Source organism: Cynocephalus volans, chromosome 3, assembly GCF_027409185.1.
Source record: "Cynocephalus volans isolate mCynVol1 chromosome 3, mCynVol1.pri, whole genome shotgun sequence".
Taxonomy (NCBI): domain Eukaryota; kingdom Metazoa; phylum Chordata; class Mammalia; order Dermoptera; family Cynocephalidae; genus Cynocephalus; species Cynocephalus volans.
In genome coordinates, this window is record NC_084462.1 from 107,453,601 (window position 1) to 107,525,689 (window position 72,089).

The following is a 72,089-nucleotide window of genomic DNA, read 5'->3' on the forward strand; positions in this document are numbered from 1 at the left end:
ATATGACACTCTTATCAGCTATTCTGATTAATTTGACTGACAGAGCTTGAGACTAAATTTATTCAGCTTATCTCAAACAGCATTTAGTTCAAGCTATTATTAGCAGAAGTCTAAGCAGTAGAATAAGACCAACCTATGGTTTAACCTCAATCATGGCTCCTGGGATTTCAGATTAAGCCAATTGTAAGTAAGTCCCGGGATATAGACAGCTAGGATGCAGTATATTATCCATTACGACCCAAACAAGGAAGTTTAGGGTAACATGCTGATCTTTGGCTTAATTGTCAAGAAGAGATCAAAAAGCAACTAACATTTCCAATGGAGAGATGTTATATAGCCCCTGTCCCCCCAGACATAAACATATATACAGATTATCCAGTTTGGGATTTATTGTTAGACTTGATTTGGATTGGCATTACATCACTTTAGTTAAGCTACATGAGCAGTGTCACTGTGTATTTGCAACCTCTGTAGCTATTCATGGCCTAACCCAAAACTTTTCAGACATCAGTAGAAGCATCTGTACCAGTCAGATTGAGATAAGGTTGTGCTGATTTCATGTGTTTGTACATGTATGAGGATGGGAAATCCATTCTGGGAAGCTGCCATTGATGGTAGCCTCAAACTTCAGGAGAGGTCATATTCACATTAGTTTTCTTGTTTTCATGGAATGTGGAAAGAGAAGACAAACCAACAGCAGGTCAAACTGCCAGCTGCAGCTGCTGCTCAGCTCCAGCAGATTATATTGTTGTTTTGCTAGGCTGTGGTGCTTAATCCAGCACACAAGTAGAGCATTAATCCTCCACCCGTCCCCACATCCCAGGGTCTAAGATTTTTCCTTTCCAGGTGCCAGGGTTGTTATTTTCACACACAATTACAAAATCGGTGTGTTCCCTTTGTGTTTTTTCTAGTTTTCTACTACTCACATTCAAACCTTTTGGCTATAAGGAGAAAAAGCAACAGGAACAAGGTCATTTTCATGACATTTACAGAAACCCATTATGCTCACCACCTTGACTCTCTGGGCCACTATACAGGAGCTCGAAAAGCAGTAAACTCAAATAAATGGTAGTATCTTCATGATCTAGGACCATATTTATCCAGCAAGAGAATCTAGATGGCTGAACTGGGATTAAATTTTAATGCCAGTCTGAACAGGTTGTAACCAGGAGGATTTACCAACCAGGCTTGCCTGAGGTTGCGACCAGGAGAAAGAAAGAATCATCATGCATTCCATGTCTAGAAAGTTGGAACACATATATTTTTTCACTTCCTCCTGTTAGGTACAGCTAAAAATCCTGGACTTTATGAAAAACAGAGCACAAGAAGATTCTAAAAGATAGAAAGAAGAAGCCAGACAGGCTAAGGAACTTGGGACCTGAGAAATGATAGAATAGTGAGCTCCCTGAGTATCTTTTGCTTCATGTAATCCAATCAGATCCCAAAGAAACCAGTGGCCTGGAAATGCCAGTGGCTGCAGACAAAAAAGCCCAAAGAAAAGTCTGCTCTCTCTAGCCAAAGGACCATGTAAAGGTGACAGCCTAGCAAAACAGAAAACTTTTAAGACAATAGCTAGTCTCCTCAAGCCAAACACCACCAGTAGGTTAACAGCAATCAAGGAGACTCTCAATCAAGATAAAGGTAACTGAAACCTGGTAGGAGAGCTTTGTGGTGCTTGAACTTACCTTTGCTCCTTCTCATCCCTTGCTCGAAGACAGTCTTTAAATGGCAACCGACATTCCCATTGTGGGTTACTGTGCTAGTGGGACCAGAGAGGACCTTGTTATTAAAGAATAGCACTTGATTGCTTTGTCCTGTCAGGTGGCTCCTTGAAGGACTAATGGAAAGGATTTGCCTGTATTTCACATAACTCATAACTCTCTCAGGACAGAGAAATGCCTACACAAAAGAAGTTTTCTGAAAACAAAGTTCACTGGAGAAATTCCACAGCAGAGTTGAGTAGACCAAAAAAAGAAACCACAAATTTGAAGTTAGATCAACTAAAATTATCCAGCTGTAGAAGGAGGAAGAAAAAAAAAAGAAATATGAGCAAAGTTTAGGGGACCTGTGGGACATTATCAAATGTACAGAGATAAATATAATATAAGTGCTAGGAGGGGAGTAGAAAGATGAAAGGAAAGAAAGAATATTTGAAGAAATACGTGACTAAAAACTTTCCAAATTTGACAGAAGATATGAATCCACACATCCAAGAAGCTGAGCAAGCACCAAGAAGGGTAAAGGGAAAAAACAAACAAACAAACAAAATCCACACTGAAACACATTATTATCAAACTTTTGAAAGAAAAGGACAAGATAAGAATCTTGAAAGCTTCAAGACAGAGTGACTTATCATATACAAGGAATCTTTAATAAGATTAACAGTCGATTTATCATCAGAAACCATGGAAGTTGAAGGAAATGAGATGACATATTTAAAGTGGTGAGGGAAATAAACTGTCAACCAATAATTATATATCTAGAAAAACTTTTTCAAAAAGTAAGGAAGAAATTAAGACATTTCAAAATAAACAAAACATGAGGGTGTTTATCATATCTGTAGAAGAAATCAGGCTGAAATTAAATGGCGCTAGACAGTAACTTGGAGCCACACAAAAATAATAAAGAACAGTAAAGGTAACTACAGAAATAAATATAAGGTCAATATTTTTATATTTTTAGTTTTAATCTCCTCTTTTCTCCCACATGATTTAAAAGAAAAGTGCATAAACAATAATTATACATGTATGTTAATGAGAACACAATGGGTAAAAATGTGTTTCCACATGTATAAAGAAAGATCTCTTCTATTGTTATTATTGTTTTTAATAGTACAACTTACATATTTCAAATGAACACAAAATTAATACCATTTACAGTAGCATTTATCTTAAGGAAAATTGCTTTTGAATGGGAACTTGCTTTCCAGTGCTTTGAGGGTTACAAGAGATATCCAGAAAATGTATTAGTGTTTAAAATGGAGACTGGTTAAAACAAATGGGCGAGAGACTGTAATTTTCCTCTTTGGTTGATTGCCTTGTTCTTCAGGCGTTTGTGGGGGTTGGGGGGGTAGGTTCATATATCCTTTAGACATTATTGGGCACAGAGTTTTTGCAGGATGACTTTGATGCTATAGGAATTCTGTCACTTTGCTAGCACTGATATGGCTCTGGGCTCCACCACCACATTAGATTTATTAACACATTTATACAATTTTTTGTTACAAATATGACAAACGGAAGTATGTCTTATAAAGATGGTGCTTCAGGCTCACGTTCTATTTTTAAGGCCTTATGTTTGGTTTTCATAAGTTTCCCAAGGCTGTGGTGGCTGTCAAATTTTGTTGCTGTCCCTCCTCCTTTGATTTTCACATTTACTGAGAAATGTCTGTTGTGATTTCTATCAAGTACAGTGTACTCTTGGACAAAAGATTTCAGTATTAGCATCTTCTCCCACATTCTATGTCCTAGGATGTTGTTGGTAGAAATGGGACGGGTTTGGCCAGGCCATCTTGGTGGATGCTGATTACCTGGCTCTTGAGTAGAAACTGTTTCATTGCTGGCCTCCTATCACCAGCACCTGCAGGACACGAAGCAGGCTGTGGGACAGAGGAGGAACAGTGGCTCGCTGTGCTTCTTTCTCCATAGACCCAATTAAGCTTCTTGCATAGATAGCCCTGTGATAGATCTGGTTTGCTGGTAAGGTTAGGATGGAAAGGCAGAGAGAGAGACCAAATCCATAGATATCAGGGTTTTATACTAGAGAAGGAAATAAGAGAATTAGACAAATAAACAGGTGCATTGGGTTTTATTTAGAGTCTAGGTGCTGGAGGCAGTTTCATCTCTATTGCACCAACCCAAGTAAGTACTCTTTTGACAGAGGTATTTTTTTTTCTTTTCTTTTTTTAATTGAAACATAATTGTACATATCTGTGCAGTACAGCATTGAATATCAATACCTGAGTGCAATATGTAATGTTCAAATCAGTATAATTACTATATTTATCATCACACTATGTAATCATTTTTTGTGACCCTTTTTCAATTTTTTACTAACCATGCCTCCTTCCCCCCTCCTCTAGTGGGCTCAGTTCTGTTCTCTACTTTTGAAAGTTCATAGAAACATTGTGATTGTTGTATCTTTCTTTTTTTAAAAATTTTTTAGCTCCCACTTATGAGTGAGGCCATGTGGCATTTCTCTTTCTGTGCCTGGCTTATTTCACTTAAAATAATTTTCTCTATGTTCATCAATGTTGCTGCGAATGGCAGAATTTCATTCCTTTTATGGCAGAGTAGTGTTCAATCATGTATATGTACCACATTTTCCTTATCCAGTTGTCCGCTGATGGACATTTAGGTTGGTTTACATAACATGAAGAAATTTTGAATATTTCTTCAATCACTATCATGAGTACACATGAAGGCAGTGTCTTCTCAGGGACCCTGAGGAAAGATCTCAAGGGTTCCTCTGTGTGTATGTGTGTGTGTGTGCGCTTTGCATGTGTATATGTGACAGAAAGAGAGACAGAGAGACAGAGAGAGATACAAGGAGGGGCTTGGCAGAGTAGCAGGGCTGGTGAAAAGAACCTTTTTTTCCAATTGTAGAACAGATTCTTTTTATGTTCCTTAATGCAGAAGAATTAAAAGCATCTGAACTAAACTCATTTTTTAAGATTGTAAAATCTGAATCCTCAGTGAACCAGAAGAGAAAAGAATGAAGAAATCCGTGAGAGTTTTGCTAGTGATCCTGTGGCTTCAATTAAGCTGTGAGTTTTGGGCAACTCTGTGGGAACTTAAAGTACAGTATTTGGAGTTATTGTCTATTCTAGGCCCTTGGGTAGAAACATGGATGTTTTTTTTCCCTATAAGTAAATGAGGGCGTGAGGCCTATGAAAAGACAATTAAATTCTGGAGAGTAAGCATCCTCTACCCATCTAATCTTCTTTGTCTGACTGTCATCTTTTTGCACAGGTGTGAGGAGCCAACAAAAGGAGGTGGAGCAGAATCCTGAATCCCTTGATGTTCCAGAGGGAGCCATTGCCCCTCTCAACTGCACTTACAGTGACCGTGCTTCTCAGTCCTTCCTGTGGTACAGGCTGTATTCTGGGAAAGGCCCCGAGGTGGTGATGTCCTCATACTCCAATGGTGACAAAGTAGAAGGAAGATTTACAGTGCAGCTCAATAAAGCCAGCCAATATGTTTCCCTGCTCATCAGAGACTCCCAGCCCAGTGACTTAGCCACCTACCTTTGTGCAGACACCTGCCATCTGTACCCAAACCTGCTGGGGCCCTAGGTATAGACCTTAGATTACAGGGCAGAGAAATTCTGTTTGATCTCTAGATGCAAATGGAAATTAATAGTAATAGTATGAGGGGTTTTATTGATTAGGGAGGAATTTTCATAATTCTGAAAAGAATTGACCCAGAAGAGAAATTATAAACACAATATTAGTGTGCTTGAAATATTTTCCAGTCTTCTTTTTCCACTCTAGTTTAAAAAAATTTTTATTGAGGTATGATTGACATACAAAAAGGTGCACTTATTTAATCTATACATCTTGATGAAATTGAAGATATCTATAAACGTGTGAAACCATCACCACCATCTATACATAAACATCCATCACCTATCCTCCCTCCCTTTTTTTCTATTGATGTATGATTGATATACAAAGAGGTGAACATAGTTTGTGTATACATCTTAATGCTCACTCTAATTCTTTGCCCAAACATCATTTAGTGGGATTGGTTTTATGAATCTTTTTATGTATGATAAGAAAATATATATATTTTTAGAACATATTTTAATGTGGCAATAGGTATTCCTTCACAGTTCCTAGCACACCTTGCTCTTTCGCCATTTAGTTACCAAGGTGTTTGGCAGCCATTGCTTTAGGAATGCAACGGCAAAATAGAAATGCAAAGGGAAGAAAGAAGTCATAAACAAATGACTGTGAAAAGTTGTAAGTCATAAATTATTTTATGTTTTCCCCCACCTCATCTCTACCTTCAGCTGCTACTCCACTCCTGGATTAGAGAAGGATACGATTGATGGGTAGATGGAAGAACTAGAGTCAGAAGGTGAGAACTACATAAAACAGAAAGCTCAGATAGTTGCAGAGATTAAAGATTATAGAGGGTCTATGTTGCCATTTTGGGGTAAAGACAGAAAAGAACTCAGAATTTCTGGCTTGGGCTCTGTGGGAGAGCATATTGATTCCTGTGCTCTTGAGGTGGCATGGAGATGGCAGGGAGCGTTACCCGTAGCCATAGAGTGTCCCAAATTCCCAGCAGAGCATGTGAGCACATAGACTTCAGATTTCTTGAGAAGGATCTCTGAGTAAGTAACTAGAAGAGTTCTAGACACCAGGGGGCTTTATTATGACGAGTAAAGACCTGCATGGATTGATTATTAGATACCATATAGTATTGAGAATGTTCTGGCAAATGTTGGTGAATAGAGTTGGAAACAATGAAAATCATATAAATATCTCCCTTCTGACTTTTTGGCTCTGTAAATTCGCCCTGCAACTTATGCCCCAGTCAAGGAAAAATGTTTCTGGCCTGATGGAAATAAGGCCTTGTAATAGACATTAAGTTGAATTATAGGAAAAAATTTTAAGTCGCATTTATTGTAAAACTAAACTTGTAATCTGTTTGTCATGACATTGTTTATGTAGTCCAGGAGGTGGAAATAACGTGGAAATGGAGAATTAAGATTTCTGCTTAGTTTTGTTCACATAGTTACTGAAGAAAAGGATGCTACCCTGTCAGGATTTGCTTCAGATTCTCCTTCTCTCTCTCTTTTTTAAGTTGAAACAAAATTTATTATACGTATTTGTGGACTACAGAGTTGAATGTTAATATCTGTGCACAATGTGTGATGATCAAGTCAGGATAATTAGCATATTCATCATTGTGAAACTTACTCATTTCTTTCTGTTGATGACATTCGATCTCCTCTCCTAGTCATTTGATGACATTCAGTAAATTATTGTTAATTACAGGTGCATAGCTTGACTGTACATCAATAGAGCTTATTTTCCCTAACCGACGATTTCCTGGTTTCTACCCTCACTCTTCTCCTCTCTCATTACTAGATACCACAGATTTCTTCTCTCCTTCTGAAAGTTCAACACATTATTATTATCTTTACTGAAGCATAATAGATTATGCATATTTTTAGAGTACAGCATTAACTACCATCACCTGTGTACAGCACATGTTGATCATATCAATATTATTAGCACATTCATCATTACAAATCATAATTATTCTTCATGCCCCTTACCCAGTCTCTCCCCACCCCCTTCTCCCTCCCCCGTCCCACCTCTAGTAACCACAGACTTGTTCTCTCCATCAGAAAGATCAACATATTATTGTGAGCTTTTCCTCCTTCCTTCCTTCTTTCCTCCCTTCCTCCTGCCCTCACCATTCCCTCCTGCCCCCTCCCTCTTTCTCAGCACCCACTTATGAGTGAGGACTTGCAGTATTTCTCTTTCTGTGTCTGGCTTATTTCACTTATAATTTTCTCCAAGCTCATCCACGTTGCAGCAAATGGTAGAATTTCTTTTTTTTAATGGCTGAGTAGTATTACATTGTGTATATATACCACATTTCCCTTATCCAGTTCTATTAATGACTGGCTTTTTTTCTTTCTTTTTTATTGAAAAAAAAACCACAATTGATTATACGTATTTGGGGGTACAGAGTTGACTATCAGTATGAGTTCAGCATGTGATGATGAGATCAGGATATTTGGCATATTCATCATTGTGAAATGTATTCATTCTTTGTGTCCGTTAACTAATTTTTCCCTAAACTCCTTTCCCCTCCCCTTTTCCCTCTAATAACCACAGTTCTGTCCTCTCCCTGTGAAAGTTCAATGTATTATTGTGTTTGTCCTTCCTTCCTTCCTTCTTTCCTTTCTTTCTTTTTTAGCTCCCACTTATGAGTGAGGACATGTGGTATTCCTCTTTCTGTGCCTGGCTTATTTCACTTCACATAATTTTTTCCAAGTTCATCCAAGCTGCTGCAAATGGCAACTTTTCATTCTTTTTTTTATGTCTGAGTAGTATTCCATTGTGTATATGTACCATATTTTCCTTTTCCAGTCATCCATTGATGGACATTTAAATTGTTTCCAACTCTTGGCTATTATAAACAGAGCTTCGATAAACATAGGAGTACGGGTATCCCCTCAACATGATTTCTATTCTGTTGGGTATATGCCCAGTAGTGGGGTTGCTGGATTTTATGATAGTTCTATCTGTAGTTGTCTGAGAAAATTTCATACTGTTTTCTGTAATGCCTGCACTAATTTACAGTCCCACCAATAGTGTTGGAGGGTGTTCCCCTTTCTCCATATCTTTGCCAGCATTTGTTACTCACTGTCTTTTTGATAATAACCAGTCTGACTGGGATGAGATGATATTTCAATATAGTTTTTAATCTACATTTTCCTGATAATTAGTGATGTTGAGAATTTTTTCATGTATCTGTTGGCCTTTTGTATGTCTTCTTTTGAGAAATACCTATTCAGCTCCTTTGCCCATTTTTAAAATCAGATTCTTATTCTAGTATCAAGTTGTTTTAGTTCCTTAATATATTCTGGATATTAATCACTTGTTGGATGCATAGGTTTTTAGTTTGATATAATCCCATTTATTTTTTCATTTGTTGCCGGTGTTTTTGAGTTCTTATTCATAAAGTCTTTGCCCAGTCTTACATCCTGAATTGTTTCCCTGTTTTTTCTTCTAGGAGTTTTCTAGTTTCAGGTCTTATATTTAAGTCTTTAATCCAATTTCAGTTGATGTTGGCAAAAGGCTAGAGATAAGGTTCTGTTTTCATTCTTCTCCACAAGGATATCTGCTTTGCCCAGCACCATTTATTGAAGAGGCTGTCCTTTCCCTGATGTATGTTTTTGGCACCTTTGTCAAAGATCATTTGGCTGTAAGTATGTGGGTTGCTTTCTGTTTTCTCTATTCTGTTCCATTGGTCTGTGTGTCTGTCTATATGCCATTACCATGCTGTTTTGATTAATATAGCTTTGTAGTATAATTTGAAGTCAAGTAGTGTAATGCCGCTGGCTTTATTTTCTTTTGCTCAGGATTGCTTTGGCTATTCGGGGTCTTTTGTTGTTCCATATAAATGTTAGGATTGTTTTTTTCTATTTCTGTGAAGAATGTCATTGGTATTTTGATGAAAATTGCATTGAATCTTTAGATTGCTTTGGGTAGTATGGAAATTTTGATGTTAATTCTTCCAATCCACGAGCATGGGATGTCTTTCCATCTTTTGGTGTCCTCTTTTATTTCTTTCATCAGTGTTTCGTAGCTGTCATTGCAGATATCATTCACTTCTTTGGTTAAAATAAATCCTAGGTATTTTACTGTTTTGGTAGCTATTAAAAATGAGCACATTTTCTTGATTGCTTTTTCTGCTAGATCATTGTTGGTGTATAAGAATGCTACTGAGTTTTGTATATTGATTTTGTATTCTGCAACTTTCTTGAATTTTGTTTTTTAGCTCCAGGAGTTTTTTGGTGGAGTCTTTAGATTTTTCTCTATATAGGATTATGTCATTTACAAACAGGGAAAATTTGACTTCATCTTTTCCAATTTGGATGCCCTTTCTTTCTTTCTTTTGCCTGATTGCTTTGGCTAGCACTTCCAATACTATGTTAAATTGGAGTGTTGAGAGTGAGCATCCTTGTCTTGTTCTTGTTCATTCAGGATAATGTTCCTGGTGGGTTTGTAATATATGGCTTTCATTGTGTCGAGATACTTTCCTTCTATACCTAATTTATTGAGAGGTTTTAATTATGAAGCAATGTTGAATTTTGACAAATGCTTTTCCTGCATATATTGAGATGATCATATAGTCTTTGTCCTTGATTTTGTTTAGGTGGTGTGTTACATTTATTGATTTGTGTATATTGAACCATCTTTGCATCCCTTGGATGAATCTCACTTGATCATGGTGTATAATCTTTTTGAAGTGCTGTTGAATTCTGATTGCTAACATTTTGTTGGGAATTTTTGCATCTATGTTCATCAAGGATGTTGGCCTATAGTTTTCTTTTACATTGTATCTTTGTCTGTTTGTGTATCAGAATGATGATGCTGGCCTCATACAATGAGCTTGGGAGAAAGACCTCTGTTTCATTTTTTTGGAATAGTTTGAAAAGCATTGGTATTAATCCTTCTTTAAAGGTTTGGTAGAATTTAGCAGTGAAGCCACCAGCAGTGGGCTTTTCTTTATTGGGAGACTGTTGATTAAAGCTTCAATCTTTGTTGCTCATTATTGGTCTGTTCAGATTTTCTATTTATTCTTGGTAGTTTGTATGTTTCCAGAAATTTATTCATTTCCTCCAGGTTTTCAAATTTGTTGGTTTTATAGTTGTTCATCATAGTCTGTAATGATTCTTTGTATTTCTGTGAAATCTGTTGTAATTGCTCCTTTCTCATTTCTGATATTTGTTACTTGGGTCTTCTTTCTTTAGTTAGTTTAGCTAATGATTTATCTATTTCTTTACCTTTTCAAAAAAAATAGCTATTTGTTTTGTTTATTTTTTGTATCCTTTTTGGTCTCTATTTAATTTATTTCTTCTCTAGTCATTATCATTTCCTTCCGTTTGCTAATTTTATGATTGGATTGTTCTTGTTTCTCTATTTTTTGAAGTCTTATGTTACGTTGTTTATTTGAAGTCTTTCTATTCTTTTAATGTAGGCATTTATTGCAATAAACTTCTTTTTTTGTACTGCTTTTGCAGGTTCCCACAGGTTTTGGTATGATGTGTTCGTGTTTTCATTTGTTTCAAGAAATTAATTGATTTACTGAATAATTTCTTCTTTGAGCCATAGATCATTCAAGAGCATTTGTTTAATTTCCATGTATTTGTATACTTTCCAAATTTTTGTTTATTATTGATTTCTAGTTTTGTTCTTCTGTGGTATAAAAAATTACTTGAAATAATTTTAATTTTAAAAAATTTGTTAAGACTTGATTTGTGAACTAACGTGTTCTGTCCTGGAGTATGTTCCATATGCTGATGAGAAGAATGTATATTCTGCAGTTGATGGATGAAATGTTCTGTACATGTCTGTCAAGTCCTATTTGTATAAAGTATAGTTTAAATCCTGGGTTTCTCTGATGATTTGTTGCCTACATGATCTGTCCAATATTGACAGATGATTGTTGAGGTCCCCAGCTATTACTGTATTGAGGTCTACCTCTCTCTTTAGGTATAATAATATTTACTTTGCATATCTGGGTGCTCTAATATTGGTCTTATCAATCTGGAAGAGCTCAATAATGTAGTTTATAGCACTTGTTAGCAGAAAAGTTATAAATAAATATGGAAATAAATATAAGGAAATATCAAAGCTAAGACTCAGTATTTTAAGAATAGTTAGTAGAGAACCAGTGTATTATCTTATTGTTTTTGGGAATGGTTACCTGACATTCTGTCCATCACTTAGTATCCAGATAGAAATCACTCTGATGATTTGCAGTTGATGACTCTTGATTCCATGTACAGAAGGACCAACAGAAAGAGATACCATCTGTAGTAGATTGAATTATGTTCCCCCAAACTCACTGAAGCTTGAATTTGTCCCCCAAGTTTTATGTATTAGAAACTTGGCCCCCACAATGACTGCTAAGAGGGTGGGAAATCCTATTATGATAATTCAAAGGTGGAGACTTGAAGAAGTAATTAGATTTTAGGACCATGCCATAGTGAACGGATTAAAAATGGTGGCCATGGTTATGGTTCTAAGGGCTTTAAATGGACAATGAATGAGGAACTGTCTCTGCTTTCTCTTTTTCCACTATCTTGTAATGTGAGATCCCTGGATCACTGTCACCACCACCAGATGTGTTCCTTGGACCTTGGACTTCTCAGCCTCAGAAACTGTAAGCAGTAAGTTTTGTTTTCTTTATAAAATGCCCATTTCTGTGTATTTTGTTATAAGCAACAGAAACAGACTAATACACCATCTGTATTTATAAATGACAAACGTTATTTTGTTCTTGGTTTATAATTAAGAATGAAGGACTGGGTACAGGATAGACTTCTTATGTCATTGTACCCACATTCTCTACAAGGTTTCTTCTTGAGTCGGGTGCTTTGCCCATTAGCATGGACATGTGGGCATATCATGTGAATTATCAGCCTTCTTATTAGGATAAAAGAGCATGCAACTGGTCAGTTCCTCCTCTCCTTTCCCTGCACCTAATGTCAGTTTGAAGATGGCTTAATTTTGTCAACTACTGACACTAAAAACTTCAGTGTTTCCAGGTGGTTCATTTCAACTTTAGCAAAGATTAAATGCTTGAGGTAAAAGCTAACCTACTATTCTTCTTGTACATAAGTACAGCAGCAGGATGGAGAGTTCAGAGGTTGGCTGATGTAGCTCTTCCACATATTGACTGTTAATTTATCCCTTTGTGTTCTGTCCCTCTCACCCTCCATCAGTCCTACTCTCCTACTCTTTCTCAACCTAGACCTTCTTCAGGGTCCCAGGAGTAGGTTTTCTTCATTTGTATTTCAACCATAAACTACTCAAAGTTCATTCTGGGCTGTGCTTTTCCCCTCTCTGTTTCATCTACTAATGTGATCACATCTACTTTCCATCTTAGGGGAATTGTTGATATCTTTTAATTTTTTACTGCTGTTACTGTTATGAATTCAGGGTTTCCTGTTCATGCTTATAAATTTTATTTCAGTGAGAATTTTGGAGAGATAGGAATATAGTACATGTACTTAAAAATTTAGAATCAGAAGCACATCCCAGTAACATTTAAAATTTAAAACTGGCTATACAATTTTGTCATACATATGAGATGAAATATGTAGGAGGGATCAAGACATAGATCAGAAGCCCAAGTGAGAACTGATTGTAGGCTGGCCCAAGACAATGGATTACATAGAAAGAGCAAGTTTGTTCTGACCTTGTAAAAAGGATCCATGTTGTCCAGACTCTCATTTCACCTAAGATTTCTCTCATTTAATATTTCGTTTTTAGAATCTAGCGATCTCTAAGTTGGGTGGGGGCATCTTCTCCCTCAAGAGTTTCACCTTATTATTAACCTGTAGAGCAGACTGGCCCTGTTAGATAGGCCCCATGTCCCACCCACACGGGCTGTTGTTTGCTTAGCTCTGTTGAGTGTCACTATCAGTGTCTCCCACATCTTCTATACCTTCCACAACTTCCTCTTGTTTCTAGTCTGTTGGTTGCATTCCTTCCAGCTTTATTGAGTTCATGTAGGTTCACTTTTCTTTTTCTCTCCTTAATTGTTTTCAGAGTCACTTATTTATATGTCATATTTTCCTTACCCTTATTCTGTTCTGGTTTCTCCACAGACAGGTGTCTGTCAATGTTCTTTATAGTGTGACATCCCCACAATTTGGCATAATATATCAGCTTATTCTGAGCATTGTCAATTGAAACAAGACTCTAACTTTCTTTTATGAAACATGAAAAAAGTTATTTTCTCCCAGCTGTACAAATATCAAGCTTGTTGAATTGAACCCAGGAAGTCTTCAACACTTTTTCTGCTTGACAAAGAAAATTATTCGTTTTATTAATTTGTATTAATGAATTAGTTGACAACATTTGGTCCAGGTTGATTTAAGTATCAGTCTCTTGTCTAATTTATTTCTTTCCTTTAGCACCAAATAAAGAAATAATCTCTTTCACATACTCTGATGAAGCTAAGGGACATAGGAAACTCAGATCGGCCTGCAGCAATTGATCTTCTCTGCCTAATGGAAGGCTTTAAAAAATAATATAGAGGGTCTCAATAGTATTACAAAGTCTAGAATATTGTTTTCTGTGACTCAATTCTCAGGGAAATAAATTACTCTTCTATTTTTACACAACTCACATTTCTCATGTATTTTTAGGATTAATACCATGTACTACAGAAGGTGACATTTTTGCAGATGTGGAAGGAAGAAACAGATTCTGTCAAAGTTTTGATATCACATCTGTGAAACCAGGAGGAAACAGCTCTGTTGGATCGTCGATCCCACCTCTGGCCTCCAGAGGGCGATGTTGCACACAGGAGACATCTGTTATTGTGGTGGATCATATTCACCCTCTGAGCCCCTCCTCCCTGCAGGTGGCTGATGCATCCTCACTGATGTCTGTGTAGATAGGGGCCTGTGATAAGCTAGAATGCACCCAGTCTCCTTAGGGGAGAGCCTCTTACTAACCACTTTTGACATTTGTCAAAGCGAGGGGCTTGTCCAGATCAGTCTCACTTCTCATCCTAGCTGTCCAGGCTCACTGATTTCAGCTAAGGTCCCACCTGCTCAAGGTCCTGCAGAGTTTCCACTGCTCCGCCATGCTCCTGCTGCTCATACCAGCGCTTGAGGTGATTTTTGCCCTGAGTGAGTAACATTCCACTCCCTTTCTTCCTCGCACAAAAAGTGACTGTGTTCTAATTGAATCTCAATAGAGACACCTTTCTTCATAGCCGTGTCGGTGTTGCTTTTACTTATACAGCATTGATGTTGCAGTTGAAACAGGAGCCCAATTAGTGACGCAGCCCGACCGCCACCTCACTGTCTCTGAAGAAGCCCCTCTGGAGCTGAGGTGCAACTACTCGTCTTCTGTTCCACCGTATCTTTTCTGGTACGTGCAACACCCCAACCAAGGACTCCAGCTTGTCCTGAAGTATGCATCAGGGAACACCCTGGTTAAAGGCATCAAAGGTTTCGAGGCTGAATATGTTAAGAGTGAAACCTCCTTCCACCTGAAGAAATCCTCAGCCCATTGGAGCGACGCAGCTGAGTACTACTGTGCTCTGAGTGACACAGTGCCTGGGACTGCAGGGGGAGCTCAACACAAACCTCCTGAGACACTGAGACTCTTTGTGACTCAAGAACTCCACCTGGGGAATTTTCAAGATCTATTTTTCCTGTGCCTCCTGCGAAGGCAATAGGGAGGGTAGGCTGAGCCCCGAGGAGTGCTTGTCTCCTGAATAGTTGCTTCATTGTCAATGCCGTGCCACATTCAGATACGCTTTGTCCCAGATGGAGGTCTTCTGATGAATATCCTCAGGAGGAACCCCTCCCCCAACTCTGAGTCCCACCTGCACACTCTGAAGAAAGTGCATCATTAAGTGTGAGAGCTCTGAAATAAAAAAGACAATAGCTTTTTGATAAAAACTCATTTCTAGCTTTCATTAGGACAATTATAAGTGTCTCATGTGTTGGATAACTGAAGCACTTGGGCATAATGTTAGCTGACAAGCTGTGCAGCATAGATTCTTAATTACTGTAGATTCTCACCTAGATGTGAGCTTAATTTCTAGTACATGAATTGTATCCCACTGTGTGATATTGACATATTTTAAAATAAATTAGACATTCTAATATCGAGATATTTTATCTTGTCAGCATTACACAAAAACAATGAACAAATGGAACATAATTCTTAACGCAATATTGAAAATCTAGAAGCCACCTAGTTGTAATCTTTTTTTGAAACAGGTATTCCAGTGATTTCCAAATTAAAAATTTGAGACAATTAACCCATAAAAGGATATCAAATACAATAAGATCAACTTCTAAAACTTCTAAGGGATTTTAGTTTGAGTTCACACAAATTTATGATATATAATTACGCACTTAACAAAAATTTCCAGTCTTTCTAAAAGCACACCAACAAAGTTCACAGGAAAATAGAATTGTACTACCAAAGTTCACAGTATCAGAGATTACATTAATTCTAATAGGGATATCTAAGACTAGGGAACTTTAAAAAAAATTTACTCTGCGGTAACTGTACCCAAACCCAACATGATTAAGATATTTTATATACATAATTATGACTCTGAATTTTTACTTGTGGCTTGATTCACATGGTACAATAAAAAAACAAAAAACTAGAAACAAAAACTGCCCCTAAAAATGTTATTAAATGTTTACATGTACAGAATTACAGGATTTAAGCCTTCCTTAATTCAACATTTCATAATTTATGGTGACAGAAATTATGAAGAAAATCATCTCACTTCTTAAAAATATTTGCAATTACCTACATCTACTTTTTAAAATGAGATAAGGTGAGATTCTTGTTTTATAAATGATCTCTAGAGCTATTAAAACATGCATTTTAAAATGGTTTTCAAAAACCTATCTATGAGTTGAACAAATGGTGGTAAAGGGTCTGTGTTCAAATATATTATTAAGACCTGGCTCCTTTCTCTTCTTTTGCATCAAAAACTCATGTTCTTATTTTTAGTTTCTTTGGCTGCTGACATTCTACAGTTTCTTTTTGGTATGTCACCTCTTCCAGTTTTAGTTTTGTCTCCCTTTTCATTTTTGTTTGTTGTTTTTCTGATAGAAGATTTTTCCCATCATTATGCTTTTTATGGCCCTTTCTTTCACTTAGATCCCCATTTTCCAGAGTAAGATCTATCTTAAATTTTTAAGTGTACAATTCAGTATTGTCAACTATAGGCACAATGTTATATCGCAGATCTCTGGAACTTATTATCTTGCATAACTGGAAGTTTGCACCCTTCATCATCTCCTCATTTCTTCCTCCACCAGACTGTGGCAACCACCATTCTATTCTCTGTTCCTATGAGTTTAACTATTTCTGATACTTCATGTAAGTGGAACCATGCAGTATTTGTCCTACTATGACTGTCTTATATTACTTAGCATAATGTCCCCAAGGTTCATCCACATTTTTGCACATGGCAGGATATCCATCTTGTTTAAGACTAAATATTCCATTGCAATTTTATACCATATTTTCTTTATTCATTCATTCATCAATGGATATTTAGGTTGTTTTCACATCTTAGCTAACGTGAATAATGCTACAACAAACACTGGAGGACAAATATCTCTTTGAAATCCTGAATTTGATGCTTTTTGATAAATATCCATTTTGGGATTGCTAGCTTTTATGGTAGTTTTATTGTTAATTTTTTAAGGACTCCCATACTTTTTTTTCTTTCATAATGGCCGTACCATTTTGCATTCCCACTATAAGTATACAAGAGTTCCAATTTCACGACATCCTCTCCAACACTTTTTGTTTTTGTTGTTGATAATAACCATCTTAACAGATATGAGGTGATATCTCATGATGATATTTCATTTTCCTGATGATGAGTGATTAGTGATGTTGAGCACCTGTTCATATACCTTTTTGCTATTTGTATGTCTTCTTTGGAGAAATGCCTAATCAAGTCTTTTGCCTGTTTTTTAATCATGTTCTTCTTATTATTTGCTATTGAATTGTGGAAATTCCCCTTATATTTTGGAGATTAAACCCTTATCAAACATCTGGTTTACAAATATTTTTATTCATTCCATAGGTTTCCTTTTTAGTCTGTAGGTTATTTCCTTCGCTGTGCAGAAACATCTTAGTCTGATGTAGTCCTGCTTGTCTACTTAAGATTTTGTTGCCTGTGCTCTTAGTGTTATGTTCAAGAAATGGTTATTGCCAAGACCAATGGCAAGAAGCTTTTCCCATATGTTTTCTTCTAGGAGTTTTATTATTTCAGGTCTATATTTAAGTCTTTAATTCATTTTGAGTTGATTTTTGTGTGTGTGGTGTTAGATAAAGGTTCAATTTCATTCTTGGCAAGTAGATATCCAATTTTCCCAGCACCATTTGTTGAAGAGACTATCCATTCCCCATTATGTATTCTTGATAACCTTTTCAATGATCAGCTGAATGTACATGTGTGGGTTTATTTTGGGGCTCTCTATTCTGTTCCAGGGGTTTAATATCTGTCTTTAGACAGTATCACACTGTTTAAATTACTGTAACTTTGTAATATATTTTAAAATCAGGCAGTGGGATATTTTCAGCTTTCATCTTTCTCAAGTTTGTTTTAGCAATTCCAGGCCCCTTGTGGTTCCATATACATTGTAGAATTTAAATTTTAAGGTTTTTTTTTTTTTTTTTTTTTTTCTGGAAATAACTCCATTGGGATTTTCATATGGATTGCTTCAGATCTATAGATTGATTTGGATAGTATGGAAATTTTAACAATATTAAATCTTCCAATTAATAAACATGGAATGTCTTTCCATTTATTCATGTCTTTAATTTCTTTCATCAATGTTTTGTAGTTATTGGTGTACATGTCTTTCACCTCATGAGCTAAATTTATTCCTAAATATTTTATTCTTTTTGTGGCTACTGTAAATGAGATTGTTTTCTTTATTTTTTGATAGTTTATTGTTAGTGTATAGAAGCACTACTAATTTTTGTATGTGGACTTTGCATTTTGCAATTTTACTGGATTCGTTTATTCATTCTAACTGTGTGTGTGTGTGTGTGTGTGTGTGTGTGTGTATGTTTGAAAAATAAGATCATGTCATCTACAAACAGAGATAATTTTACTTCTTTCTAATTTGGATGCCTTTTTTCTCTTCCTTACCTGTATGTTCCAGCCATGACTTCCAGTACAGTATATCTTGAATAGAAGTAGTGAGAGAAGATGCCCTTGTTTTGTTCTTGATCTTAGAGGAAAGCTTTCAGTTTTGGACCATTGAGTGTGATGTCAGTTGTGGACTTTTCATATATGGCCTTTATTATGTCGGGATAATTTCTTTCTATTCCGAACTTACTGAGACATTTTACCATGAAATGTGGAGTGGGTTCACTGTACAGTGTTTACCAACTTGTCTGAGTTTGGTGAGATAGCACACCCATACATACAACAAGTTACATGAAGAGGGTTTATTACTTTCAGATAAGCAGCAAGGAATAACAGAAGCCTCAGGTGAATGGAGTCTCATCTGCACATGATCCACTTGCACCACAGCTGAAGGACCCCTGAAAGCAGCATGCTCTGGATTTTATGCCCCAGGAGTGACATGCTGGGATAAATTGTCAAAGCACATCCTAGGGGGACCTGGAATAGAGCTAAGTTGTTCCAGCCAGTTCCTCCCTATCTTGGGATGTTAGATTTCCAGCACATTATACAGTTATTCTTAAGAACTGTAATCAAGAAAGGGGGTGAGGAACTGGTTTGTTGCAAGGCCACCCAGAGAACTGTCCCATGTAAACTGTTGTTAAATTTTGTCAGGTTTATTTTCTGCACATATTGAGATAACCAAGTGACTTTCATCCTTCATTTCACTATGTAGTGTGTAACATTAATTGATTTTCATATGTTGAACCATCCAGGCTTCTCAGGGATAATTCCCATGTGGTCATTGTGTATGATCCTGTTAATGAGCTATTGGATTTGGTTTGCTAGCATTTTGTTGAGGGTTTTTGTATCTATGTTTGTCAGGGATATTGGCCTGTAGTTTTCTCTTCTTGTAGCGTCTTTGTCTGGCTTTGCTATCAGGATATGTTGCCTTCATAAAATGAGTTTGGAAGTGTTCTCTCTTCAATATTTTGGAAGAATTTGAGAAGAATTAGTGTTAACTTTTTCTCAAATGTTTGGCAGAATTCACCAGTAAAGCCATTAGGTCTTGGGCTTTTCTTTTTGGGGAGGTTTGGGCTTACTTATTTAATTTCCTTACTAGTTATATCTCTGTTCAGACTTCCTATTTAGACTTCAGTCTTGATAGGATGCATGTCTCTATAAATTTATACCTTTTTTCTAGGTTATCCAATTTTTTTGTGTATAATTCTTCATAGTAGTCCCTTATGACTCTTTTTATTTCTGTGGTATCAGTTGTACTTTCTCCTCTTTTACTTCTCAGTTTGAGTCTTTTCTTTATTTCTTAGTTTAGCTAAAAGTTTGTCAGTTTAGCCTATGTTTTAAGAAAACCAACTCTGTTTATTTTTTCTATAGTTTTTATTCTTTATTTCATTTATTTTTGGTTTAATCTTTATTATTTCCTTCCTTCAGCTAAATTTGGGCTTTGTTTATTCTTATTTTTCTAGTTATTTGAGAAGTAAAGTTATGCTGTTTGAGATCTTCTTTTCTTATTGTGGGCATTTATTGCTATAAACTTTCCTCTTTGTACTGCTTTTACTGCATCCCATACGTTTTAATATGTTGTGCTTTGCTTCCATTTGTCTCAGGACATTTTCTAATTTCCTTTTGATATCAATTTGTTGTTCAAGAGTGTGCTGTTTAATTTTCATATATTTGTGAATTTTCCAGTTCTGTTTCTATTTATTTCTAGTTTTATTTCATTCTGGTTGGAAAAGATACTTGGCATGATTTCACTTTCTTAAATTTTTTAAGACCTGTTTTGTGACCTAAGATGTGATATACCCTGGAGACTGTTCTGTGTGTATTTAGAATGTGTATTCTGTATATACTGACCTCATATGGGAAGGAACCCTCACCATTCAATCTCTTCAGAGATTTTGGATCCTCTCAAACCTTTGTGTTAGTCCCAAAACACCATCTTCATTGTTAGTAGCCCCCAGGCACCTAGAGTATGCAGGTCCCATCATTTGATTTCCTGCTTGATTTCTTCTTGGACCCATATGTCATTAAGTAGAATGCTGTTTAATTTCCATGTGTTTGTATAGTTTCCAGAGTTTCGTTTGTTATTAATTTCTAGTTTTAATCCATTGTGGTCTGAGAAGATACATGGGATAATTCCAATTTTTTTGAATTTATTGAGACTTGATTTGTGACCTAATATGTGATCTATCCTGGAGAATGATCCATGTGCTGATGAGAAGAATGAATATTCTGAGGTTGTTGGGTGGAATGTTCTGTAGATATCTGCCAATTCCAATTGGTCTAGAGTCTTGTTTAGATCTTGTGTTTCTCTACTGATTCTTTGCCTAGATCTGTCTAATATTGACAGTGGGGTGTTCAGGTCCCCTGCTATTATGGTATTAGTGTCTATTTCCTTCTTTGGGTCTAATCGAGTTTGTTTTATAAATCTGGCTGCTCCAACATTGGGTGCGTACATATTTATGATTGTTATGTCTTCTTGATGGATCAGTCCTTTTATCATTAAGTAGTGTCCCTCATTGTCTCTTTTTATGGTTTTTAGTTTAAAGTCTATTTTGTCAGATATAAGAATAGCTACTCCAGCTCGTTTTTCTTTTCTGTTTGCATGGTAAATCTTTTTCCATCCTTTCACTCTTAGTCTGTGTGAATCTTTATGGGTGAGGTGGGTCTCTTGTAGGCAGCATATAGTTGGGTCCTCCTTTTTGATCCAGGCAGCCAGTCTGTGTCTTTTAATTGGGGAATTTAAGCCTTTTACATTAAGAGTTGTTATTGAAAGGTGTTATTTATCCCTAGCATTTTATTGGTTGTTTGGTTGTCTTAGGTGTCTTTTGTTCCTTGCTTTCTGATTTACTGTTTGGTTTCTGTGTTTGTTGGTTCCTTAGGTTGTAGATAGCGTTTTTGTTTGCTTGTTTTCTCTTCATGAATGCCATTTTTATTATACTAGTGGGTATTGATTTTTCTTGGGTTTTTATGGCAGTGGTAGTTATTTTTCAGGAACCAAACCCAGTACTCCCTTGAGGATTTCTTGTAAGGGTGGTCGTGTGGTAGTGAACTCCCGCAGTTTTTGTTTGTCTGAGAAATATACTATTTGCCCCTCATCTCGGAAGGATAGCCTTGCAGGGTAGAGTATTCTTGGCTGGCAATCTTTGTCTTTTAGTATTTTGAAAATATCATCCCATTCCTTTCTAGCTTTTAGGGTTTGTGATGAAAAGACTGATGTTAGCCTGATTGGGGCTCCCTTTTAGGTAATTTGACGCTTCTCTCTTGCAGCTTTTAAGATTCTCTCTTTGTCTCTGAGTTTTGCCAATTTGACTATGACATGTCTTGGAGAAGGCCTTTTTGGGTTGAATATGTTTGGAGATCGTTGAGCTTCCTGGATCTGAAGATCTGTGATTTTTCCTATACCTGGGAAGTTTTCTGCTACTATTTTGTTGAATATGTTTTCAATGGAATCTCCATTTTCCTCCCCTTCTGGAATACCCATGACTCGGATATTTGAGCGCTTAAGGTTGTCTGATATCTCTCTCAGATTTTCTTCAATGTCCTTGATTCTTTTTTCTTTCTTTTTGTCTGCTTGTGTTATTTCAAACAGCCCATCTTCAAGTTCAGAGGTTCTCTCTTCAACTTCGACAAGCCTGCTGGTTAAACTCTCCATTGTGTTTTTTATTTCAATGAATAACTTCTTCAGTTCAGCAAGTTCTGCTACATTTTTTTTCAGGACATTGATTTCCTTGTACATTTCTTCTTTCAGATCCTGTATACTTTTCCTCATTTCATCATGATGTCTAGCTGTGTTTTCTTGTATCTCATTCAGTTTCCTTAGAATTATCACTCAAAATTCCTTGTCAGTCATTTCAAGGGCTTCTTGTTCTATAGGATCTAGAGTTTGAGATTTATTAACTTTTGGTGGTGTACTTTCTTGATTTTTTGTATTTCTGGTATCTTTTTTTTGGTGTTTATTCATTGTGGCAGAGGGTTTCACAGTCCACTGATTTGAGACTAATGACTAACTAGGATGTTGCTGTGGTTGCCAATTTCGTATGGCTCCCTCCGTGACTGCTCAGTTGGCCTCTAGTGCCTTTTGTGTGTGGTTGCCTTGGGTCTTGGGCTTCTCCATGGAGCCACCTTTCTGGTCAGCTTGGACTCTGCTGGGCTGGTGGATCACGTACCACAGAGTGTGTGATCTCTGTTGAGCTTTCACTTCCTGTGCAGGACTTCTCCCTGTTCCGTGTGCTCTGGCCCAGGCTGTTGGATCGTGCAGTGGCGACCCCACCGGGTGTGTGGTTTCTGTCGAGTCTCCACCTCCCTGTCCGCAGGTCTCCCCACTCTGTGTGCACTGTGCTGGGCTGGGGCATGTCTTCTGCAACCCTCGTCTATCAGCTGGGCCTTCAAGACCCTGCTCGGCACCGCCTCGCCCAGGAAGTCTACCAGGTTTCTGGTAGGCACAGACGACCGGTCGCTCTGGGTGCCTTTGTAGCACTGTGTAGATCTTTATCGGGACTTGTTCACCTTTGTATCCCCCCGGCATAGACCAAATCTAGCGCCCACCTGCAGCCAGCTCTCCAGCAGGTTCCCGCGGACCTGGGAACTTTCCTACCACACTATTCCCAACCAGAAATTGGTTAGGCTTTTTTCCGAACTGGTGGCCGCAGAGATGGTATCTGCCTCCCAGTAACAGGAAGTTTACCCGGGGCCGGAGTCCAGGGTGTGGTGGAGTGACAGTCGGCCCACCCGTACTTCCTTGCCCTCCCGACACTGGCCAGGGACACCCCACGTCAGCAGCCCCGCCAGAGAACCGCGGAGGGAGTGGGAGGGGAGGCCCGCCCGCAGGCCCCGGAAAGCCCTGCTCCGGGGCAAGCAATTCAGAAGGCTCAGTGACGGCCGAGCCGGGCGGAGCTGCAAGCACCTGGGAAAATGGAGGCAGCCCCGGGGGCGGTGAGTGAACCGGTGATGCAGGCGGGAGCCGGGTGGGCGTCAGCCCCCCGAACAGGGCTTGGCCAGGGGTCACTCACAGGGCTGTGCCAGGTCGGGCACTCACTCTCTGCCTCTGGTTTGTCGCCTTCCCCGTTCTCAGCCGCTGCTGCCTCAGGCTGTTCAGTCGCGGCGCGGCTCGGGCGCTCCCAGGAATCTTCTTTAATGCCAGCCTGAAACCTCGAATCCTGAATCGGGCAGCTGGCTGCCTTCAGCGCAGCCCTGGCCTTCGGGATCCTGTCTGCATCCACAGCAGCCCTAGCGCCATGTTCCCTGTTTCGAGACTCGCTTTTGCAGCTAAGAAACAGTTCTTTTCCTGCTCCACACTTCAAAGCTGTTGCCTGTAAATGAGGCAGCCTCTCCTGCCGGGGGCAAAGTGGCGGTCAGCCCCCACTACCGGCCAGCAGCTGCAGTCCTCCTCCTCATTTTTATTATAACTAAACTTCCATAAGTATTTGTTTGTTTGGATTTTATACCATGTTCCCTTGAGCTCTATATGTGAACTTTTCTCCTAACATTCACGTTTACTTAGTATAGCATTACACTTTGTCTTATTATCTGTGGAGGAGATCCCTCTTCATTCTGTCTGAGAATTCGAAAGCCTCTTGAAGCCTGAGATTATCTGCAGTATCAGACTTGGCCTCTAGAAAGACATGCTGCACAAATTGAACTTGATAGAAAGCCAGAAAAGTGCCAGGCCCTTCTAAGAAGAGCTTTTTGCTTTATATGTTTGTTAAACTCACCCACCGCTCTGTTCCAGTGTCCATGCAGCTGAATTGTTTCCAGATAAGACCTCCAGAAAAGAACCTCTTGCTTTCACACAGCTTAGACATGAAGCCCACCCTCATCTCAGTGCTCGTGATGATATTCACATTCAGTGAGTAAAGTTTCTTTTTATTCTAAATTTCTATGGTCTTCTGATTTAGAGTCAGTTTAGTGAAATATTCTCCTCAGTCTGCAAAGCTCTCTCTGACACATAATTGGTGTTTCAGGAGGAACAAGAGCCCAGACAGTGACTCAGCCTAAGGACCACATCTCTGCCTCTGAAGGGGACCCAGTGCAGCCGAAGTGCAACTAGTCATATTCTGGGAGTCCTGTGCTCTTCCAGTACATCCAGTACCCAAAACAAGGCCTCCAGTTACTCCTGAAACACATCTCAGGAGAGAGCATCAAATGTTTCATGGCTGAAATTAACAAGGGTGAGGCATCCTTCCATTGGAAGAAATCAACAGCTCATGAAGAAGAGTCAGCCATGTGCTCTGAGTGGCAGAGTAACTACTGTTGCAGAGGAAACAGAGCACAAACCCTGTAGCACAAACATATTTTTCTGTCAGTTCTTTATATGGCCATAGTGGGACATTCTTTCTCTAGAGGTGAACATTGAGTCTACCTCTTAGATTCAATATCATTTCTAGTCCATTAGATTAACCTCCAAAATTTGTCCGAGAAAATTCTCATCACCTATAAGGCTTAAACTAATTTTTAAAATATTAAGTGTATTTACTTTATCTTGCAGTACCCGGAAAAATAGTTTTCAAATAAAAACTATGCAGCAATATAGAGCACAGCATAAATATTTCTTTTCTTGACCTAGAGGGACTCTCCAGACTTAAGTGATGCAGTCCCACCTCTCCAACTCCTCTGCCACCCTATACCTCCCCCACATGTGTTCATGTTCATCACCACATACCTACACACAGCTCCTTAAAAGTGCTACACCATTTCATGGCTTGTGGTTGCTGTGCTTTCTGCATCCAGTGTCTTTCCTCTTATGAATTTCATAGACTGCTACCATCTCAGCCAGGGTCTACCCAGGAGAAAAAACAAAACAGTAATTTGAACAAGGAAATTTAATATCAAGAATAATTAAATAATAACAGGGAATTAAATATTAGTATATAAAGACAACTCTAAAGAATATGGGAATTCCACATGTAGGGAGAAGTTCTCATCTCCAGGATCAAAGCAGAGTTTCTAAGGAAGAAACACTTTGAAATAAGGATACTTCTGCCACTCCAAGGCTATAATTCGAACCTTCTTTGGAGTGTGTTGCTGTAGCCTGCTGGATGCTGGAGAAGTTAGCTCAGGTGCCAGAGAAATAGTGTGCTAATGTGGAAAATATCTACCAGGGTCTTAACAAAATTTACAGGAAGCTGGCAAACGAGTGCTGCTGAACTTGCTTGGGGTGCTCATGAAACTTGGCGAGAAATTACCTGTGGGACTGTCACTGAACCTTGCTGGAGGTGAGTGTCACTGGGTCTTCCACAGGTCAGCCAAGCACTGCAGGACAAGAAGTGCTGAAATATACCAGAACCAGGAAGAGGAGTCTCTGACTCCTGCAGTATTCCTCTAGTACTCTCTACTAAAAAAAATTTAATATCATGTTAGCTGACAAAGAGGAAATATTTACAGAGTCCAGATCTGATATCACAAATATGGCAATGAAGGGTGGATTTGGAGCTGAGAAACAATAAATTGTTGACTGGCATATCCCATTTCCCTGGCTAGCATTCTTTCATATGCAACCCTCTACACATGTTTGAACTTCCAAACAATGAAATGACGCTATGTTTCCAGTTAAAAAACCAAAGATGTCCTTTGAATAAGTGAGGAAGTTCTCATCCTTTCCCCACAATGGCGAGACCCATAGTCCTAAAAGTCAGTTCTAAGAGTCTCTCTTATATTAATCACTTCTAAAATTCAGAGGAAGTTCCACTGTTTATGCTGTTATATGCAGACTAAATTGTAAATTTAATCTCCTACATTTTGTATATAAAATAATTATGATAAGGAGAGAGAGGAAAATGGCAGCGTATACAAAGGAATACATATATATAAGGAGCAAAGAGAAAATACAGAAAGCTACTACATTTATGATTCAAATTTGGTTATGAGGCTGCAATTCACATGGACAGCTTCCTTCTTTTATTACCCATTTTTTCTTTCCCCTGCTCTCAGCCATAACTTCAGTGGATTGGGATTATTTACCAGTTGGAATGATTCAAATCTTCATTCTCAGAGTATCTGAGTCTGCAATAATCCTGCCTTTTTCTTTGTTTCTGTAGCTTTCCATCAACCTTTACTATTAAGCATGGAAGCACTGAGAGCATCCCCAGAAATTCCCCTGGATTCCAGACATAGTCTTCTTTGCACCTGTTGTGGAGCAGCCACCCAATTCCCTGATGGTAATTGGTATCAGTCATTCCAATCAGTGGAACAACCTCTTTTTTCTACCTGTTGGTTCAGTGACTTATGAAGCCCAAAATGGCCACATGGCAGTTTCATAAGTGGAACCATTGCTGTGTCTCCTGGTGGAAGCATTTGTCCTTTTAAAGAATAAGACATCCAAAGCAACACAGCTCAAAGTTGCAAATACAGGAAGCAAAAATTCTGCTAGTGGGTTACTGGTAATAATAGTGAGAGGATCCATACCCAGGCCACTTCCTTGATGCCTGGACCCATGCATTCTGGCTATAGAGGAGACAACACTATATAATGGTCTCAGATATAAAGACTATTGCGCATCTTGTAAGATGGAACCCTGTCTTTTCAGCGTGTCTTCAAATTGGTTGCATAACTGAATCAATAAGCCAGTCCACATTTCAACAGGTCAGCACCTAGAAGGTAATAAAGTATGTAGGAAGATTATATAATTCTATAAATATGTGCCCACTGCCGTAATCATGTGCAACAGTTTATCAGAAGAAATGCTGTGGGGGAATATCTTGAAGGTAGATTAGGCATTCTTTGAGTTCATGGTGATGCTGGCAGAAGCATTATAAACAAGGAAGACAAAGCTATATGGATCTATATGCAAGTATATATGTCTATTCCAGTGAGAACAAATTTCTACCAAGTTCATAATGGAAGACGTTTAATGTACCCAACATGTCACCATATATCTGGTCAGTCTCTCTGGGGAATGACACCATGTAAGGAGCTCAGTACTAGACTCTGTGGTTGACAGAATAGGCACTCAGCAGTAACACCACCTAGGGCAGCCTTGATAAGTGGAATTCCATGCTTTTGAGCCTACACGTAACTTCCATTCCTACCAACAGGACCGCTTTGTTCATGCGACCATTAAGCAAACACAGAGGTGAGTGGGAAAAAACGCTGACATTTCCATAAAGTGCATCATTTTGTCCATTATAAGAGCTTCCACTGCAGTGGTTTTCCCTTGTCAATATTCACATGGAGCATAATTACCTTTTTTTTTTTTTTTTTTTTTTTTTTTGTGGTTGGCCAGTACTGGAATCTGAACCTGTGACCTTTGTGTTTTAAGGCTGTGCTCTAACCAACTAAGCTGAGCATAATTATCTTGGTTGCTTATGCTCTTCCTAAGAGGTCCATGTAGATGCCTTTCCCCTAGTTTTCCTTGTTCTCAGTCTTCCAATTTTGTTTCTTCCAAGTCTCTCACCATCCAGCCAAACCATTAGCAATTGCTCATGAACCAATTTAGATCAGCACTTCTGGCCATCTTTTACTCCAGATAATGTGGACAACCAAAGTGCATCACTTGATTTTTGACCACTGGCGAGATTTTCTTTCAGAACTATCCTTAGGTGGGGCTGTGGTTCTAGTTTTGTGTGGCACCAGTATAATGTACAAGTCAGCTTGAATTTTGTTGTTGCTGTTCCTCAGTCAGCTGGTTGTAAGGAACTCCCCAGGAGGGTATAGGCATGAATTAAGGGATAGGAGACAATACAAGAAAAGTTGGTTTCAGAGGAATCTGGGCCAACTACTCATACAACTAACTCGTACCTGCTGGATCTGCTGACCAGATCCAGACTGACTTGATGATAGATTCCTCCTAAACATGCTCAACATTATGCCTAAGCAGGTCAGACAACACTTGGTTTATGATGAAAGCTCAGTTTGAATGCTCTAGAAAAGAGCCATTTTGTTTTTTCTGGGTTTCTACCTAACTTTCTAACATCGTATCAGGTTGTTTAAGCCATCAGTCAGATGCATTGTTCCAAAATGTTGACTCAGGAATTACTTATGCAATATAGGAAAGAAAATTTTCCTTTTCTACTTCATTAGCCAGATAGTTTCTGTTGCTCACCAATAAAAACACTGACTTGTTTATAATCTTTTTCCAGCACTGGGGAAAAAAATTAAAAGCCTTAGATATATTATTAGACGTAGTGGTAACTGTATGAAACTTATCAGTGCTTCTCAGAGGTATTCTGTAAATACAGGTGCCAACATTCTTTCTTCCTGGAAATGTTACCCGAATTAAATTGTAACTGCTCTTACTCTAAACTGAAACTAGAGTTCAACAAAGGCAGAGATAGGAGCAGCTTTGTCATTTCTTCTAGATCAGTTCTGGGAGTCCTCACTACTCCAGAGCACATTCCACCAGCAGGAGCATGTGGCCACCGCAGGATGGCAGTTTTCCCTCTCGCAGACTCACTTGGTTTTACATCAGCATGTGGGTGTGCTCAGAGCAGGGCTTCAGCTTGCCTCTGCCTGATTAGGTAAGAAACCTGAGACTCTTGGGGGCCAAAGGACTAGATGTATACTCAGTAAAGAGAACTTTTTTGACTGAGGAACCTGGTGCCATTTCAGGCCCCAGAGATGAGTCTTCTGTGGTCCCAACACGAAAGAATGGAGAACCTCCTGGAGAGGGCTTTGGTGATTCTGTGGCTTCAATTGGCCAGTGAGTTGGGGCTACTGGTGATAGGGACATGGACTCCAAGGTTCAGAGCCCACAAGACTGAGGGGTAAAGTCTTCTTGTTAATTTGGGAATGTAGTTTGAACATGTAATGACTGACTTCTGGTCTCTGGATTGTGTTTCTGCCTAGGGGTGAGCAGCCACCAAGAAGAGAATCCTCAGATCCTGAGCATCCGGGAGGGTGACAATGCCACCATGAACTGCAGTTATAAAATTAGTAGAAACAACTTACAGTGGTCTAACCAAGATTCAGGTAGAGGCCCTGCCCTGTTAATTCTAATACATTCAAATGAGAGAGAGAAACACAGTGGAAGACTTAGAGCCATGCTTGATACCTCTGCCAAAAGCAGTTCTCTGTCCATCATGGCTTCCCAGGATGCAGACACAGCTGCTTACTCCTGTGCTACTAATACACAGGGTTCACCAGGCACCTGCAGCCCATACACAAACCCTACCAGAGCTGCCTCTTAAAAGGACTAAGAGTGGGTAGGGTTGGTGGTTCTGTCTTATGTATTAGTCCATTTTTGTGTTGCTGTAATAGAATACCTGAGATGGGGTAATTTATAAAGAAAAGAGGTTTATTTGGCTCATGATTCTGGGACAGCTGCATCTGGTGCAGGTCTCAAGCTGCTTCTGCTCACAGTGGAAAACGGCAGGCAGCCGGCAGGTATAAGCAGATCACATGGCAAGAGGAAGAGAGAGAGAAAGAGAGAGAGATGCCAGAGTCCTAGAAACAACCAGCTCGTCCCACAAGAACTAATAGAGAACTCACTCACTATCCTTACTCTCCAGGGAGAGAATTAATCCATTCATGAGGGATCTGCCCCCATGACTCAAACAGCTCCCAACACTGCCACATTGGGGATCAGATTTCCACATGAGTTTTGGTGCCAACCCTGAGGTATAGGAGTTACATAAGAATTTTTAGATTTGGGGTGTTTCGTTTGATGACAACAAAATAAAACAACAACAGCATATTTCTAATCATCTGAATGACTAACTTATAACAGAATATCCCCCTTGATTTTGATGCTTTGTTTATGTTACCAAATTAAGGGTAAGTAGAATAATAGCACTCTACAAATGAAGGTATCACAATTGTTCAAACAGAGAAAAGTTTTCAGAAAATTTTGGATATGATATGCCACAGATCACCAAAGCCCAAAGAATATGCATTAACATAGTCACTACCATCTTTCCTTTGAAAGAATATGAATTGCTCACATTCATTGTTTGTGTGTATCAACATGCAATTCAGTTGACATAAAAGAAAGAGTAAATGCAAAATGTATTATTTCAGTGCTGAATTTTTGGGTGCCTCATTGTGCTCGTGAAATGGGGACTGATGTGAGTATTTCTGAATAGAAAAAGAGAAAAAATGTAATCCCTAATCACAATAACTTAGACAATAATACATCAAGCTCCAAGTCACTTTACTCAAGTTACTTACGAAATAACATCTACAGCTTTCATTGATAAGCCTACTCCTTAGTTTCAGTGAAAGATCGTTCCTCACAGTAATGTTTTAGTTTGAATTTTATTGATTTTATATTTTGTTTGTATTTTTTGTCTGATTTGGTAATTGTGTATCACCTATGAGCCTAAAAAGTTTATAACTAATTTTATTATTGTGTATGTTAAGGCACCATAATACAGTCATGCACTGCATAACGATGTTTTGGTCATTGATGGACTACATATTCAACAGCGGTCCCATAAGTTTATAATAGTGCTTAAAAATTCCTATCACCTAGTGATGTCTTAGCCATTTTAGTGTCATGGCACAACACAGGACTCACGGGTTTGTGGCGATTCTGGCGTAAACAAACCTACTGCATGACCAGATATATAAAAGTATAGCATACACAATTATGTACAGTGCATAATACTTGATAAGGATGATAAATGACTAGATTACTGGTTTGTGGATTTACTATACTATACTTTTCATTATTTTAAAATGCACTTCTTCTACTTAAAAAAAAAAAATTTAACTGTAAAACAGCCTCAGGCAGGTCCTTCAGGAGATATTCCACAAGAAGGCACTGTTATCACAGGACATGACAGCTCTATGCATGTTACTGCTCTGAAGACCTTCCAATGGGACAGATCTGGAGGTGGAAGACAGTGATGTTGGTGATCCTGACCCTGTGTAGGCCTAGGCTAATGTGTATGTCTCTGTGTTAGTTTTTAACAAAACAGTTTAAAAAGTAAAAAATAAAATAAAATGAAAAAAGAAAACAAATGAAAAATGAAAAAAGCTTACAGAATAAGGATATAAAGGAAGAAAATATTTTTTGTACAGCTGTACAATGTGTTTGTATTTTAAGCTACATGTTAGTACAAAGGAGTCAAAAAGTTAAAAAAAATAAAAGTTTATAAAATAAAAAAGTTACAGTAAGCTAAGGTTAATTTCTTACTGAAGAAAGATTGTATTTAAGCAATTGTCAGTGTGAGAATGGCACCTTATTAGAAGACCTGTACCTTAGTCAATTTTGAAAAACACTGAATGCAACTGTTATCCAGGTCCTGAATCTGCCCCTGGAAGAAGCTGGTCACACCAGGGGCCTAAGACACATCTTCTTACACACACTGTACCTCATAAAAAGATAATTTTACCTACCAGACATATCCGTTCATTCAATTATTCATCCATTCTTTAGCTATTCTGTGAGAAACTCCTATGAGATAAGGGCCTGTGTATTCAGGAGCACCAAGTACTGCTTGAAAACAGGACAGAAAAAAATCTAATATGACGTGGTAAGGACAGTGACAGACATGTACACAAAGTATGGCAGGGAGAGGGTGGGCACTAACTCAGCCAGAAGGGAGGGATGAGTGATTTCACATGGAGGTGGTGTGTACATTGGTTCCTAAAGAATGGTTGGGAGTTGTCCAGGCAAAGGGGAGGGGAGAGTAGGGGGGCATTCTAAGCAGAGGGGCTCACCCCCAGGTTCCAGGGAACCAGAGGGAAATAAGCCAAGAAGAGATCTCACAGCATGCTTTTTTATACTCTCAGTATACCCTGAAATGTCTAAAATTAACTTGACGATATGTGGGTACAGACATTAGATGCTGGGACTGGGGAGACTGACGAGAGCCATATTACCTGCACCCTAAAGAGGATGGCAGAGGAATTCCCCACTGTCTCAGTCCCAGCTACCACTGTAACGTCTGCAGAGGGCGTTTGGTGCTTCCTTCCTGGAGCCCCAGCACTCATCCCAGACAACCATCTCCCTTTGTCTACAATTTAAGCCCCACTCGGGGTAAATATCACATCAAAGATGTGGAGCAGGCTGCAGGCACAGAGAACCACAGGAGGGCGCTGTTCCCCTCAGCTGGTGGTTTGACACAAATTCATCTTCCTTTTCTCAGCACATCTGCTTTTGACATGGCATGATCTTGTAGGGCAGTTTGTCTTGCTTGACACATAAGCCAAGATTTTGTAGAAGATTCCACCAAAGGATCAAGAAACTAGAGGAACAGCTCTCTCAGCCTTGGTGTATCCCGGAGCAAAACCTGCTGCTGCTTCTCAACCAGCCATGCAGTTGGCTTCCCGCTCAGGACTTGTGATCTTGTTGATATTCAGTGAGTAACATTTATTGAAAACTACTAAGATGTTCTATTCCTTGGTTTCAGGGTGACCTTTAACCCCTCTGAACTGGAGACTATCTGTCTCACTTTGCCAATATAACAAAGCCTTTACTTTTTTTTTTTTTTTTTTTTAGAAACGACCAATGGAGACTCTGTGACCCAGACAGAGGGTCCTGTTACCCTACCTGAGGGGCGACCTCTGACCCTGAACTGCACATACCAGACCAGCTATTCAGATTTCCTTTTCTGGTATGTCCAGTATAAAAACAAAGAGCCTGAGCTCCTCCTGAAAAGCTCATCAGAAAACCAGAAGGGGGACAGCAGAGGTTTTCAGGCCCATCTTGTTAAGAGCGACAGCTCCTTCCACCTACAGAAACCCTCAGTGCAAACGTCAGACTCGGCTGTGTACTACTGTGCTCTGAGAGACACAGTGAGAGGAGCTGCAGGAGGAGCTAAGCACAAACCCAAAGGGGCGCAGGTGGGGCCTGGGTGTGGGCAGCCCTGGGTGGGGGCGCTGTTTTCTCTCTCTGGTGTTCTGTGCTGGAGCCTTCCTCCAAGTACTTCCAGCTTCGATGCCACAGAGTCAAAGAACTGTAGAGTTCTTGGAGGAATAGTGTAAGAGGAACCTAAGCTCTCCTTTCTAGAAATGTGTTTTTGGCCCAGATGTCTCTTTTTTTCTCCCGATGACGTACATTCCTGAGAGGTGACATTAACCGTACCACAGTTCAGTTGGTCTACGATGAAATATTTCATAACCTGTTAATACAAATTCTGAAGGAAAATACGAGTGCTTCATGAACTAATTAATGTGTGACCTTGAGTCTAGTTCCTTTGTTTTATACATCAGAGCAGGATTGCGAGTCTTGCTAATTTTAACTGTAGAAACTCCATCTCCAGTGACTGGGGCCTCTTCCCTTGACTTCTGCTTCCCTTGTGGTTGTTCTAGAAATGCTGCCACCTAAGTAAGTTCTATGAGGAGAGCATCCTGAGGAGAGATTCTCCTTACGTTATGGGGACGGTGGTTCAGAACAGCCCCGTCAGTGAGGGCTGGGTCCACCGCATGTCCTGTTCACACTGTACAGACACACCACAATGATCTCCCTGCATCATGGCAGCTCTTTACTGTAACACTAAATAGTGATCTGGATTCTGGACCCGAGATTCTGTGCCGTGGCTATAACTGTGAGACCTAACATATTATTTTCATCATTGTGTTATGCCCGTGATCCTTCTGAAGTGTTTCAATTTCAGTGGTCAAGGAAAGACTGAGGTGTCCGTTTGTAAAAAAGAGAGGAAGCACGTGGACTCTTGTTCACTGGGACCCCAAATGCATAAAATAATGCCACATTTCTCTGCACCAAAGGAGCACAAAACAGAAACATGAGCCTCTCACCAACACCAAAAGAGGATATAGTTACCAAGAAAAAGAAACATTTTGGAATATTCTGGAGTTCTGTGAACCTTGTTTGTCCTTTATCTATCTTGTATGATTCTGGGGCTTGACAGGAACAGGTTTTGCAGGTTTTGCAGAACTTGATGTTTCTTTGATTTCTGGTGTGCTCTTTAAGAAAAAGAAAATGAAATTACAAATACAAGGGCTGGGGCCCAGGAAAATAAGGATCCCTGGAATATAAGCCTAATTTGCTAGGTGATAAATCCGCCTTTGGGATTCCATAAAGATCATCTTTTTCTTTAAGATTGGAATATTATGGTAATGTTAGTTAGTCCTGACATTGGCAGGTCCTTTAACCCCATCCCCCTTTCCACCCCAGTATTTGACTCACTTTAGTGATCATTAAATTGAGTATTTTCACCTCTATCATTTAAAAAACTAAGTTTTATTGAGATATAATTCATATACTATAAACTTCATCCTTTTAAGTGTACAATTCAGTGGCTTTTAGTATATTCACAGAGTTGTCCATTCATCACTACTAATTCTAGAACATTTTTACCACCTCGTAGAGAAGCTCTGTACCCACTAGCAGTCACTTCCATTCCCTTCTTCCCCCAGCCATTTGCAACCACTAATCTACCTTCTGTCTCTATGGAATTGTCTGCTCTGGACATTTCACATAAATAGAATCATATGATACAAGGCTTTTTGTGTCTGACTTTTTTCATATATCATAATGGTTTTGGGTTGTTTTTCCCTTTTTTTTTTAGCACTTTGGCTATTGTGAATAATGCTGCCATGAACACTCATATACAGAAGCTCTGTTATTTTGATCTCTGTTATAGTTGGAGTTAGAATTTTTTGTTAGTCTGCTTGTATTCCTTTAATTTGCTTTATTTTATGCCAACATTTCTCTATGGGCATAAAATAAGTAAATAGATGAGAAAATGCCCTTTAAAAATAATAAATTATACAGAAATGAGATGTTATTATTCCAGGTTGTATCTACTTATAGGTGTTGCTCATTTTAATAAGTGTTAGAAATATAGTTTATATGCGAGTCTCTGCTTAAGGATTTTAGAATGACAGTGCATTAAAATACCACATGTCACCCAGCAGGTAGGCCACCTGACTCCATCCCCAGCCCAGCCGAGTGCATGCTGACCAGAGAGGCACCTACCCAGAGAGGCCCAAGACCCAAGGTGACCATCCACCCAAGGCACCAGTGGGCAACCGAGCAGACACTGAGGCAGCCATAGCAAATTGGCAGCCCCAGCAGCATCCTAGCCAGACAATAGTGTCAAACCAGTGGACCATGAAATCTCCTACCACAATGAGTAAACATCAAAGGAAAGATACCAGAAATATGAAAAATCAAGAAAGTACACCACCAAAGGGTAATAACTCTCAAGCTCTAGATCCTATAGAACAAAAGCCCTTGAAATGTCTGATAAGGAATTTAGAGTGATAATTCTAAGGAAATTAAATGAGATACAAGAAAACTCAGCTAGACAACACGATGAAAGGAGGAAAAGTATACAGGACCTGGAAGAAGAAATGTACAGGGAAAGCAATGCCCTCAAAAAAAAAAGTAGCAGAGCTTGCTGAGCTGAAGAATTCATTTAACAAAATAAAAAACACAACAGACAGTTTAACCAGCAGGCTTGCAGAAGCAGAAGAGAGAACTTCTGACCTTGAAGATGGGCTGTTTGAAATAACACAGGAAGACAAAATAAATAAATAAATAACAACACTGAAGAAAATCTAAGAGAGATATCAGATAACCTTAAGCACTCAAATATCCGAGTCTTGGGTATTCCAGAAGGGGAGGAAAAAGGAGATTGCACTGAAAACATATTCAACAAAATAGCAGCAGAAAAGTTCCCAGGTATGGGAAAAGATACAGATCTTCAGATTCAGGAAGCTAAAAGATCCCCAAACATATTCAACCTAAAAAGGTCTTCTCCAAGACATGTTATAGTCAAATTGGCAAAACTCAAAGACAAAGGGAGAATCTTAAAAGCTGCAAGAGAGAAGTGGCAAGTCACCTATAAGAGAGCCCCAATATGACTAACATCAGACTTTTCATCACAAACCCAAAAAGCCAGAAAAGAATGAGATGATATATACAAAATACTAAAAGACAGAGATAGCCAGCCAAGAATACTTTACCCTGCAAGGCTATTCTTAAAAATGAAGGGCAAATAGTATATTTCTCAGACAGATAAAACCTGTCAGAGTTCACTACCACATGACCATCCTTACAAGAAATTCTCAATGGAGTACTGGGTTTGGTACCTGAAAAATAACTACCACTGCCATAAAACCCGAGAAAAACCAAAACCCACTAATAAAATAAAAATGCCAATAATAAAGAGAAAACAACAACAAAAAATTTATCTACAACCCAAAGAACCAACAAGTACAGAAGACAAACAGTAAATCAGAAAGAAAGGAACAAAAGACACTTAAGACATCGAAACAAAAATCAATAAAATGCTATAGAAAAATTAACACTTTTCAAAAACAACTCTTAATGTAAAAGGATTAAATTCCCGAGTCAAAAGACATAGATTGGCTGACTGGATTAAAAAGGAGGACCCAACTATATGCTGCCTTCAAGAGACGCACCTCACCTATAAAGACTCACAAGGACTAAGAGTGAAAGGATGGAAAAAGATTTACCATGCAAACAGAAAAGAAAAAAGAGCTGGAGAGGCTGTTCTTATGTCTGATAAAATAGACTTTAAACTAAAAACCATAAAAAGAGTTAATGAGGGCCACTACATAATGATAAAAGGATTGATCCACTAAGAAGACATAACAATCATAAATATATACGCACCCAATGTTGGAGCAGCCAGATTTATAAAACAACCTCTATTAGACCTAAAGAAGGAAATAGACACTAATACCATAATAGCAGGGGACCTGAACACCGCACTGCCAATATTGGACAGATCGTCTAGGCAAAGAAACAGCAGAGAAGCCCAAGATCTAAATAACAGTCTAGACCAATTGGACTTGGTAGATATCTAGAGAACATTCCAACCGACAACCACAGAATATTCATTCTTTTCATCAGCACATGGGTCATTCTCCAGGATACATCACGTGTTAAGTGACAAATCCAGTCCCAACAAATTCAAAAAAAATTGGCATTATCCCATGTATTTTTTCCAAACCACAATGGATTAAAAATAGAAATCATTAACAAATGAAATTCTGGAAAATATACAAACACATGGAAGTTAAATGGAATTCCACCTAATGACATATGGGTCCAAGAAGAAATCAAAAAGGAAATCAAAAATTTTATTGAAACTAATGAAAATAGTGATACATCATACCAAAACCGGTGAGATGCTGCAAAAGGAGTACTAAGGGGGAAATTTATCGCATTAAATGCTTGCTTCAGAACAATGGAAAGATGGCAAGTGAGCAACCTAACACTTTACCTTAAAGAACTAGAAAAACAAGAACAATCTAAACCCAAAGATAGCACATGGAAAGAAATCATTAAGATCAGAGCAGAACTTAATGAAATTGAGACCCCAAAAACAATACAAAAGATCAATGAATCAAAAAGTTGTTTTTTTGAAAAGATAAATGAAATCGACAAATCATTAGCATGGCCAACTAAAAAAAGAAGAGAGAATGTCCAAGTAACAAAGATTAGAAATGTAAAAGGTGATATTACAACTGATACTTCTGTAATACAAGGAATCATTCAAGACTACTATAAACAACTATTTGCCAGCAAATTTGAAAATCTGGAGGAAATAGATAAATTTCTGAACACAAATAAATTACCAAAATTGAGCCAAGATGATGTAGAAAATCTAAACAGAGCAATAACAATAAAAGAGATTGAAGCTGTTATCAGAAGGCTCCAAACAAAGAAAAGCCAAGGACCAGATGGATTCACAGCAGGATTCTACCAAACATTCAAAGAGGAATTGACCCCAGTTCTCTACAAACTATTCCAAAAGATTGAAACAGAGGCAATTCTCCCAAACTCATTCTATGAAGCAAACATCACCCTGATACCAAAACCAGGTAAGGATACAACTAAAAAAGAAAACTACAGGCCAATATCCTTGATGAATATAGAAGCAAAAATCGTCAATAAAATACTAGCTAACAGAATACAGCAACACATATGCAAAATTATACAACACGATCAAATGGGATTCATCCCAGGAATGCAAGGTTGGTTCAACATATGCAAATCAATAAATGTGATACACTGTATCAATAAAATCAAACACAAGGACCATGTGATCATCTCTATAGATGCTGAAAAAGCATTTGATGAAAATCAACACTCATTCATGTTAAAGACTCTCTACAAGTTAGGTATAGAAGGAAAGTATCTCAACATAATTAAAGCCATATATGATAAAGCCACTGCCAATATCATCCTAAATGGAGAAAAGCTGAAAGCTTTTCCTTTAAGAACAGGAACTAGACTAGGAGGCCCACTCTCACCACTCCTATTCAACATAGTGTTGGAAGCACTAGCCAGAGCAATCAGAGAAGAAAAGGAAATAAAGGGCATCCAGATTGGAAAAAACGAAGTCAAACTGTCCCTGTTTGCAGATGACATGAGTCTATGTATCGAACAGCCTAAAGCCTCTACAAAAAAAATTTGGAATTGATAAATGATTTCAGCAAAGTTGCAGGATACAAAATCAACACACAAAAATCAGTAGCATTTCTATTCTCTGATAGTGAACATGCAGAAAGAGAAATCAAGGAAGCTTGCCCATTTACAATAGCCACCAATAAAATAAAATACTTCAGAATTGAGTTAACCGAGGATGTGAAAAATCTCTATAATGAGAACTACGAACCACTGCTGAGAGAAATTAAAGAGGACACAAGAAGATGGAAAAATATCCCATGCTCTTGGATTGGAAGAATCAGCATTGTGAAAATGTCCATACTACCCAAAGTGATCTACAAATTCAATGCAATCCCCATCAAAATTCCAATGACATTTTTCTCAGAAATGGAAAAAACTATCCAGACATTTATATGGAATAACAAAAGACCATGCATAGCCAAAGCAATGCTGAGCAAAAAAAAAAAAAGTTGGGGGCATAACACTACCAGACTTTAAACTATACTACAAAGCTATATTAACCAAAAGAGCATGGTACTGGCATAAAGACAGACACACCAATCAATGGAATAGAATAGAGATTCCAGAAATCAATCCACACACCTATAGCTATCTGATCTTTGACAAAGGCACCAAGTCTATACACTGGGGAAGAGACAGCCTCTTCAGCAAATGGTGCTGGGATAACTGGATATCCATAATCAGGAGAATGAAACTAGATCCATACCTCTCATCATATACTAAAATCAACTCAAAATGGATTAAAGAATTAAATATACACCCTGTAACAATAAAACTTCTTAAAGAAAACATAGGAGAAACACTTCAGGAAGTAGGACTTCACACAGACTTCATGAATATGACCCCAAAAGCATGGGCAACCAAAGGAAAAATAAACAAATGGGATTATATCAAACTAAAAAGCTTCTGCACAGAAAAAGAAACAATTAACAGAGTTAAAAGACCACCAACTGAATGGGAGAAATTATTTGCAAAATATACATCTGACAAAGGTTTAATGTCCAGAATATACAAGGAACTGAAAAAGCTTTACAACAAAAAAACAAGCAACCCAATTGAAAAATGGGCAAAAGAGCTTAATAAGCATTTCTCAAAGGAAGGGATACGAATGGCCAACAGACACATGAAAAAATGCTCAACATCACTCAGCATTCGGGAAATGCAAATCAAAACCACCCTGACATTACCATTTCAGCCCAGTTAGGATGATTAATATCCAAAAGATTGTGAATGATAAATACTGGCGAGGTTGCAGAGAAAAAGGAACTCTCATACATTGTTGGTGGGACTGCAAAATGGTGCAGCCTCTATGGAAAATGGTATGGAGGTTCCTCAAACAATTGCAGATAGATCTACCATATGACCCAGGTATCCCACTGCTGGGAATATACCCAGAGGAATGGAAATCATCAAGTCGAAGGTATAACTGTTCTCCAATGTTCATTGCAGCACTATTTACAATAGCTAAGAGCTGGAACCAGCCCAAATGTCCATCATCAGATGAGTGAATACGGAAAATGTGGTATATCTATACAATGGAATACTGCTCAGCTATAAAAAAGAATGAAATACTGCCATTTGCAATGACATGGATGGACCTAGAGAGAATTATATCAAGTGAAACGAGCCAGGCACAGAAAGAGAAATGTCACATGTTCTCAGTTATTTGTGGGAATTAAAAATAAATAAATAATTACACAACCAACCTGGGGGGGCCGGGAAGAAGACACAACAATAACAATTCCTTGTTGATACGACAAGCGAACAGAAAGGAGATTGTTGGGAGGGAGGGGGGAGATAGAGGAGGGAGGGAGGTTTAGGTAATTGACCACTATAATCAACCACACTGTATATGGACAAAATTAAATAAAATTTAAGAATATAAGTAAATAAATAAATAAAACTTAAAAATAAAATAAAATACCATATGTCTTAAAATAACAATTCTTTCACAAATTAGCTTGTTCATGTACTGATATCTACTGTTCCCCAAATATTTGGGGTGGTTATAGTTTTATGGGTAATGAGCTATGCACTTTAAATCTCTCCTCACTTCTCTGCATAGATAATACTGTAATTCTCACTTTACAGATGACAAAATTGAAGCTTAGAGGTAGAGATTCTAAGTAACTTAATCAAAGCTGCAAAGCTAGTTAGGGGCGGAGTTTAGACTAAGACCTAAATTTGTCTGATGCATGACCAATATTCTTGACTTCTTGATAGAACCATCTAGAAGTCTGTGTTTTTCTCCTATAATACAATTGTGTTCATAGATTTCACAATTGTTGGTGCATTCATTTGATGAGAAAAAAAGCAATGCAATATTAAAAGGTGTAGTTTACTCAACTGGCAATCACAGGAATCTATATATTTATGCATTGATGCCAAAAACTCAGTCACCATCTTCTGTGTTCTAGAATCATACATTTGCTCAGTGTTCTGTGACTGAATGTGACAGTTCTAGAAGCCAGAGCTGAGCTTCAGCGGCTGTTTATCAGGAGATATCAGGGTATTTGACATGGAAATAGAACTATATTTTCTAATACAAACAAGAATACTTATTGTGTCTGACTTTTTTCATATAGCCTAATGTTTTTGATGTAAATATGTATTCTTATTGAGAGTGTAAGACATGGCATTTTCTGTTCTGCTAAAATATATACCTACTTAAAACAAAATCAGTTTTAGTAAATTAGTAAATGCAGTTATGATGGAATATGATGAATTACATTGATTCTCTGATTTTCCCAAGCACGTTCATAATTTGTGTCAAACTGAACAGCAAACAGGGGCAAGTTTCTCACTATAAAAAAGCGTCAGCTTTACTTTAGTGTGAGCAGTTTGTTTTATGGCTTCAAGAATTTCTAGGTTTTCAAGATAAAGCTACTTGGTAAAGCTGAGAGTGTGGAAAAAAGTCTGTAAGGAGAAAGAAATCAAAGAACCAAATAAATGGAGAGAGAGTTCATGTTCTAGATAGGAAGACTCAATATTGTCAAGATGTCAGTTCTTCCCAAGTTAATCTATATATTCAATGAAATCCCAATTATCCCAGCAAGTTATTTTGTGGGTATCAACAAACTGATTATAAAGTTTACATGGAAAGGCAAAAAACCCAGAATAGCCAACACAATTTTGAAGGAGAAGAATCAAGTAAGAAGCCACCTAATTTCAACACACAGGAGCTACTGTTCTGTGTCGCTAGGCAGGAGAAGGAGAGGGGGAGGGAGGGGGAGTCCCTCAGAATTTCTAAACAGAGAAGGAGAGAGAAGGAGATACAGGGAGAGATGAGTAGGAGTAGGAGGAGGAGGAAGGGAATAATGAAGGAGGAAAGGAGGGAGGGAGAGAACAGGTACTAACTTGTAAGTAGAGCAGGTTTTATTTAAATTTGATGTTATGGTTTCTTTCACAAAGCATTGACACTTTCTCTCCTCAGTGTGGGAAAATCAGGAAATGTAGAAGATGCCCATCTGACAATTATGAGGACACACAGACTGACCAGCTGGCTGGACCTCCAGAGGATACAGCTCCTCTTGTGCAGTTCTAAGGCAGGTTGAAAGATTTTCTAGCCACAGGGATGCCAAACGTGCCTTGTAAATTTATGGCAATTCGCCTGGCCCTAGAGGAGCTAAAATCATTGCAACCAGGTGAGGTTCTTCCAATATCAGAGCTCCATCTGGAGCTGGGTTGCAAAGGCAAGTAAATTCTCATAGGTGCCAAGAGCAGAATACGATGAGTGTGATTGTCCAAGTGTTTAAAAAAGGTGCGGGTCTGATGATGTGTCAACTGGCACTGGGCTCGGCATCAGAAGATGAAAGAAAGTGATGTGGTAAACCCAAGTCTTCACCAAAGTAGAGAGGGTGTCCTCAAAGGTGATGCAAAGATTGAAGCTTTGTCCCTCTGCCCCCGAGTCCCATCCAAGTCAGGCTCCAAGCTTACTAAATGTGGACAGGCCAATGCGCAGGATCTATAATACAGGGAGCCTCTGGGTGGAGGAATGGGACATGAAGCCATCATAGCATTGGGACAGCTGAGGACTAATCTAGCCCCTGTGACTAAGGTGACTGATAACAACCATCAGGCTCTATCTCCTGCTACTTCCTAAGAGTCCTTCTTCTTCTTCAGTTGTTCCCTGAAGTTAGTCACCCTCACATCCTGTTATTCAGAGTCTCTGATCTTCCACATGGTATCTCTTCTGCAGAACAGAATTTTTCCAGTACTCCTGAGAGAGTTTGACACTCCATTCAAATAAAACAAAGTAACAATGACAAAAATTAAAGGCTGTTCAAGCTACTGCTCTCTTGGTGAGCTGTCCAGAGTCTTGAACAGCTTAGATCTCTTAACTTCTATTCTGAGCCTGATCACTACCATAAATACTTTTTTTAAAAGAAGAAAGAATGAAAGTAGAAATTAGGTACCTATTCCATGTGCTCAAAGAAGTTCTGCACCTTACATCTTATTCCCATTCACTTCACTACATGTCACAGTTGCCTTTTACCTGACCCCTGCTACCACCTGTCCACCACCCACATCCTGTGCTGTGTTTGTCCTCATTCCAGACAGGGAGACGCAGGCTCAACACTTTGGTGCTCCCCACCCCTCATGGCACCTTTAAAAACCTTTCCACCTGATTTCATAATTAAAATTTCCTTTTCTTTGAAAAAGAGGAAAATGTCCCTGGGAGTGAACAGTGCAATGCTAAGTATGTACTCTCCCCTGAGGTCGGGTGGAATCTCTAATGTCTCACACCATCATCATTCTGTAATCTCCAGAGTCCCTCAGAATTTCTAAACAGAGAGAACCATGATTAGCTGGGCTTGAAATACTAACTCAGTCCAATAGGCTTCCAAAAGAAGTAAAAAAAAAAATCTTTGTTTTTGTTTACTAGACTTAAAAATACTCACATATTGCCCTCTAAATACAATCAACAATTTACAATAAGTACAAAGGACAAAGGAATGTATCAAACCTATTACAAGTTTATAATAAGCTAAAACATAGTATGGAAGACTCTACAGGATAAATGACCTGTTTTTTGTTTGTTTGTTTGTTTGTTTTGTTTTGTTTTTTCTTTTTCAACAATAACCTACAATTAATGAAATGGAGGGAGGACCTATAGTTTAAAAGAAGGGTAAAAAACATGTTGACCCATCACGGTGTGGCTTTTAGGTGGATTCTGAATCAAACAAACTGTAAAGTAATTGGAAGTTTGAACACATACATATTGGATACTTGGTTGTATTAAGAAATTATCATGAATTTTTAGATGTGATAATAGCATGGTAATTGTGTTTTAAAAAGTCGAAATTTAAATATAAGTACTAAAATAATCAAAGACAAAATAATATGATAATATGATTTAAAGCATGGAATGGGGGACCTGAAGTATCTGAAGTATAAATGAAAGAAGATTGGCCATAAATTGATAATTAATGAAACTAGCTGATAGGTACCTGGGACTTTATTGTTCCATACTGTATACTTTGGTATACATTTGAAATTATTCTTTATAAAACTTCTATAAAATAGAAGTTGGCTAGATTCATATCCTGTCTTCTCCATTGCAACATGACTTTTGACATATTCTTTAACCTGTTAGTGCCCCAGTTTCCTTACTTGTAAAATGGTGATAAAAGAACCTACCTTGTGGAATTGACTTGAGAAGTAAACAAAATTATATATGTGTATATATATATACACACACATAAAGATACATAATTACATATGTGTATATGTATACATAGTTTTAGCACAAGTACATGGCTTCCAAACATAGTAGAGACCGAATCCATGATAGCCATTATTAATATGATGGGCAGAGTTGATTTGGGGGCCTGAATCAGATTTTCAATCTTAAAATCTTCTATAACATCATGCTGCTCTTTGACACATTTTTTAAAGGAAAGAGCCAAAACTCACCAATAAGGCAGGGACATCTTGGCATTGCTTGAAAAGTCAGCCCATCAGGGGTCTAGATGCCCTCCAGTAAATATCCCCATTTGCAGCTGCCCCGTCTCCAGTACCCGCCCTTCTGGCAAGCCCCAGGCCCTGACAGAGAAACAGCAGATGACTGATATTTAACTTAAATGTGCTCTTCTCAGGAGGCAGCTGGGGTTGCTTAAATCCCCTACATGGTAATTTAAGGTGCATTTTTTCATATTTGCTGAAATACCGAAAAAGAAATACTCTAGGACATGATCAATACTTACACAGCATTTCATGCTGACAAGGTTTTAGACTTTCTCACTATTGAAATTAACAATGCAGCAAAGTTCCACATGTAAATTCCCTGAAGTAAATACACAACCAACAGATGATCTGCGATACACTAAGTCTCTAAGTTATGGAAATTTTCCCCTTCTTATTTTGAAAGTATAGAAACACTTTTTTCATGATATGTAAAATATAACTAATTGAAGAATTAATTTTTCCCTGAAATGAAGTAATTATTGGCAAAGAGGATATTCTCAACCTGTATCCAGTTTAAATGCAAGCTGTCATGTAAACCAGCTAAGATTTATAACCTGCTCCAGGAAGCTAGGAGAAGATATCATTCACTCCCAAAGCACAGACACCTTGCTCTTCTGCTCATTAACGGGAATATGCATGCCACTTTGGTCACTGATCTGTGTCTCTGATTAATTTGTTACCATTGCACAGAATGTCCTTTTTCCATTTGTGCAGGATAAACTTCTGTCTGAACATCCTGTGGCTGTATTTTCTGGAAAGAAAACAGGGAGTACAGCAGGTGAGAAAAGATATCTGTTTTGTTACTCTATATCCTAAGAGATGTGTTCTAGCACTGAATTATTGTCATTTCATAATTTACAAGTACAACTACTAATATGTGTGGTGGTCCTGGAGGATGTATGGTCACCATCCTTATCTTACAAGAGCTATGTCTCCTAACACAGTCATACAATGGGCGTACTACTTCCTCCCCTAAACTTCCTTATCACTCTCTAAACTTTATTGGTACCTGCCATTTGATACTTTGTATTACGGTTCTGAAAATTTATATTATAACTACACCATAAACAGAATGGCTAATATAAAAAGGCAGACAGCACAAACTGTTGACAAGGTCACAGAGCAACAAGAATTCTCATATAATGCTGGAAGAAATGTAAACTGGTACAACTTTGAAAAGCATTTGGCAGTAGCTACTAAGCTGAACATTTACATTTCCTATGATCCAGCAATTTTACTTCTACATATATGCAAAACAAAAAACCTGACATATGTTTATCCATGAAGCACTTACAAGAATAAGAACATTAATTTCATCATTAATTGTAGTAGCCCAAGACTCAAAAACAACCCAGATGCCCATCAGCAGTTTCAAAGATAAGTAAATTATGATAATGGAATAAACCACACAGTGGTGATAATGAATAAACTTGATACATGTTCAATGTGGGACGAATCTCACAAATATTACTGAGTTTAAGATGTCAGACAAAAAGAAGTTAAAAAATAAGCAAAACAAATCTATAATGTTATAAAGTGAGGCGTGTAGGGATGGTGGTTATCTTTTTGGGGAGACAGTGAGTGGGAGACAGTGCAAGGGAGGCTTCTGGGGTTTTGGTTGTGCTCTGCGTCTCAGCGTGGTGCTAGTACCATGGACGAGACACATGGTGGAAATTCACCAAACTCTACACTTAAGTTTTGTGCACTATTCTGAATGTAAAATATACTTTAATAAAGTTTAAAAAATAAACTTATCTACCCCATTGGCAAAATTCTGAGACCGCAATTCATATCCCCACTGCTTGTCACACCAGCCCTCATTTAATTCCAGAAACCACTCAAATAGTTCAACTTGCCAGCAAAATGGAGAACTTTTTATTTTAAAGCTCACTTTGATAAAATTTAAAATATATTAATATGAATCTTAATTTTCTTTATTCCAAAGGCCAGACAATACTAAATCTTTCTGGAAGCTAGTAGGAGAGCTAAAGTGATGCTTAACAAATGTTTGCTCAGCGAAGGAATTGGCTACATTGGATATGTATTTGTAAAGATGCTCTGCTGTCAGTTTCAAGAATCTAATATGTTGCTAGGTGAACTTGAACTTCTCTCTGGAGCTTGTGATTATTGCCTTGAGTTCAGACCTTCAGTATCTCAGTGATTTTCTGTAATAGCTGTTTAACTGACCTCTTTCCTTCCAGAATTTCCTCTCTGTAATCTGTCCCACACACGATGAATGATCCATCCTTTAAAAAAACGTAGCATCAATCACATCAGCCACCTGTTTAATAACCTTCAGTGACCATCTTTGCCTGTAGGAGTAAGGTTAAAACTCTTGGTGTGGCTCTGGATGACCTCTACAATTTTGCCATGACCCTTTTCATCAGATTAAGCCTAACACGGTGAGGCTGGGAAACACTCACTGTCCTGCACAAACAGCTCTGCCTTTGCTCCCATCACTCCTGTCTGAGTGCCTGCCATCATTCTTTCTCCCAATCCGGGAGACTACCGCAGGCCATTATTCCCTCAGGGAGAATTTCCTGGCCACTCAGCCCACACTGATCTCTCTCTTCTGATAAAGTACCCAATATTTTAAAAAATATTTCAATTGTACCACCTAATTTTACAATGCATTTTTATAAGCATTATCTTATTTGCTCCTCATAATAATATTGTGAACAAGGCAAGGTACAAGAATTAATCTCATTGTATGTGTAATAAAATGCTCAGAGAGGTGACATGACTTGAACCAGCATATCCAGCCAGGAGTAGAGCCCACTCTTCTCATCCAGGCTCTCTATACCGAATTACCTGGGTGGGAGTTTATATCTTATCACCCGAAAAGATTACACATTTTTGAAATATGCTTATACCTTTGTATCTCTCAATACTAGACAAGGCACCTATGGGGCTCTGTAGAGTTGGGTCTTTTTATTTCAACAATGTCCTCATCCAGCTCAAGGACTGTCAAATTTATACTGCCTCTGCTCTAAGAAACTTCTGTAGCAAAAACTGAATTGTTGGAAGAAACACATCATTGCATTACCAAAATATTTAGCTTCTAGGAATAGGGAGGAGACAAGAGAAAGAGCCCTTTTAATGTCAGGGCAGCCTTAATTTTACTTTTGTTTTTAAAAGATGCATTGACTTTTATTTTAATTTAATTTTTATTTTATTTATTTTAATTTTTAAAATTTAATTACATTTTCTAAATTAATATATGTTAAAATAGCCTTTTTCCTTTGGCATACAGTTCCATGAATTTTAACACATTTATAGATTAATGTAACCACCACCACAGTTAGGATTCTGAAAAGTCCCATCACCTCAAAAAGGTCTCTCACACTTTATATTCTAGGTTCTGAATTAAAAAGAGGTTCAAAGGAGGCTAGCTGAGGTAGTGGCAATAGGCTTCAAGAACCACAACTAAATAAGTTTCAAATTGACTAAATTCCATAAACCACTCCTCAAACAATTCAACTTACAAGAAAAATGGAGAACTTCTTGATTTTGAAGTTCAGCTAACTAAAATTTAAAATATATTGACATGAAACTTAATTTTCATGACTTCAAGGGCTAGGCAATACTAAATCTGTCTGGAAGCTAGTCAGAGAACTAATGTGATTGTATTAGTCAAGGTTCTCTAGAGAGACAGAATCAATAGGATATGTTATAATTATATGAGAGGGATTTATTAGGGAGATTAGCTCACATGACTATGAAGAAAAGTTCCACGATAGGCCATATATAAACTGGATGCTAGTAGCGTGGCTCGGTCCAAAGTCCAAGGCCTCAAAACCAGGGAAGCTGATGGTGTCCTTGGTGTAAGTTCTGGAACCCAAAAGCTGGACATCTCGAGCTCTGATGTCCACAGACAGGAGAGAAGGGTATATCCCAGCTCCAGCGGACCAAGAGAGAGAGCTTCACCTCTTTCTTCTGTCTTTTGTTCTCTCTAAACCCCCAGCAGATTGAATGGTTCCCACTCACATTGAGGGTGGGTCTTTCCCACCCAATCCAATCAGACTGTCATACTAATCTCTGCTGGAAACACCCTCACAGACACACCTAAAAAGATTGCTTTACCAGGTTTCTCAGCATTCCTTTATCTAACCAAGTTGACACCTAGAATTAACCTTCATAGTGATGAAATGGAGAGAATGGAGAATGCACTACGTGTATGTCGGGACACCGACATCTGAAGGTAAATGCTGCGTCCTACCCTAACATTCTTGACTCCGCACACTGGGTGTTAGGCACCTGAGCATTGGAGGCTAAACATCTAGATGCCAGGGCTAAGTAAGGGTTGGGGAGATGGGAAGTCAAGAATAAATCTAAGCACTGTGAATAAGATATTCAAACAGGTTTTATTCGGCTAGTGAGAAATCAGGAGTCTATTTCCAGTCTGATCCCTCATTCCAAATGCCTGGGCCTGGGCTAGTGGAGCATAGGCAAGAAATAGGATTTGTTTTACTTACCTGCTCCTCACTCGACTGAGACCAACTTGAGGTAGAAGTCATGAGTTGTTTTGGTTTATGTGTTTTTTGCAGAGCTTTACACATACATAACTTTGAAATTCTGGAATGGATGCTTGAGTTTGGGGATTCTTGAGCATGCACAATAGCTTAGGAGCAACTATGTGATTCGCTTAACCAGAGAACCGAATCATATCAGCATGGTAACTGTAGTCAAGATGGAAATTTTAGTAACAGTTAAACAGTCTAAGTTAATTTTAATTGGTGAGAACATCTATTCAGGGTAAATGTTTATCATTTGAAAAAGATTACTATTGTGTTCAACTTATTTTAGTCATAGCCATTATTATATATGGCAATGCTCCTCAGAACCTGTGAGAGAAAATACCATAGCTGTCTGCAATAACAAAGTACCAATGCTTTACAGAGTTACAAAGTTACAGTTAGAACAAGTTCTGGTGCTCTAGGGTGACAATAGCTAATAATATTGTATGGTATATTTCAAGATGGCCAGAAAAGAGTATCTTGAGTGTTATAATCACAAGAAATGATGTTTAGGTGATAGATATGCTAACTATTCTGATTAGATCTTTACATGATATATGCGTGTATTGAAACAACAAACTGTACCCCATAAACAGGTACAATGAAAAATAAGTTAAAATTTTTAAAAAGGCAAAGACAAAAAAAAAAAAAATGAAGTACCAGTGCTTTAAAATGGTTTATGTAAGTGGTGAACAATGTTTTAACCTCTTACTGTAATACAATCATACCTTGTTTAAAATAAACTGAATTGTACAAATAATAAGTTAAGAAAATGACCTTTTAAATCTTCTATAGGCTTGTTTTACTAGCACAAATAATTAATAAGGAAACTAGGCAAGCAGGCAAACTGACACTGAGCAAACAGTACTTTTAACTGGGATTCCTGAAATCTCCCATAAAACAAATAAACAGGAGACACCCAAATACCAGATAAATGCCTCTGAAATGAAAAGAGCCTGGCTAAGAACACTATGCGTCTAAAACCTGGCTTCTTAAAGAAAATACTTACTTGAATTAAAACAGTGGTGTGACAAGAGGTAGAATGATGCATTTCAAGAACCAAAGTACCTACATAAGGAAACCTATCACTTATGAGGGTAAAAGTATAAGGCTGTCTAATATGGTCCAGGGACCCATAGAGAGACTCTTTCAGGGAGTTCAGGATATCAATACTTTCTGTAATGATATTAAGACATAAGACATTATTTGCCTTTTTCACTTTTGTACAGTCATAGTTGTATATGCAATTTTTCCAGAGGGTACATGAAGTGTGATAATGTCATTGCTCTGATGGTTAATGAAATATATCTCTATCTCTATCTACTTCTATCTCCTGCTGTGGTTTAAATATGACACCTACCTCGCAAGTTTATGTGTTGAAAATTAATGCCCATTGTGGTGGTATTAAGAAGTGCAGTCCTTTGGGAAGTGATTAAGTCATGAGGGCTCCACCCTCATAAATGGGATCAGTGCCCTTATAAAAGGGCTTGAAGTTGAAGGGAACATTCTCTTGTCCTCCCCTTCCTTCTGACATGTAAATACACAGTCATAGGATGCAGCACAGCAACAAGGCACCCTCTTGGTAGCAGAGAGAATACCTCACTGGAAACCAATCCTGCTGGTACCTTGATCTTGGACTTCCCTCCCTCCAGAACTGTGAGAAATAAATTTGTATTGTATGTAAATTACCCAATCTGTGATATTTTGTTTTAGCAGTACAAATGGACTAAGATAATCTCCATCTCTACTCCAGATAAACAAAACTGCTTTGGAGACTTCTTGGAGTCTCTTATTAAGAATATAAAAGGATCCTGAAATCAACAATTTTGAATTGATGGTTCACAGAATACATATTTAACTTATCACAGTGTGACTATGAATACTATTTTACCACTTCACATATAGTGCAAAAAGCTTACAACATACCCCGTCCATTCTTTGTGCTATTGTTGTCACACATTTTTATTCTGTAAAAACCCCACTATGCAGTTTTATAGTTTTTTTCCCTTAAACAACTATATTTTTAAGACATTTTTCTTTTAGCATCTTAAAGTTGTGTTCTGACATGCATTGTTTCTGATGTAAAAGTTTGCTGTCATTCTTAACTGTGATCCTCTGTATGTACTGTGTCTTTTCCCACCCCTCCCCCTGGCTGCTTTAAGATTTTCTCTTTATTGCTGTTTTTCAGACACTAGATTACAATTAGCCTTGGAATAATTTTCTTTATGTTTCATCTTCCTGTATCTGAAGATACAGGTTTATAATTAAACCTGAGAAATTTTTAGCCATTATTTTTTAAGATTTTTTTTTTTTTCTTCTCTCTCTTCTTCTGAGACTTCAGTTATACATATATTAAACCTCTTGATTTTCTACCAGAGCTCATGGGCACTATTCCTTTTTTTTTTTTTTTTCTTTTCAATATTTTTTTCTCTTTGCTTCAATTTGAATAATTTCTATTGCTTTTTCTTCAAATTCACTGAGCTTTTTTCCTGTTTTCTAATCTGCTGCTAATCTTATCTAATTTGTTTTTTATTTTAGTTATTTAATTATTTTTAATCTCTGGAAGTTCCATTTGGATCTTTTTATGTCTCTCATTTTCTCCTCTTTATGTTTCTATATTTCTTTACACCTTGAATATACATATTATGATATATATGCATATATATGGTAAATACTTTAAAGTCATATTAGTTATGTTATCTCTGCCATATCTAGGTCTGTTTCTATTGATTGATTATTCTCCTGTTTATATATTATATTTTCCTACTTCTTAACATGACTGATAATTTTGATTGGGTGCTAGATATTGTGTATTTCACATTGTTACATACCGAATTTTATTATATTACTTTACAGGTCATTGGGCATTGTTCTAGTCATTAGTTTGCTTATCAATTTTATCTTTTGAGACTTGCTTTTAGTTTTTACCAGAACAGACATTATTCTGATGTTAAATTAGCCCACTACTAAGGTATTAACCTTTGAGGATTCTAGTGCATACATCGTGTATTACAATGTCTTTTGAATCTCAGCTGCTGGGAACACAAACTACATCCAGTGCTGTGTGAACTCTGGAAATTATTTAGCCTATTGCTTCTTCTTTGCCTCATTGAGTTTCCTCTCACATGTGTGTGGATTCATAGTGACTCCTCTGGAATTCTCTGGAGGACTTCCATTCTGTTTTCAACACAGTGAGAAATCTGGATTATGTTTTTGTTAATCCTCTCTGTGTTTATGATAGTAACTGCCTCCAGGAAATAAGCTGGGGCAATGTTACAACACATTTCATTTAGGTATGTACGTATGTACGTATGTATGTATGTATGTATGTATGTATGTATTTTCATTTTATTTATTGTAGTGGATTGAATTGTGTCTCCCCAAAGTTTAATGTGTTGGAGGCTGGATACCCACTGTGACTGTTAAGAGGGTGGGAAATCCTATTATGGTAATCAAAAGGTGGATCCTTGAAGAGGTGATTTATGTTGATAGTTTAATGGTGGTTGTGGGCATGATTCTGAGGACTTTAAAAGGAGAACACATGAGACTCTTTCTCTTTGCTCCACCATTTTCTGCCATGTGAGACCCCTGCATTACTGTAAAATCACTACCAAAGAAGACCCTCTTCAGATGTGTTCCCTGGACTTTGGACTTTTAGCCTCCCAAGCTGTAAGCAATAAAATTTTTTTTCTTGTAAATTAATCAGTTCCTGATATTTTGTTATAAGCAACAGAAATGGATAAATATATTTATATATATATTTATTTTTTTAATGGAAGCATGATTGATTATACATATTTGTGGGGTACAGAGTTGACTATCAGTATTTGCGCAAAATATGTGGTGATCATATCAGGATAGCTGACATATTCGTCATTGCAAAATGTATTCATTGTTTGTGTCCATTAACCAATTTCTCCCTAATGCCCCGTCCCCTCCCCCTTTCCTCTTCAATAATCATAATTTTGTTCTCTCTTTTGGAAAGTTCACCATATTATCATGTTTATTGTTTCTTTATTGTTTAGGTCCCACTTATCGATGAGGACATGCAGTATTTCTCTTTCTGTGTCTGGCTTATTTCACTTAACATAATTTTTCCCAATTGATCCCTGCTCTGTGAATAGTAGGATTTCATTCTTTTTTATGCCTGAGTAGTATTCCATTGTGTACACATACCACATTTTCTTTTTCCAGTCATCCATTGCTGAACATTTAGATTGGTTCCAATGCTTGGCTATTGTAAATAGAACTGTGATAAATATGGGAGTGCAGGTATCCCTTCTACATGATGATTTCCATTCTTTTGGATTTTTACCCAGTAGTGGGATTGCTGAGTCATATGGTAGTTTTATCTACAGTTGTTTGAGAAACCTCCATACTGTTTTTCATAATGGCTGTACTAATTTACACTGCCACCAACAGTGTAGGAGTATTTCCCTTTTTCTACATCTTCTGTAGCATTTTTTTATTCTCTGTCTTTTTGATATAAGCCAGTCTAACTGGTGTGATATGATATCTGTGGTTTTGATTTGCCTTTCCCTGAGAATTAGTGATGTGGAGAATTTTTTCATGTGTCTATTGGCCATTTGTATATCTTCCTTTCAGAAATGTCTATTCAGCTCCTTTGCCCATTTTCAACTTTATTTATTTTTACTGTTAAGTTGTTTGAATTCCTTATATATTCTGGATGTTAATCATTTGTTAGATGCATAGTTTGCAAATATTTTCTCCCATTCTGTAAGTTATTTTTTCACTCTGTTGATTGTTTCCCTTGCTGTGCAGAAACTTGTAGTTTGATATAATCTCATTTGTTTATTTTTTCACTCTGTTGATTATTTCCCTTGCTGTGCAGAAACTTGTAGTTTGATATAATCTCATTTGTTTATTTTTTCTTTTGTTTCCTGTGCTTTTGGGATCCTATTCATTAAGTCTTTGCCCAGTCTTACAGCCTGAAGTGTTTCCCCTATATTTCTTCATAGGTATTTTATAGTTTTAGGTCTTATATTTAAGTCTTTAATCTATTTTGAGTTGATTTTGGTATATGATATATATATATATATATATATATATATATATATATATATAGGTTGTTATCATAAGTGAGTTTGCTTTCTTTTTCTTTTTCTGATATTTCATTGTTAATGTATAAAAACACTACTTTTTGATATTGATTTTGCATACTGCAGCTTTACTGAATTCGTTTATCAACTCTAGGAGTTTTTTGGTAGTCTCTAGGTTTTTCTATATATAGAATCATGCTATCTGCAAACAGGAACTGTTAGACTTCATCTTTTCTAACTTGGATGCCTTTAACTTACCTGATTGCTCTGGCTAGTACTTCCAACACTATGTTAAATACGAGTGCTGAGAGTGGACATCCTTGTCTTGTTCTTGTTCTTTATCAGGATGATGTTGGCAGTGACTTTGTCATATATGGCTTTTATTTTGTTGAGATACTTTTGTTCTATACCTAATTTATTGAGAGTCTTTATCATGAAGGGATGTTGAATTTTGAAATGCTCTTTCTGCATCTGTTGAGACGATCATATGGTTTTTGTCCTTGATTTTATTGTTGTGGTGTATCACATTGATTGATTGTGCATGTTGAACCATTCCTACATCCCTTGGATGAATCCCACTTGATCGTTATGTATAATGTTTTTGATGTGTTCCTGTATTTTGTTTGGTAATTTTTGTTGAGGATTTTTGCATGTATTTTCATCAAGGATATTAGCCTGTAATTTTCCTTTTTTGCTGTTGTATCTTTGTCTGGTTTTGGCATCAGGGTGATAATAGCCTCATAGAATGAGTTTGGGTGAGTGGCCTCTGTTTCAATTTTTTGGAATAGTTTGAAAAGGATTGGCTTTAATTCTTCTTTCATGGTTTGGTAGAATTCAGCAGTGAAGCCATCCAGTCCTGGGACTTTCTTTGTTGGGAGACCGCTGATTATTGCTTCAATCCTATTGTTTATTATTGGTCTACTGAGGTTTTCTATGACTACTTGGTTCAGTCTTGGTAGTTTATATGTGTGCAGAAATTTATCCATTTCCTCCTGGCATTCAAATTTGTTGACATGAAGTTGCTCATTACAGTTTCTATTGATTCTTTGTATTTCTGTGATATTCGTTGTAATGTCTCCTTTCTCATTTCTGATTTTTGCTATTTTTATCTTCTCTTTTTTTAGTTCGGATAGCTAATGGTTTGTCTATTTTGTTTATCTTCTCAAAAAAACCCCTTTTTGTTTTGTTTATCTTCTGAATCTTTTTTGGTCTATGCTTCATTTAGTTCTGCTTTGATCTTAATTGATTCTATCTACTAACTTGGGGGTTAGATTGTTCTTGTATTTCCAGTTCTTTGAGGTGTAACATCAGGTTATTTGGAGTCTCCCTATTCCTTTAATGTAAGCATTTATTGTAATAAACTTCCCTCCTAGTACTGCTTTTCAAGTGTTGCACAGGTTTGGGTGTGATATGTCTTCCTTTTCATTAGTTTCAATTTGTTTTTTATTTTCTATTTAATTTTTTCTATGACCCATAGGTTGCTTGGGAGCATGTTGTTTAATTTTCATTTATTTGTATAGTTTCTGAAATTTCACCTGATATTTATTTTTAGTTGTGATCTAAAAAGATATTTGAAATGATTTCAATTTTTAAAAATTTGTTGAGACTTGATTTGTGGTCTAACATGTAGTCTATCCTGGAAAATGTTCCATGTGCTGATGAAAAGAATGCATATTATGTAGTTGTTGTATGTTCTGTAGATATCTTCCAAACCTAGTTGTCTGAAGTGTAGTTTAAATCCAGTGTTTCTCTGTTGATTTGTTGCCTAGATGATCTGTCTAGTGTTGAGACGTGTTGAGGTTGCCAGCTATTGCTGTATTGGAGTTTTTCTCTCCCTTTAGGTTTAATAGTGTTTGCTTTATATATCTGGGTGCTTCAATGTTGGATCGATATATATTTATGATTGTTATGTGTTCTTGCTGGAGAGAAACCCTTTATCATTATATAATGACCTTCTTTGTCTCCTTTTATAATTTTTGGTGTAAAGCCTATTTTATCCAATATGAGAATGACTACTCCTGCTCATTTTTGGTTTCGATTTGCATGGTATATCTTATTCCAACCCTTCACTATTAGTCTGTGTGAGTCTTAACAGGTAAGTTGAGTTTCTTGCAGGCAGCATATAGTTGGGTTTTGTTTTTCAGTCCATTCAGCCAGTCTATGTCTTTTGAGTGGGGAATCCAATCCACTTACATTTAGGCTTGTTATTGAGAGGTATTGTCTTACTCCTGGCATTTTATTGATTTTTGTATGGTTGTTTTAAATATCTTTTTAATTTTTTCCCTTTTATTATTTGTCTTCACTCTTTGTTGGTATTTTGAAGTGGTAAGATATAGTTTCTTTTTCTTTCTTAATTGCATATCTGTCCTACCAGTTGGTTTTGTTCTATACCGTGTATTCATGGTGGTGATTATTGTTTTCTGGATTCCAGATACAGGACTCCCTTGAGAATTTCTTGAAGGGATTGTTGTGTGCTGTGTACTCCTACAGTTTTTGTTTGTTTGGGAAATGCACTATTTCTTCTTCACCCTTGCTGGTTGTACTACTCTTGTCTGGCAGTTTTTTTCTTTTAGTGCTTTGAATATATCATCTCATTCTCTTCTTGCTTGAAGGTATCTTCTGAGAAGTCTCGTGTTAGTATGTTGGGGACTCCCTTATAGGTGGCTTGACACTTTTCTCTTCCTGCTTTTAAGATTCTGTCTTTGTCTTTGACTTTTGACAGTTTCAATACAATTTGCCTCAGAGAGGACTTTTTTGGATTGAACCTGGTTTGGGATCTTTGTGCCTCTGGTATCAGGAAGTCTGTATCTCTGAATACTTGGGATGTTTTCCACTATTATTGCACTAAATAGGTTTTCAATGCCTTTTCCTTTTTTTCCCCCTTCCAAAACACCCATGACTTCGATGTTGGTGCATTTAAGGTTGTCCAATAGCTTTCATAGATTATGTCCACCTGGGTTATTTTAGAAAGACCATCTTCAAGATTAGATCTTTCTTCTGCTTGCTATAACTTGCTGCTTAAACTCTCATGTATATTTTTTGTTTTGTTGAATGAATCCTTTAGTTCCATGAGTTCTGCTATGTTCTTTGTAAAGGTATTTATCTGTTTATAAAGTTTTTCCTTCATATCCTGAATTGTTTTTCTCATTTTGTTGTGTCATCTCTCTGAGATGTGTTTTTCTTTGCAGTTGGGGTGCTGGCCTGCTAAGGGTGGGGCTGCCGAGTCTCTTCTCAGCAAGTGGGCAGGGAAGCTGGGCAAGCCAGAGGTAGGGCTCCTGATCTGCCAGTGGGTGCTGGGTGAGGCTGCTGGACGAGTGGCATGCAGTGGAAGAGCTGCCTGTTGGTGCTGGGTGGGGCTTCTGGGCAGGTCAGGCCACTTATGCATGGTGTGGAGGGCCAGTAGGCAGTCCTACAGTGAATGGGCTGGTGCATTCTCTTCCGGGTCTGTTGGAAAAGTTGATGGGTGGGAATTTTCTGGATGAAATCTCCAGGCTTCCTCTCTGAAAGAGGTAGATGTACTTTATTTTCACTGGCCTAAGGCTATATTCATTATAGTAGAGACTTGTGAACTGTTTTTCTGACTTCAGGGCTCAGGTGCACAGCTCTGTCAGCTGGTGGGGCTGAAGGTGGGAAGGAATGGGGTGTGGTCAGATTTCTGGCCCAAGACATGGGTGTGCATCAGTTCAGCAGGACTAGGGTTGGCTTCTCAGGCTGCAGAATAGAGTCATAGCTGCTGTGAGCCCAGGCTTCTAGCTGCCAGGATCAGGGAATTGCAGCCTCTCCTATGAGTGTGCTGGGTGTAGGGCAGAGCCTTAAGGGTGGAGAAGCACCTTGGCTATGGGCACCAGGGCAGGATGCACTCCTGTAGCAGCTCCAGTTTCAAGATGGCACTATCCTGCATTGGCTTGGGTCCCAAGGGTGAGGGGTGGGGAGCGAACCATCTGTGCTAATGTTCTAGGATGCTAGTTTTGTAGGTCACTGTTCACACTTGGCTCTGGGCTTGTCTTGCCAAAGGATCTGTGGGCCCATGTGGTGAGGATGGAGGTTGGTGTAGGTCCTCTTCCTACCATTTTGCTGCCAGGGAAATTCTTCCTACCATTTCACTGCCAGGGAAATTCTTCCTGTGCCAATCCTGGTGTTGGAGATGTGGTGGCTGAAGCTGTATGCATCTATCTCTCTCCTCTATGTTACCCTCATGGGTTTTCATTTTCCATAGCAATATCATTAGTGTCCTGTTGTATTCCCATACTCTCCCATCGATGCTCTTATATTATCTCTGAACAACCTGTAGTCCAATGTCTGAAAATTATCGTTTCCTTTATTTTGTGCAGTTTTTTAGTTTGAAGGTCAATTTCTATAGCACTCTACTTTTAATCAGTGAAACAGAATTCTAAGTCATTTATTTTTATTTTTATGCATTACAAACTTATCAGTCCATGATGTATTGGGAAAAACATTGGTCCTTCACCGCAGATTATTTGAGAACTGTGTTAGATAATGTTTTTCTATGTGATGGCATGCTGATTAAGTCTTTGAGGGTGAATGGAACTAGTTGAGCTGAAGGACTGAAGTAGAGTAGAGAGGACTTTCTAGTCAGAGAGATCCTTCTCTGACTCATGGGAACAATAATTACATATGCAAAGAAGATATCTCAGACTAGTTCACTTAAAAGTTATTCCTTGGATTATTTGGGAAGAAATAGATCTCTGTACCAAGAGAAAATGATGGAAGTGATGATTGAAAATTACCCTAAGCATAGTGGTGAATCTATAAAGTGAACTTTTAGTGCTTTTTTCTTAGAGTCCTGCTCCATTCTCTTTCTGTATCACCTTCCCTTCAAGCTACTTTATTGAGAAGAGCAGGGTCAAAGCCAAGGCTGTTGTGCAGTTTGCAAGAAAACCACCAGAGGAGGCTGCTTCTTCAAGATGTGGTTTATATTTGCATTCAGGTGGTGGTTTGACACATATATTTTCTTTGTAGTCACAAGACAGACTGTTGTGAAGAAAGGGGCTCTTAGCTTATCATTAAGGAGTTTCTATAAGACCCCACTGGTGATTAGACCCATTAGATTTGTTGTATTGCAAGCAACAAGGATCATTTCCCTCTACCAACAAGCTTTCTGTCACCTGCTCAATTCTTGTGATTTTCTTAATATTCAGTAAGTAGCATTTTATCTTTCTTCCCCAAATGAAAACTCTCTTACTGTGCATTTAGCCTTCTCTACTGAAAATTCTCCTGCTGTACATTTACAATATAACTAATACTTTTTAGGCAGGAGCAATGGAGACTCAGTTACCCAGACAGAAGGCCCAGTTACTGGGTACCCTCTGAATGCAAAAACCATGGATGACTTCACACAAAAGAACCAGGTTTGTTTGTGTGTATGAAGAGTAAGAAAGAGATACATCATCTCTTATTGACTAGGGAGCCAAATGGACAATGTAATCTCATGTTTCTGAACTCCAAATTTAAACTATAACAGCACTTCATAGAAAAACGAGGATCTTTCACCTGAAAACTGGTCCAACTTCAGACCTTACAATAAACTCTCAGTTCTAATAAGAAACAGTTGAGATTTCTCTCGGATTCTTATCATCATCTTTGTGACTTCAGCTGAGTTGTGAGTTGAGCAGTTCATTGAGACAGAAACAAGGCTACTGCGAATTTATTCCCCCTTGCCTCCTTTGCTAGTTATCCTTGCTTGGTTTTCCCTTTAACCAGACTCACGCCTTCTCCGTATCTGTCCTGCTCCATACTATGGAAGTCCAATCCCAATGAACTATGACACTCAGGCTTCCCTTGCTTTTTAGGATCTTATGAATTCAGTCTCTGCATGGAAACTGGTCAGAAATCTGTGGGTGAGAAGAGAGAGAAGTTAGTCAATTCTTCTTTGCCCAGTGCCTGCTCAGATGTGGTGGTTCTGACACTGGCTGTTTCCCTCTCTAGAAACAGATCTTGTGGGGAAGTCCCTCTTCCACAGTGGCAGCTCCCAGGATCACTGACTTAACCCCTTGCTCTTTTAGACTGAGGGCCATAATGACTCCTCACCATTATTAGCCAGTGCCTGGGTGCTTCAACATCCTTTGCTCATTCCCTAACCCTAGTCTCACCACTCTATACATGCCTTCATCTAATTCACTGCATATTACCAATGGAACATGACTTCTTTTTCCTTGCCTGCACCCTGAATGGTATAGATGGAAACAACTTCCTGCTGTTACTCACCTTGGGGCTTTTGGCACCCCTCCCTGGTTCCCTTGACATTACCTACATCTGTGAGTATTCCTTTATAAGGACTTTGGATTTGATTTGGATTTTGTTTCTCCTGTGATCCTGACTTTTATCTCCCCTCACCCACTTGCCCAATCATGTATCTTCTACTGTGATACATGATTCCTGGGAAAGCTACTCATGGTTTAAGGCCCAATTCAAGCATGTCTCCCATCAAAACCCTCCTCTGACTGAGTCTAGAAGCAGAGTTCATCACTCTTTCCTTTGTTACATGGTCCAGACATACAGGTCTCCTTGGCACATTTTATCTGGCTGTACTTGAGTATTGAGACTGGGATGACTGAAGATTGGGACTGTGTGTTTTTAATGAATGAGATCCAAGTACTGCCCATTTAGTAGGTATTTAGTCTTCAGTAAATATATATTGAAAACATGAATAAATGGGGAAAAAAAGAAAGAAAGAAAGAATGAAAGAAAAAACACATCAAAACTTAAACAATAAAAAAATCTTTTTAAGGTGCTGGAGTAGAATGGGATTGGATTGACAAATGTGGACCATTGTCTCCTCTTGAGCTGTGATGGTGCTTTTGTTTTATTGGATTTACAGTAACATCAAGTATTAATACAACAAAAATTCTCTCTGTTCTCAGAAAAAGTGCTCCTTACATTATTTTAACTTTGATTATTTATAATATAGGTCCCCCTGTTTTTAAGACAGCTTTGGAATTTATCCTTGATTTCTGCCTCTCTGTCCTGCCTGTGCGAACATCGAAAGTGAAATTGATTCTTCTTTTTTTCATATTCCATGGATGATGATGAAGTGTGAAGAAAACATCAAATGTTTGTTCAAACTCAGGATGATAGCTACCAAAAATACTGCATTCCTCATGGCCATAGCCTCATGTCTTCTGAAGTTGGCAGAATTTTTCCATCCTCTCTTATCCAATTGAAGATCAAAGCTCCTGCAGAACAAATAATTTCAGTACTTCACAATTTTCTTTTCCCAGTTAAATTATTAAAAATACTTAATTCACCTGATCTGTTTTAGAAGAAATACAAAAAATTGAAATTGGTTTATTTATCTTCTATCATTTCTCAGGGTCATGTAAAATATGGACACGTCTGAAAGATTGCTCAGTAAAAGAATTTTAGTTTCCTGAGGACAGAGTAACCATATGTTCTCTATTTTTTTTAATCCCTGACTTTAGCTTTTAATGAGATATAATGCCCATTACATGTCCTCAATAAACTTTGTTTATATTTGTAATAAAAAAGAAATGCCCCTATGCATGCTACTCTTGTGGCTTCATAGGAATCCATCTCTTCCATCCTCCGAAGATAATTTAATTTCTAGCGACATATCCAGCTGACCTCGTATACAATTTCTAACATTATAGGAGGCATGTGAAAAAGGAAGACGAAGATTGGGGGAGAGAAATTCTAAACTTATCCTTATCCGTGTGTAAGGAAGGGATTTTGGATTCCCAGCGAATGTATTTTTAGCAGTTCTAAATTTGGACAAAATAGGGACGTGCTTCCTTTGCAAGAGATAGCTTAAGTGAAAGCACTTGTGAAAGGGCGGGGCCTGTTGAAAGAATTAAAGTGGATGTGAATTTAGAGTCAGAGTTCCAGCTGGCTGGGAAGATTAGAAGAATACCTGAGTTCTCACTGAGCTCTGGTGTTAGGAGGAATGGACAAGATCCTGGGAGCAACATTTTTAATTTTTTGGCTTCAATTAGGCTGTGAGTTTTGGAGGAGAAACCCTAGGATATCTCATTAATTTCGAGGATTGAGAAAACTGGATATAGAGAAATTTATGTAGGTAGAAACTTTAAGGAAGAAATATAAATTTGGGGACCTAATGACTTTTTATCTTTCTGTGCAGGGGTGAGTGGCCAACAGGAGAAAAGTGAGCAGCAGCAAGTGAAACAAAGCCCTCAGTCTTTGATTATCAATGAAGGAGGGATTTCAATCCTGAACTGCACTTATGAAAACAGTGCATTTGACTTCTTCCCATGGTACCGGCAATACCCTGGTAAAGGCCCTGAGTTATTGATAGCCATACGTTCAGTTGTGAATAAAAAGGAAGATGGAAGATTTACAGTCTTCTTCAGTAAAAGTTCCAAATACTTCTCCTTGCATATCATGCCTTCTCAGCCTGCAGACTCAGCCATCTACTTCTGTGCAGCGAGAGCACAGTGCTCTCCAGGCACCTGCAGCCTATACCCAAACCTACAGCTGAGGCTCCAGCCAGACCCTGCTGTGGTGGCTTACACTGGCAGAGCTGTAGACTAGTTTTCATTTGCCCATAGAGGTGATGAAATAAATGTGCAAACTCAGGAGTGTAGCAGTTAAGAGAGCGGTTATTAAAGTAAGTTTTAAAAAAGACAGCTGAACCAATGACCCACCTACAACAAATTTTTCATAATAGTTAAAGGAGTGGAAATTGTTGTAAGTATTCAACCATTTGTAGGCCAACTGGGACTTTTATACCTTGCTGGTGGACTACAAATTGGTATGACTACACTGCAAAGACATTAGGCAGTTTCTTATTAATTAATCTTAACATTTGACCAAAAATTCCACTCCAAGAGAAATTAAAACAAGAGAAATTTACCTAAGAGAAATTAAGACATATATCCACACAAGGACTTTTGATTGTACCAGTCTTATCCATCATAGTCACAAACTGGAAACAACCAAATGTCCATTTACTGGTGAATGGAAAAACAAAGTGTGGTATATTCCTATAATGCAACACTACCCAGCAATAAGATGGGTAAACTAGTGAAACAGGTAATGTGGGATGGATCTGAAAATGTTTATGCTTCATTGGGTGAATGGATAAATATCCTGTCGTACACATCTGTACAATGGAATACTATTTGTCAATAAAGAGGAGAGACCGTTGATGCACACGACTTGGATGAATCACAAAGGCATTGTGCTGAGTGAAAAAAGTCAGTTTCAAAGGTTACATAATGTATGACTACTCTTATACAACATTATAAGGATGGAGAAAAGCCAGTGGTTACCAGGGGTTGTGGGTGGAGAGTGTGTGCACAGGGAATTTCCTTAGGATGACGGAATGATGGAACAGTTCTGTGTCCTGATTGTAGTGGTGGTTACACAAACGTATACATGTGATAAAACTTCATAGAATTGTATACCAAAAAAGTGCATGTAAAAACTATTGAATCAGAATAAGGTCTGTAGCTTAATAAATAGTTTAATAAATAAATTGTATTAATATCATTTTTCTGGCTTTGATAATGGCACTATTGTTATATAAAATGTAATCATTGGAGAAAGCTGAGTAAACAGTGCAAGAGAACTCTGCACTGATTTTGCAACTTTTGTGCAAGTCCAAGATTATTTCAAAGTGAAAAGTAAGCACATGAAACAATCAGACTCTTGAATGTTGCTGATTGGAATGTAAACTGGGCAATTGCTTTGGCAGATTTTCATACACCTACCATGACCCAGCAATTCCACTTTTAGGCATTCACCCTAGGGAAATGAAAATATATTTCCAGGAAAAGACTTGTACAAGAATGTTAATAACAGCTTTATTCATAATAACAAGAACTACAGGAAATGTCTATAAACAAGAGATTAAATAAATCATGCTATATACATTCAATGGAATATTAATCAACTATAAAATGGACCAGCCCCTGATACACATAACAAAATGAATAAACTTCAGTTACACAATGCCTATCAAAACTTCCAGACACAAAGGGGTACACACCATTTGATTTCATTTATGTGAAATTTAAAACAGGCAAACTAATCCATGACAAAAAAAAGCCGAACAGGGGTTACATCCTTGGGTTGGGAATAGTTTGGGTGGGGCACAAGGGATCTTGATAGAGTGAAGGAAAGAAATATTTTATTTCATGATAGGGGTGTGATTTACAAGGCTGTTTGCAACTTTAAAAGTTTCTCTAACTCTATACTTACAAGAGTAAGTCTAGACTTATGACCCATTTATTTCACTGTATATATTTTACTTCAATAAAAAATAAAGATAAGTACAGAAATTAATCAAACAGTAAACTAAAACAAAGCAAAAATGCTGAATATTTTTTAAAGGTTTTCCTTTATTGAAAATTGTTTAGTATTAAAATTTTAGAATATATGAATGAGCAAGAAAGGAAGTAAAAAGTCACCAGCTTTCCAATATACTACAGTTTCAAAAAATAAAATTAGGATTATAATTTTTGCTGTTTTATGAGCTGACTTTTTTACTTAATAATATAGAGGGAGCTTCTTTCTGTGTATTTAACCATTCTAATTTGTTATTACACATTAATATTACATTGCACCATAACATTTTAACTACATTTTTGTTACACATTTAGGTTATTTTCAAATGTCTGCTCTTGTAAAGAATGCTGTGACTTTCTTTGTAGTTAACTTGAAACATTTTCATAATTGTTTACTTTAATACTGAATATTTTTGAAGAAGTAAAAAGAAGACAAATATTCGGTCATGTTGATAATGGAAAAAATAGGAAATAGTTAAACAATGTGGTAGGCTGTATAATGGCCCCCAACGATGTCTATGTCATAATCTCCAGAATCTGTGAATATGTTACTTTACATGGCATATGATATGGCTTGAATGTCTGCCCCCCAAAGCTTAAGATATTGGAAACTTGATCCCCACTGTGACAGTGCTGAGAGGGTGGGAAATCGTACTGTGGTGGTTGAGGGGTGGGGCCTTTCAGAGGTGGTTGGATTGTGAGGACTGTGGCCTAGTGAATGAATTAATCCTCTGGTGGGTGGTCATGGGCATGGTTATGATGGCTTTGTGGGGAGAGTGAGTGAGAGGCTTAGCTCTGTTTCTTGCTTAGCCATTTTGCCATGTGTTACCCTGTGTTGCTGTAGAGCCAACACCACAAAGACCCTCACCAGATGTGTTCCTGGGACTTTGGACTTCCTAGCCTCTGAAACTGTAAGAAATAAATTTCATTTCTTTACAAATTACCCAGGTTCAGGTATTCTTTTATAAGTGACAGAAAATGGACTAATACAGCATATTAGATTTTCAGGGCTGCGGTAACAAAGTACCATAGACTGGGTGGCTTAGATCAGTAGAAATTTATTGACTCACAGTTCTCGAGGCCAGAGTTGTGAAATCAAGGTGTTGGCAGGGCCATACTCTTTCGGAAAGGGCTCGGGAAGATCCGTTCCAGACCTCTTTCCTAGTTTCTGATAGTCTCAGTCATTCCTTGGCTTGTAGATGGTCATGTTCTCTCTGTGTCTCCACCCATTATCTTCCTTCTCTGTGTATTCCTAATTGTTCATGTGATGTTCTTTTTATAAGAACACCAGTCACATTGGACTAAGGGCCCACCTATTCCAGTATAACCTCATCTTAATTTAACTAATTACACCTGCAATGGCCCTATTTCCAAACACAGTCATATTCCAGGAGGTTCAGGAGGTTCGAATTTCAGCATATAAATTTTGTGGGGGCACAATTCAACTAAATAATACATGGCAAAAGAGACTTCACAGATGTGATTAATTCAAGGATCATGAGATGGGGAGCTTATCCTGGATTAGTAAAGTGGACCAAATGTAATCACAAGGATCCTTGTAAAAGGGAGACAGTAGAGTCAGAATGAAAAAACAAAAACAGCAATGCAATGCAGGAATGAGGTGAGCCTCAAAGCTGGAAAAGGAAAGAAAACAGAATACTCTGCAGAATATTCCCTGCAGAATATTCCAGAAGGAACTCAGACCTGCTAGAACCTTGATTTTAGCCCAAGTGAAACTGATTTTGTATTTATAATCACCATAATTATAAGATAATAATTATAAGATAATTATAATTATAAGATGATAAATTTATTTCAAGCCAATATGTTTGTGCTGGTTGTTATAGCAACAATAGGAAACTAGTAAAAACAATAATAGGAAAGATTAAAGAGTAGGCATATCTAGAGATACGGCAGGAATTAAAAAATTTATTAAGAGAAAGTTATGTATAATTTGAGCCAATAATTTTAAACTCTTTGGAAAAGAAACAATTTCATAAAAAAATACTAACAAGATTAACTCTCAAGACGAAGTAGAAAACACAGACTATAACCATTAAAGTTGCTGGATAATTAAAATTAAAAATCACTAGAGAATTAGTAATACAAGGAAAAGTTTTAACATGCACGTATGCTCCATTACAAAATTATAAACAAGATACATGTGGGGATGTATTTATAAGCCATATAACCAAGAAAATATTGGAAATTAGTATTAGATAGGGAACTCTTATAAATAAATAAGAAAAGCATCTCAAACAAAAATAGACAAGGATATGAAAGGCAATTTAAAGAAGAGGAAATAGGAAAGAGCAGTGAAGATGTAAAGCATCAACTTCCACAATAATCAGAGGAAGTTAAGAGAAATTACTATTTTATTTCTATCAGATAAACAAAAATTAAAATGTCTGATAACATTGCATTAACAAGAATGTAGGGAGATGGAGCTCTTATACTTTTCAAGATGGAGCAAAACAAACACACAGAGAACAATTTATACAACCATTTAAGAGAACAATTTGCCTAAAATAGTTAAGAACATATACATCTAAAAATCCAGCAATTCCAATTTCTAGTATCTACATTAAAGAAACTCAAATATGTCAAGAAGGATGCATTTACAAAGAGGTTTACTTTAGCACTGTTTAAAAATGATAAGTATAATAAATCAATGGTGGAATGGAAAAATAGTTACAAGCAAAGTGGTGGTTCTACACGTTTTTTTAGATGAATCAAGAATAAAATGTTGAATATAAAAAGCAAATGCCAGAATGATACATACTTCGTGGCATCATTAATGAGAAATCTCAAAATACAAACACAATACAATACATTGTTTTGTGATACATTTCTGTAGAGGTAAAATTTAAAAAGACGTGCATAGAATTTTGCCAAGAATAGTTACAGCTTTGGAAAGAGAGAAGAAGGAACAGGGGTTACTACTTTAGCTCTGTCTGGAATGTTTGAGAGAAAGAGAAAGAAACAGAGAAAGAGATCTATAGAAAATACAGCAAAATTAAATATCAATTTATTCACATGGCTGGGTGCATATATAATTTTTTATACTTTTCCAAGGGAGATTTATGTAATAAATTTTAAAATATTTATATTTTAAATAGATAGCAACAGCCACAGTTTTTACTATCTCCACCAATTCACAAAATGGAGATTAGAACCCCGTATCCTACAACTTTGCCAAGTATATCCCTTGTTGACCACATAATATTCTATTGGAAAAATCCTGTAATTAGTTTATAAATTAAGGGATATTTAACTGGAAATAACCCAGAGGCTCCTTCCCCCAGTCTACAATGGAGACTTTTTCAATACACCAGAAGAAAGAGTGAAAAAAAATTTAATCAGTTGGTTCTTAGCAATGGGAGATGTGCCCACAAGATGTCAGTGTATGAACTCCCCCGGCTTTCAAAGTTCATTTTATTTATTTTATTTTATCTTTTTACTTCCCTTTCTAGTAATACAAATAACTGGAGAAGAAATTTGGAATAATATTTTTGTCTGATTGGAGTAGCTTTCATTGGACTGAAATATACAAAAATAAAGTAAAATACAATGCCTAGGTTGGAATTTGTGGTCAGCACTGGAGCAGAGCCACTACAAAGGATGTAAGGGGGAGGGAGAATTGGGAAGATCTGGGAAGCTCAGTAGTGAGTCTGTGGCTTTATGTGGTATGAGTTTGGGATTTCTACAAAGGATCCAGGGAGAGTCTGAGGATGATTTGCCATAGAATAACTCAACTATTCTCATTTGGGTTTCCTTATGGGGCAGTTAAACAAAAATAAATTTTTGGAATGTGGTAGTTTGACATAAGCTCCTTCACCAGATGAACTTTCAGCATAAACTGGAAAAGAATCTTCATCCCTTCAGTGTCTTGGGAGAGAAATATTTTTATTTTGAACAAAATTTACACTATTAATAGTTTTGAATATTTTCACTGATAAAATAGCATTTTATTAGTGGTTTTGTCTTTCTGATAAGTATAATAAGAATTGTAGATTTGCACCAGACAATACACGTGCAATCATAGCAACAACATGGCTCAATACTTGAATTTACAGTCTGTGATAGCTCCCTTCCTAGAACTAACAAAATTAAGCATAGAGTTACATTATAAAAATATGTGACTTTATTGCTGCTGTCATTGGCACTTCAATACACGACTGGAGAGATTACAGAACTTGGAAGCCCTTTTTGACCTCATTTTTCTGAGCAGACGCTTTGCTGCTGTGAAGTCACCAGTTCCCATGGTTTGGTGGGGAAGTAGGAAGGAAGGCGATGATTTCTGGTTTGTCTCCCGTGGGGAAGCCAAGGATTGGTGAGCACGTTTCACCTTAGGATTAGATTGGAGTCAAAAAACAATCAAAATATGAATGAATATTTGCAATCACAGCCATAATTCATAATACATTTTCTTCAGAAAGCCCCTCAGATCTTACCACAGATTAATTTACTAAACTTGAAAATTTTACTTTATTTCATTTTCTGATGTTCAAATCAGGATAATTACTATATTTATCACTGCACAATGTATTCACTTTTTTGTGGCCCTTTACCAATTTCTCACTAAACTCCCTTCCCCCTGCCCCTTTCCCTCTTCTGTTGGCCTCAGTTCCATTCTTTCCTTCTGAAAATTCAAGGAATAACTGTGATTGCTGTATCTTTATTTATTTATTTGTTATTTTTTTAGCTCCCACTTATGAGTGAGGACATGCGGTATTTCTTTCTGTGTCTGGCTTATTTCACTTAACATAATTTTCTCCAGATGCATCCATGTTGCTGCAAATGATAGAATTTTATTTTATTTTATGGCTGAGTAGTATTCCATTGTGGATATATACCACATTTTCTTATCCAGTTGCCCGCTGATGAACATTGAGATGGGTTTCATATTTTGGCTATTGTAAATAGAGTCATGATAAACATGGGAGTGCAGGTATCCCTTCCACATGATCATTTCCATTCCTTTGGGTATATGCCCAGCATTAGAATTGCTGGGTCATATGGCAATTCTGTCTGTAGTTATTTGAGGAACCTCCATACTGTTTTCCATAATGGCTGCACTAACTTACAGACCCACCAATAGGGTAAGAGAGGTTTACTTTCCCGACATTCTCTCAAACATTCATTATTCTCTGTCTTTTTGGTAGTGGCCAGTCTAACTGGCATGAGATGATATCTCAATGTGGTTTTGATTTGCATTTCCCTAATGCTTAGTGATGTTGAGCCTTTTTTCCTGTGTCTGTTGGCCATTTGTCTATCTTCTTTTGAGAAATGCCTGTTTAGCTCCTGTGTATATTTTTAAATCAGGTTACTAGTTTTTCTTTACTTTTTTCTTTCTTTCTTTCTTTCTTTCTTTCTTTCTTTTTTTTTTTACTGTTAGGTTGTTTGAGTTCCTTGAATATTCTGGATATTAATCCTTTATTGGATGGATAGTTTGCAAATATTTTCTCCCACTCTGTAGATTGTCTTTTTGCTCTGTTAATTGTTTCTTTTGTTGTGCAGAAGCTTTTCAGTTTGATATAATCCCACTTGTTCATTTTTTCCCTTGTTTTCTGTGCTTTTGGGTCTTATTTATAAAATCTTTTCCCAGTCCTATTTTCTGCAGTGTTTCCCCTATATTTTCTTTTCGGAGTTTTATAGTTTCAGGTCTTATATTTAAGTCTTTTAACCGATTTTGAGTTGATTTTGGTATGCAGTGATTAATTCTTCTGTATATGGATGTCCAGTTTTCCCAGCACCATTTACTGAAGAGTCAGACTTTTCCCCAATGTATGTTCTTTTTGCCTTTGTCAAAGAACAGTTGGCTGTGCGTATGTAGATTGGTTTCTGGGTTCTCTATTCTGATCCTTTGGTCTGAGTGTCTGTTTTTATGCCAGTATCATGCTGTTATGTTACTAAAGCTGTGTATGTAATTTGAAGTCGGGTAGTGTTATGCCTTCAGATTTATTTATTTTTGCTCAAGATTGCTTTGGCTGTTTGGAGTCTTTTGTTCCATATAAATGTTAAGATTGTTTTTTCTACTTCCATGAAGTATGTCATTGGTATTGTGATAGAGTATGCATTGAATCTGTAGATCTCTTTGAGTAGCATGGACATTTTTACAATGTTTATTCTTCCAATCCAAGAGCATGGAATGTCTTTCCATCTTTCTTTGTGTTCTTTAATTTCTTTCAGCAGTGATTTGTAGTTCTAATAGTGGAGATGTTTCGCCTTCCTGGTTAAATTGATTCCTAGGTATTTTATTTTTGTGGTGACTGTTGTAAATGAGGTTGCTTTCTTGATTTCTTTAGTTTGTTATTGGAATATACAAATACTACTGGTTTTTGCATGGATTTTGTATCCTGCAACTTTACTGAAATTGTTTTGGTAGAGTCTTTTGGTTTTTCTATGTATAGGATGATGTCATCTGCAAACAGAGACAGTTTGACTTCATCTCGTTCGGTCTGGATGCCCTTTATTTCTTTCTCTTGCTTGACTGCTGTGGCTACTACTTTTAACACTATGGTAAAAAGGAGTGGTGAGAGAGGGTGTCCTTGTCTTGTTCTTGTTCTTAAGGAAAAATCTTTCAGCTTTTCCCCATTCAGGATGATATTGGCAGTGGGTTTGTCATAGATTGCTTTTATTGTTTTGAGATACTTTCATTCTATCCCTAATTTGCTGAGAGTCTTTATCATGAGGTGATAGTGAATTTTGTCAAATGCTTTTTCTGCATCTATTGAAATAATTATATGGCTTTTGTCCTTGATTTTGTTGATGTGGTGTATCACATTTACTGATTTGTATATTTTGAACTTGTATCCCTGGGATGAATCCCACTTGATTATGGTGTATAGTTTATTTTGTTATGTTGCTGTCTTCTGATTGGTGATGTTTTGTTGAGGATTTTTGTGTCTATGTTCATCAGGGTTATTGACCTGTAGTTTTCTTTTATTGTTGTACCTTTGCATGCTTTCGGTATTAGGATGATGTTTGCCTCATAGAATGAGTTTGTGAGAATGGCCTTTGTTTCAATTTTTTGAAATAGTTTGAAGGTAATTGGTATTAATTCCTCTTTAAAGGTTTGGTAGAATTCAGCAGTAAAGCCATCTAGTCCTGGGATTTTCTCTGTTGGAAGGCTACTGATTACTGCTTAAGTCTCATTGCTTGTTATTGATCTGTTCAGGTTTTCTACATTTCATTAGTTTAGTCATGGTAGTTTGTATGTGTCCAAAAATTTATAACAACCACAATTACTTGAAGTTGATATGACAAGCAAACAGAAAGGACATTGTTGTGGGGGAGGGAGGAGAGGGAGGAGGGAGGGAGGTTTTGGTAAGGGGCAACAATAATCAACCACAATGTATATCGACAAAATAAAAGTTAAAAAATAAAATAAAATAATTTATCCATTTTCTCCCTGTTTTCAAATTTATTGCTGTATAGTTGTTTATAATTGTCTCTAATGATTCTTTGTATTTTTGTGACTCAGGGTGTTTCTTAATTGAACCTGTTTGGGGATCATTGTGGCTCCTGGATCTGAAGATCTGTGTCTCTCT

General features: G+C 37.6%; 4 gene segments (V, D, J or C); all 4 read left to right on the forward strand.

Moving 5' to 3' along the window:
* The first annotated feature begins 4,692 nt into the window (after nucleotides 1-4,692).
* On the forward strand, nucleotides 4,693-5,293 carry LOC134372684 (T cell receptor alpha variable 12-2-like). The segment is given in 2 exon segments: nucleotides 4,693-4,765; nucleotides 4,971-5,293. Coding segments are annotated over 2 exon segments (375 nt in total).
* An 8,983-nt stretch (nucleotides 5,294-14,276) lies between these two features.
* On the forward strand, nucleotides 14,277-14,954 carry LOC134372685 (T cell receptor alpha variable 8-4-like). The segment is given in 2 exon segments: nucleotides 14,277-14,400; nucleotides 14,530-14,954. Coding segments are annotated over 2 exon segments (471 nt in total).
* Nucleotides 14,955-32,613: 17,659 nt separating this feature from the next.
* LOC134372686 (T cell receptor alpha variable 18-like) lies at nucleotides 32,614-33,262 on the forward strand. The segment is given in 2 exon segments: nucleotides 32,614-32,659; nucleotides 32,800-33,262. Coding segments are annotated over 2 exon segments (509 nt in total).
* Nucleotides 33,263-62,174: 28,912 nt separating this feature from the next.
* LOC134372688 (T cell receptor alpha variable 23/delta variable 6-like) lies at nucleotides 62,175-62,779 on the forward strand. The segment is given in 2 exon segments: nucleotides 62,175-62,226; nucleotides 62,370-62,779. Coding segments are annotated over 2 exon segments (462 nt in total).
* The last annotated feature ends 9,310 nt before the right edge of the window (nucleotides 62,780-72,089 follow it).